Source organism: Delphinus delphis, chromosome 6 (genome assembly GCF_949987515.2).
Source record: "Delphinus delphis chromosome 6, mDelDel1.2, whole genome shotgun sequence".
NCBI classification, from domain to species: Eukaryota; Metazoa; Chordata; class Mammalia; order Artiodactyla; family Delphinidae; genus Delphinus; species Delphinus delphis.
In genome coordinates, this window is record NC_082688.1 from 3,313,198 (window position 1) to 3,382,807 (window position 69,610).

At 57.1% G+C, this 69,610-nt stretch overlaps 1 protein-coding gene across 2 annotated transcripts; it reads left to right on the plus strand.

The window, feature by feature from the left end:
- The first annotated feature begins 17,968 nt into the window (after positions 1-17,968).
- On the plus strand, positions 17,969-53,629 carry OLFM1 (olfactomedin 1). 2 transcript variants are annotated; one of them, XM_060013866.1, is made up of 6 exons: positions 17,969-18,295; positions 30,191-30,340; positions 35,040-35,195; positions 37,738-37,957; positions 45,441-45,547; positions 51,933-53,629. In XM_060013866.1, exons 1-6 carry the CDS (start codon positions 18,230-18,232, stop codon positions 52,605-52,607), a joined length of 1,374 nt encoding a protein of 457 aa, XP_059869849.1. In that variant the 5' UTR covers positions 17,969-18,229; the 3' UTR covers positions 52,608-53,629. The 2 variants fall into 2 exon arrangements, with proteins under 2 accessions (XP_059869849.1, XP_059869848.1); XM_060013865.1 differs by lacking the exon at positions 17,969-18,295 and adding an exon at positions 28,024-28,303.
- The last annotated feature ends 15,981 nt before the right edge of the window (positions 53,630-69,610 follow it).

Here is a 69,610-nt window from a genome sequence, read left to right on the forward strand (position 1 = left end):
CAAGTGTTCCCAGGAGAGGAGCGGCACCCCAGAGGCTCAGAATGTCGGGGTGGCCTCTGCATGGACCAGAAGGAGAACTTCCCAGTCATGGGAGCAAAGGCAGGAAGCAGGAGGAAGCTGGAGAGTCTGCGATGCTCGCCCAGATTCCGTGGGAACTGGGGCTGCAGGACTGGAGGTGATGACAGGGCATCACTCCTGAGATCTCCGTCCCGACATCGCGCCTGTGCGCCGGGGCCTGGCCCGCGAGGCTCAGCAGAGACAAGCTGCCTCTGTTCAGTGCGGTCCTCAAACCTAGAAAGTATGTAAACTCATCTGGTGAGCGTTGGCCTCGAGATTCCCGGCCCAGAGCGTCTCGTTTGGAGGGGCCGGTGGGGCCTGGGAACCTGTAGTCAACAGGCACCCTGGAGATGCTGATGCTGGAGGCCCCTGGGTCACACGCTGAGAGGCACCACCTTGGGGGTCACGTCCCTGCTGGGTGTTTTGCCTGCTGTGAGCCAGGTGCCCGGTCTGTAGCCAACCGTGCGCTGGGAACTGCAGGAACACAGAGATCGCTGTCCGTGGGTGTTCTTTTCTGCAAAATTATTTGCATAATTAATGTGATGCAAAATTCTGCATAAGGCGAAATTCCAGGGATGAGAAGAGATGAGAGGTGGTCAGGGTCGACTGCAAAAAGGCAGCGTAAGAGAGTTTTCGAGGGGTGGGACGGTTCTTGATGGTTCTGTGTTGGGGGATGCAGAAATCTCTCAGTTACTTGCAGACTCATTTGCCTCCTGCCTTCTGCCGGTCACCCCAGGGATGTCCTGCTCACCTGGTATCTTGGACAAGAGTGAATCCAGCTGAACTCATCACCCAGCCCCGACACACACCCCTCAGCCTTCTGTCACCCTCAGCTCGGAGAGTTGTGCCAGCTCGCTCCAGGCCCCCAGATCTCTCCAGGATCATCCCGCCCAGCTCCACATCCCGTGCCTGCCCCACCACTCCCAGACCCTGTCCTCTCTGGTTCCCAGACACCCGTGAGCCCCACCCACTTCCTGTCTCCCCCACGGTAAATGCTAAGTTCAGGTCACCTCCTTTCTCCCCCAGGTGAAGGTCACAATCCTCTCACTGGTCTCCCTGGATCCAGCCCTACTCTCCATTCTCTACCCGGCCGCCAGGGTTCTCATTTTACTGTGTTCACTCCTCCCGCTCCCGAGTGCCTTCAGAGCACAGATGGCCATGTCTGAAAATGTTTACAGACATGAGAGTATACACAGGTGAGTGTGCACACACCCATCTCCTTGTCCTCACAGCTGAAAGGGCCTGGAAGCCACAACACCCCAAGGGCAACAAGCACACCCAGATCCCAGGTCTTGGTTTCTAACAGCATTCTCTTCTCTAACTAAAGGCTCTGGGGCTCCTTGAAGAAAGGGCTGATTCTAGACTGGGCAAGCCAAGACTGGAGCATCCTGTAGCGCCAGGGAGTAACGCAGCGTTCTCACACACACACACAGACACACACAAATGTACCGTGGTGGCCTGTCAAAGGGGCAAAGTCACCAACCTGAAAGACTTCCCAGTGGCCAAAGATGGAACTATTTGAACAACAAAATAAAGGAGCATCCAGTTATATCTCAAAGTTTAAAATACATGTGCGTGCGTTCATACTGATTTAGGAAATGATGGAGCCAGTCACTAAATGGGGTGGAAGAGGCACAGCTGTTCCGCAGAAGAGCCCCAGGTCACGTGTGCAGCGACCCCACCCTCAAGGAGGTGAAGGGTAACTCCCACTCCTGCAAGTGTGGACCTCACATCGTGACTTCCTTGCATGGAATACGGGGCCGGTCCCTGATCCACGGGGGCCACAAGGACAGCCCTGTGACCACAGATGCTGCAGCTACCCCGCGGCCCTTAAATCCCTACACGCGGGGCTGGGCGGAGCACGGGGCTCTGGGTCAGTGGTCAGCAAGTGTCACACTGTCGTGACGATGTGACCACCACAGCCCAGCTGTCCTGGTGTGTCCTTCACGCGCTTGCCAGATCCCCCTGCGGACTCAGAGGGAACCGGGGTGTATCCGCCAGCCACTCACCGGCCTTGGCAGGAGTTGAGCAAACAAGACACCGTTTGAACGTGACCTTCGGCTGGAGCCTCCATCCTCCGTCTTCTGGGTCGCAGCTCCTGGGGCAGCGGAAGGAGATGCTTCGCGCAGTGTTTCTCTGGGAGAAGGTCGCGGGGGCTGCTTGGCCCAAATGGGACACGAAAGTGGGACGGGCTGTGCTTGGAAAGGCGCGACAAGGTCTTTTCCAAGTACGACACGCTCTGCGCTCCACCCCCAGAGCAGTGCCATTAAATCACTTGGGCGCAGTGTCTCCAGAAGGTTCCCACAGGAAGTCCCACATGTCGGCCCAGGAGCCCAGGTTGCTCTGTAATTCCCCACCGTGGCCTTTACTGGTGGAACCTGACCTCTCTGTGGGGACTACCCCACACCCCACTTCTCAGTACCCACCTCCCCAAACCCTGGAGGTGGCCCTCCAGCCATGCTGTTCCTCTCTCTCCGACTTTCCCCTGCATGCCTGCACCCCTGCATGCCTGCACCCAGGGAATGTGACCCTTGTGCCACCCTGATGATCCCTCCGCCTGACCCCTGACCCACTCCCCCAGGCCACACAGAGAGATGCTCGAGCAGAGGACAGGATGGGGGAGAAAGAAAGAGAAGAGGTGGGGAGAACCCCGTCAGGAGCGTCCCGGGAGCCACGGAAGAGAGTGCTTCCGGAAGGTGCCGTCTGCGGTTCTAAATCCTGCCAAATGGAGTGAGATGCCAATGGGAACTGACCAAAGGGCCGGCCAGGGGTGGGGCCGCTGGACAGAGTGCTGGGGCAGTTTGGGCGCAGGGTGGGGGAAGCGGGGAGGGAGCTGGGTCAGGGAGTCGGATGCCCTTCGGAGTTGGTTTGGGGTAAAAGAAGGCAAAGAAATGGAGTGGGGTCTGCAGCACCCCGAGACTGGACAGTCTGGGTTTCTCATTGTTGAGGAACGTGCTGGTGGGAGAGATCCAGTCATCGTTTTGGGGTGGAGGGTGTCAAGCAGAAGCCAGCGGGCATGGAGGCCGCCCAGGGCCCAGGCTGTGGTGCGGGTGGGTGAGTGGGGAGGGGGAGGCTGGGGCTGTGTTTTGTTGGCTGCAGCCTGCCCTGCAGCACTGACCGCCAAGGATACAGGCGCCATTCAGCATCTGTCAGCTGCCATCCAGGACCATCACAACAAGCTGAACGTCCTGCGCTGTGTAAACACGGGGCCGCTTGTGGGATTCTGAATCCTCAGGCTTTCCCGTAGCTGCTGGGCTGGGATCTCACCACCAGCATCCTGGGGATAATGGTGGCCTGGACCCTGGGAGAAGGGGCGAGGGACCATCCCTGTTGTGTCTGAAGTGAGACCCACCCACTTGTGTGCTGGGCAGGCTGAAGGGACAAGCCGGAGCATGAGAAAGGGGTGCACCCCAGCCCACAGAGCTGCCTCCCCTCCTGCCCCGGGCCAGCAGAGGATGCTCTCAAGGGTCAGGGAAGAGAGAAGGGGGCTGAGCTTCTGCCACCGTGCCGTGAGGGCTGAGCAGCCCTGGCCTTGAAGGGGTCTTTGGGCTCCCTGGCCAGGTGGTTCCTGCTCTGGCTCAGAACGACCCTTGAAGCCAGCTCCCCTCAAAGCCTGTCCCACACTCCAGGCCCCCAAGTGACCTGAAAACACCATTAAAAGCACAGCGGTCACTGGGCTGGAGGACAGGAGCGCCTCTGGGCCCCATGGGAGGTCGCCCTGTCTTGCTCTCTGGATTCTCGGTCCCCAGATCCCAAACAGAGCCACCCTGAGAGATGCAAGTGGCCAATAAGCCAGCCTGAGCTGTGCTTTGCGTCCTTGCTTCTCCCCGCTTCTGAATAACGGCATTTCCACAGCTCTGGACCCCGTGCTGAGCTCTGAAAATCAGTTCCAACAGGAACTTGACTAGGTGTGGAATGTTTTTGTTTTCTCTCTCCTCACACTCCCAAATTTGCCTGGTTGGGTAATTAATGGGCCTATTTTCTTCTGCTCTTTGGAGAGCAGAAGGCTGCCTGAGGAGGAAGTACCACGGGAAATGATGGGGGAAAAGCCCGCTGACCTCAACATGCCCACGTCTCCCACAGAGCTCCCTGGCCGGTGGTGAGGGGCCCCATACAGATGCCCGTCTGTTTAACGAATAAATCCCTCATGTCGCAGCTAATGGGGGTGGATGGCCCTGCACCTGCTAAGAGAATTGAGTGGTTCAATCAATGCTTTTCGTCTGGGACAAAACAGTGTGTTACACAAACGCACCATCGCTCCCTGAACACGGCCTTGGAAACTGGATACTTGGGAGATGCTCATCTGAAAGCGAGTCTGGCAGCCCTGTTTGCAGAAGGGAGATTTGGCCACCCCTCCCCCACCTCCAACCCTCCCCCACCCACCCCTCCCCCACCCACCTCCCCCCACTTCCCTCACCTCCCCACCCCTCCCCCACCCCTCTCCCACCTCCCCACCTCCCCCCACCCCCTCCCCTTCCTTCACCCCACCCCACTCTCTCCCACACCCCTCCCCCACCCCACCTCCATCCCCTCCCCCACCCCCACCTCCATCTCCATCTCAACTCAGCTCAGCTCAGCTCACCTCAGACTTGGGAGGATTCCTGGGGGGTTTTGTGCAAACTCCGTTCCCATCTCCAGGAGTAATGTTAGCTCCTTCCAAAAGTGTCTCCTCCACATCTCGCCCATAACACACTAGCTGGAAAATAAGTCTTCAGCGGGCACCGTGGTCTGTGGCAGTCATCGCCAGGCCTGGAGTCACACCCGCATGCTGCCCCGCCATCCATAACCTCCTTTATTTCTGGTTCACGGGCAAGGGTGAGTGAAAACTGACTGTGACCAGGAAGCCGGAAGCCCTACCCCGGGCACAGGAGCCGCGGGCTGTGTGTGGCACAGGAGCGATCTCTCATGTGGGGGGCACCCAGACCCCAGTGGCCAACGCCTTGTACAGGAAGGGGTTGCCTTCCATTCATTCCAAGACAGGAGGGTCATGGGTCAGGCGCCGGACGTGGAGGTTGATCCTCCACAGCTGGTGGACGCCTCAACTCACAGTGGACATGCAAAGAGCCAGGCTCTCTCGTTCTGAATCACAGCAGCATTCCAGAGCTGGAAAGACTCATCAGATACGTTAGGCTAGGTGACTGCCTGACACCCTGGCTCTGCCTGCCCACTGACCCCTGCTCTGCCTGCTGTGTGCCCTCTGACCTTGTGTCACAAGCTTTAGACAGGCCTGGCCCCACAACACCTCTCCCCCACTCCTGCTATAACACTGGACCTGTTGCACTGAGTTCAGAATACTCAGGGTCTTCAGGCCACCCAGGGGACCAGAGGTAAGGACAGTGAGGAGGGAAGCAGCACTGCGGACCAGACAGAGTGGGGAAGAGACAAATCTCCAGGTCCGTGAGGCGAGCTGAAGGCTCTGGGGAGTGGGCGTAAGCAGGCAGATATAGGATGGGAATAAGAAAGGGGAGGCGGTGAGTGTGTGTGGAGAGTCTTAGGTTTCTGCAGCTATGTCCACAGGGTGGCCCTGGTCACAGGGTCAGTGCCGAGCAGCTAGCACTCCTATGGGAAAACCTGCTGTCCTTCTGGTGGGAACAAATCTCAGGAAGGAGCCCAGGCAAGAGTGAGGGGAACCCAGAAAAGGAGAGAGCTAGGAAGGGGAGCCCATATTCTATACAAAGGCTCAATCTGGGACTGTGGCTGGACCCTGAAGCACACACCCATGGAGCAGACGAAGAGCAGGTGAATTGGGATTTCGGCTCAGTCATCCACAGATGGGACAGAGTTCACAGTTTGGGTCTAACCAAGTAAACTGCCTTAAAAATACCAACCTTTTGGAACCATACAACAGAATCCAAAGTCTCAGAATAAAGCAATAATAGTTTCCAAGGGTATTCAACGATTGGAGAGTCAGGAAAATGTGGTATGTTTACAAGGAAAAGATCCAGAGATGGACCAAATGTGAAATCAGTGGACAAGGGCATCCATTTTTAACTATGTCAATGAGGGAAGGAAAATACCCTCACAATGAATGGAGAGATAGAAAATCAAGCAGAGAAATAGAAAATGTAAAAATATCCAAATGGAAATTTTAGAATGGAAAAATAAAACATCACAAATTTAAACATTTTCCAGATGGGCTTAATTAGCAGATTGGAGATGACGGATGAAAGAACCAGTGAACTTGAATATATTGATAGAAATCACCCAACATGAAGAAGAGAAAGAAAAACCACTAAGAAAATGAATGGCATCTTAGAGGGCATCCTTAAAGAAAACCTCTCAACCAAGACGTTTACATCCAATTACAGTAACTTCAACAATGAAGAATAAAGACATTTTTTGTTATAAGACAGCAAAGAGCACCCTTCTCCAGACGCTACACTACATGGAATGCTGGGGTGTTCCTCGGGCAGAATGTAACGATGCTAGGTGAAAATGTGGACCTTCAGGAATGAATGAAGGGTATCAGAAATGGCAAGTATCGAGGTCAATAGAAAGTGACCACTTTCCCCTTAATTTCTTTAAAATACATGTGACTGGTTAAAGGAAAATGTAGACACTGTCTTTGGGGTTCATAATGCATGTGAAGTAATACATTTGACAATGATAGCATGAAGGATGAAGGTGTGACTGGATCTATGGAGTTGTAAAGTGGCACAATATTAACCCACACAGACTGTGAAAAATTAGGGAGTGTATATTGTAATTGCTAAATAATCACTAACATAACAATGCAAAGATGTACAACTCAAAAGTCCAAAGGTAAATTATAATGGAATTATTTTTAAAACAGTCAAATAATCCAAAATAAGGTAGGAAAGGAACAACAATAACAAAAAACAGAGGAAAAACCAGAAAAGAAATATAAAATAATACACCTAAATATTAATAGAATAAGTACTCCTATTAGAAGTATCAGAATGGATTTTTTTGAAAAGCAAGACCCAACTCTATACCGTCTACAAGAGAAGCACTTTAGTAAGACAAAAACAGGTTGAAAGTAAATGGATGAAAATATATATACCATGCAAAGAATACAAGAAGTTGCAGTAGCTTTATTAATATCAGATAAAATAGACACCAAGACAAAGAACATTGTCAAAGGCAGAGATGGACATTTCATAAAGATAAAAGGGCCAATTCATCAGGAAGACAAAACAATCATGAAAGTGTGTGCACCTAATAACAGAGCCTCAAAGTACATGGAACAAACATCAACAGAGCTGAAGGAAGAGATACAAGATTGTAGTAAAATATTTTAATGCCCCTCTCCCGACAATGGACAGAACTGGAGACCAAGACTTGGAGGACCTGAACAACACTATCTATCACCATGACATAGTCGATATGTATCAAACACTACACCCAACAAAGGAAAAATGCATGTTTTTTCTAAGTGCATATGGTTTGCTCACCAAGACAGACCATATTCTGAGCCACACAGCAAATAAAATAAATTTAAAAGAACTGATGTCAGACAGAGTATGTTTCCTGACTACAGTGGAATTGACTTAGAAATCAAGGACAGTAAGATATGTAGGAAACTCTCAAACATATGGACATCAACAACATCCAAACAATCCACGCTCAGGGAAAAAATCACAATGAAAAGTAGAAAATACTTCAGACTGAATGGTAATGAAAGGACAACTTATGACAATTTATGGGATGCAGTTAAAGCAGTGCTTTGAGGAAAATGTATAGCTTTAAATGGCTTGTATCAGAGACGAATAAAGGTCTACAATCAATAACTTAAGGTTCTACCTCAAAACTAAAAGAAGAGCAAAATCAACCCAGAGTAAATAGAAGGGAGAAAAGGTAAAGATAAGGAAAGAAATCAAAGAAATAAGAAACCAACAAAAAAATAGAGACAATAAACAAAGCCAAAAGCTGATTTGTCAAAAAGCTCAAATGATTGGCAAAACCTTCATAAGACTAACCACCCCCCAAATGAGCAAAAACACAAATCATCAATGTCAGGAACAAAAGAATGGTTGCTATTTCAGATCTTAACAAGATAATAAGAAGATAGTATGAATAACTTAATGCTGATAAAATTAAAAATTTTAATTTTAAAAATTAAAACATTAACATTAAAAATTAATAAAAGAATATCATGAGTAACTTTACGCTAAAAAATCTGACAACTTTGGTTAAAAGGAAAACTTCCTCAAAAAATACCCAAATTTACACTAGATGAAGGAGAAAAGCTGAATATTTCTACAGCTATTCTTTAAAATGAGCTTTTTAAAAATAAAAACGAACAAACCTTCCCTCCAAGAAAATTCCAGGCCTAGATGGTTTCCCTGGTGAATTCTATCAAACATTCAAAAAGATATAACATCACATTTACACAAACCCTTGCAGATAACAGAAGAGCAGGGAAAACTTCTCCACTTGTTTCATGAGGCCAGCGTTAATTCTAATATAAAAACAGACAAAGGCATTGCAAGAAAAGAACAAAGAAAAGAACAACTATGAACCAATATTTCTTATGATTGTAGACAAGAAAGTCCTTAACAAAATACTAGCAACTCAGGAAATCTAGCAACGTTTAAAAAGGATAACGCATTACAATTAAGTAGGGTTTATCTCAGAACACAAGGATAGTTTAACATTCGAAAATCAATCAACATAATTTACCATATTAACAGAATAAAGAAGAAAACCCACATGATCATGGTAATAGGTATAGAAAAAAAGCATTTGACAAAATGTTTTTCTGTAATAGATACAGAAAAAAAGCATTTGACAAAATTTGACAAAATTAGATACAGAAAAAAGACATTTGACAAAATTTGATAAAACTCTCAGGGACCTCAGGATAGAGCTATTCAGGGTAGGTACGTGAAATCTAAGCTAACATCATACTTAATGGTGGCGAAGGTTTTCCCCCGTAAGATTGGGAACAGGCAGGGATTCCTGCTCTCACGGCTCCTGAAGAGTCTAGTCATCGCAGAAGGAAAACAAAGAAGGAAAAGCATACAGATCTGAAAAGAAGTAATCCAGTCTCTCTTTGGGGTTGAAATAATTGTACTGTCTCCATAGGAACAAGGACCAGAGACCTTCACCTCTGGGACCTAGCTTGTGCCAGCCCCTCCTGAACTTCTCCCAAATCTGTGCGCTCTGAGCAAACCCCAAAAGGAGGCATGATGCTGGTGCCGTGGATCCATTACTTAGGAGACAGAAGCTCTGTGGAAGCCTCTGATGAACCCTCTGCTGGGGCCATCGCCTCACAAGCCCCGAAAGTGCCCCCTGTTGGGTCTTAGTTCCCACCAGGACCTGCAGCAGCCCCGCGTTTCTTAACCAAAACAAAGACTTTCAGAGGTAACCCAGAAGTGGTTCCGCGCTTCATCTCCGTGCGTCGGGATGGCCCGGAATGCCCTCGGGGGGATCTTCCCTAAATAGCAGAGCGGCTACAGAATTTCAGACTGGCTCCAATCTTTTTGTCATTGCTGACAAAACGCTAGCGGGAGAGCCCCTGGAAGGTGATGTGCCTTATTTTATCTTTCCTTTTTTCTAAACCATGACCTTCCCTAGCGCATTTCACGGCCTTTGCTTTCCTTGTTGTCTTTGTTCTCAAATTGCACCCGGGGGAACCAGACAATCAGGTGAAGCTGCAGACTCCAGAGTGTGTCTCTGCAGATGTGGACGCGGGGCTGAGTGGGGCCTCGCGTGGAGGAGGGGCAGCCGGGCAGGGGAAAGCCTGGCTCTGGATCCTGAGGGGCCTGGGTTTGAGGCAGTGACTCCCCTGTCCCTGCCTCAGTCTCTCCACATGTAAAATGAGGCAAGAGCAGGAGACAGACAACGGCTTCTAGCCTGGGCCTGGCTGAGGCTCCTTGTTTAGCAAGCGGCAGATCTCTGGCCTGTTTGTGTCCCCTGATGGCTCTCGGCTGCAAGCGTGGAATTTGGAAGGAGGTCTCCAGCCCTGGGATGGGGTGCAGGGTGGCTCTGACCCTCATCCCAGCAGGGCAATGTGGTGGGGCGAGAAGATCACTGCTGGACGCCGCAGCCCTGCAGCTCTGCTACATATGGGGGGGGCTCCATTTCCTCACTCTGAAAAAGTGGAAGCAGTGAGGCTTAAATAGAGACGCAGTGAGAATAGACTTCACACGCGCGCAGCCCCCAGCGCCGTGAAGCACAGCGGGTTTAACAATTGCACCGTCCCTCCCTCTCCCCCCACCAGGAGGAAAGCCAGGGGCTGGGTGGGCTACCAGGATGGGAGCCCCTCCACGGGAACCATCCAGGCCCGGGCGGAGAAGCTGGGCTGGGCCCTCAGGTGAGAAGTAGGGGACACTGAGTGGACCCAACCCCACAGCAGCAAAGGTTGGCGAGCCCTGGCCTCAGGGTCAGGGGCCTCCCACCCAGGCTCATGCTGGGTTATTCCGCCTGCCCCTGCAGTCCTGTCTCCTCTGACAACCCAGCTCACAGAGCCCATCGGACCCCTGGGGGCTGCCCACTCCCAGTAGCCCATCTCCACCTGTGGTCACGCCCCGGACGGCAGACGGCCTCCCCCTCGGCCCCTGGACACGGCATCTCCTCCCAGGCTACTCACCCACGACCAGGCCCCACCCAGAGCTCCTGACTCCCCCCACCCCCTTCTCTCTGCATCTCCCCCTGCAGGGGCAGCCTGTTTCCCCACCCAGAGCCCCAAGCCAGCTTCTAGACCATCCTCGACTCCCAAGCCCCACACCCAGCCCTCAGCACGTCCCATCCCCAGTCTCAGGACAAAACACTGCATCAGTGCTCCTTAACGTCTCCACAGGCTCTCACTCCCCGCCAAGTCCAGTCATCCCTCTTGGGACCCTTTCAGCTGCCCCAGGGCAACAGCCTCCGGTGGTCCCACTCCGACCACCCCCAGCTCCCTTCTTCACAGAGAGGCAGAGTTCCCAAAGTGCAAGTCACACCCCGTCACCTCCCTTCTCTGAGCCCCACGGCTGCTTTGTCGTTAGAACAGAATCGGGTTTTTTTTTAATATTTATTTATTTGGCTGCACGGGTCTTAGCTGCCGCACGCGGGACCTTTAGCTGCGGCATACACACAGGATCTAGTTCCCCGACCGGGGATCGAACCCAGGCCCCCTGCACTGGGGGCACAGAGTCTTAGCCCCTGGACCACCAGGGAAGTTCCCGAGAACAGACTCTAAAAGCCTCTCTGTGGCTGCCGAGGTCCAGCTCCACCCTCCCATCTCCAGTCCCCGCCCCCTCTGCCCACGCCAGCCACGCTGGCTATCTCTGTCCCCCTCCCCAAAGTCACCAAGTCTCTGCCTTCTCCAGCCTCCAGAGGGATGCTGCCCACCCTCCACACGGACTCCTCAGACGGCTTGCCTGGCCACCTTCTCCCCAAAGCCGTCCCGGCCCAGTATCCTTACCCTCACACACCTACCACGCGCAGTGGTTCCCCAGCCTTTTTACGTGCTTGCTTGTTTGTTTTCTGTCCCTGATCTCGGTTGGAAAACGATTCTCCAGAAGATGTCCATATCCTGCTCCCTGGTGCCTGCGAACGTTACCTCTTACGGAAAAGGTGCCTCTGCAACTGGGATCAGGCTGAGGACCTCGACGTGGGGAGATCATTCTGGGTTATCCAGGCGGCCCTAAGGCAACCTCAAGCGTCCTTATGAGAGGGTGCCAGAGGAGACTGACAGCCACAGAGGAGAAGCGAGGGGAAGATGGAGCAGAGAGTTTGAAGATGCCGGCCTGGAAGGCTGGGGCGATGCAGCCGCCAGCCCAGGAGCACCGGCGGCCACCAGCAGTGGAAAGGCAGGAAACACCCTCCCTGGAGCCTCCAGAGAGACGCCGGCATGACTCCTGGGGAGTTAGTCTGAGCAATAGGAAGGGTGGGATCGCTGTGTACCAGAACGGGGAGCAATGTGGTGGGAGCTGGCCTGGCTTGGGTGGGGTGCACAGAGCTGTGTACCAGCCGCGCAGCGGTCGGGCGGGAACTCGGCTACCAGTGTGGGGTTCAGGGAAGAGTCGGCACCAGGTGCAAATGTGTGACAGCATAGAGATGTGGCTGGTGTCGGGGCCTGGAGGAAGCACCTGGCAGAGACCTTCAGGAGGCGGGAAGGTGGTGAGGACCACAGAGGGCCTTGTGGAGGCCATGGGGTGTGGCCTGCCGGGTCCAGAGGAAGGAAGGGCTCCAGGGAGGAGGGGACATTAACCCGCTGGGGTGCCGCTGATTTTTTCAAGTGAGATAAAGACTCATTTTTGATAGCTGGGTTTGGCAATTTGAGCTGGACCACAGCAGCTCTGAGCAGTGGGCTCAGGAGAGACCAGGCGGAGAGCCTGTGGCCACAGTGAGTGGAGACCTTGATTTCTGGAAAGGGGAGCAGAGCGGTGTGGCGATGGTGTAGGGAAGAAAGGGAAAGAGATGTCCTTAATAAGAGGGGAGAAAACGGCCACCTTTCGTGGGAATGGCCCCACGGGGAGGAGCAGACTCATGTCGGGGAAGGGCCATGCGAACGGGGCAGACGGTCCCCCGGGACAGAGCAGGCACAGCGCCGGGGACTGCGGATCTCCTGGTGGGAGCCCCGGTGTGCTCAGTGCCGTGTGTGTGGGGAGGGGACCACGTGTGTAAGAGCAGCTGGGGAGTCGGAGCTGGGGAGCGGACCGAGGCCGGACTCCTGGGAGCACAGGGCGCCCTTGGGGGGAAGTCACTATTTCACAGGGACTGATGGAGCCGGAGCCGTCACAGGAGTCATCTGGGGGCAGGGAGGCTGGGGAAGGCCAGGGGGCTGAGGCCCGAGAGCGGCTCCAAGGAGCCCAGCTGGACAGGTAGGAGGGGAGGCTGCAGGGGAGGCTTCCAGGGGCTGCAACCAAGGGAGGGGGTCTCAGTGCCACTGGCTCCTGGAGGAATACTTGCAAAGTGAACGTCACCTCCCACCAGGCCTGGGCGGGGGGGTCGTGAGAGAAGACCTGTAAGCCCTCAGCACAGGCCGGGCACACAACAGGGATGAGAAAGGTACCAGCACCGTGGTCTCTGCTGCCCTGCTCGCCACTTGCACCGTGACAGTGCATTGCACCCAGAACCGGCCGCCTTTCCTCCCCAGACGACTTCCCAAGGTTAGAAGTACCTCCGCCCGGCTGCACCAGCCCGCACGCTGATGAGGGGAGGCAGCTGGGGTCCTGGGTCTGAGCCCATGGCCGTCGCCAGGCCGGTGCCCGCAGCCCGGAGACGGCTTCTGTCTGGCCAGGCCTGTCACATAGTGGGTCTCAGTCAACCCCTGCCATTCAGTTCAACAAGGACAGTGGGCACCCAGGGAGGCTGAGAAGGGAGGGTGGAGGCCTGGGAGATGGGGGCTGGGCACAGCGCCTGGAGGAAGGCGCAGCGTGTAGCCCGCCGGCTCTGAGCACCAGAGGCCCGGACGACTCAACTCACGTGGGTTGGGGCCCACTTGCTAGGAAATTTGCAGGGAGGAGAGGGGAGAGTGAGTGCCGTTGCCTTGGCAACTTCTCTGTCACATTCTAATGAGGCTGACAGAGGAAGGAGGCCCGTCTTAAAGGAGAAGGAAGCACATAGATGTGGTGGCATCCTGAGGCGTCTCGGCAGGAGCTCAGCTCCTTCTGAGCTCTCGCCTGAGTTCCCGAGGACAGCAGTAGAGGGGCTGGGGTGACCGGGACCTGCTGTACCGGCTGAAGGGGCTCAGGGCTGGCATGAAAGGACAAGAGGTCACTGATGCTTAAACCAAGCCCCAAGCCCACTTCTACCTGGAGCCGTTGCTCTGGGGGCTTCATAGACTCCCAGGTGGGAGAACCGGAGGGTGAGAAGAAAGACAGGAGCCTCACCTGGTCAGCAGAGAGGTGTGACCGCATGGGGGGCCGCGGTCCCCCCTTGCACACCGACTTCAGCCACCCCCAAAGCAGTGAACGGGAGCAAAGGACTCAGGAAGGGCTGCTGGGGGCACGGGGGTGGGCACTGGACCCAGAACAAGGACCAAAACACGAGGGGACTTGGGTGGCAGGAGTGGATATGAATATGATAAACCCTGATCATGTGAAATAATACACGCCCTGAAAATGCAGAGAAGGGAGAGGGGAGGCCAGAGGAAGAGGAAAGGAACGTGGCCCTCTGTCAAAGCAGGTGTGGCCAACGTGGGCGGGATGGAAGCCCGGCGCAGAGGCGCGTCCACCACCAGGTGGGGAAGGGTCCATGCAGACTTTTCTTCCTCCGTATTACAGGGTTCTTCCAGGAGATTGTAGCTTGTGCCCTGAAGATAAACGAGCTTTCAGGTAGCACCATGTTCAGTTTGACTTCGTTTTCCCATCCTCTGTCAAGTTCAAGGGCAAGCTAGGGTTTCCTTGCGTGTGGGGGTGATAGGCCCTCCCATTAGCGCCTGCTCATCTGTCCTCTGCCTCCAGCCTGTGACCCTGGCACGTCCTGGGCATTTCCTGGGGCTGCAACCCCCCCCCCCCCACTGCTCACAGCTGGCAGGTAGGGGCTGCCTCGTCCCGCAGAAGGGGCGGGCATGGGAGGGTGACCCCCCCCCCCACAGCAGGGGTCAGGTTTGCTTTTAGGGGACATGATCTGACACTTCCTTCTGGTATTTCCTCTGCACCTACGCACGGAGAAAATGTCTTATCACGACTACCCAGCCACAGCACCGCTTATCCTGGGCAGTGGGCTTTTGCTGCTGCTGCTACATTCTTCTTTGTATGTTAATTTTTAAAGCAATAAAATAATGAGTCTGTGTAACTGTTTAAAACAACTTTCTTAAGATATAATTCACGGACCATACAATTCACCCACGTAAAGTATACAATTCAATGGTTTTGGTATATCACATTATTATTTTAATTGTGGTAAAAATTAAATATAGTAAAATATATAAATATACTTAGTAAGAGTTTAAGTATAATTCAGTGGCATTAATGACATTTCCCATCTTGTGCAAATGTCACTGCTATTTCCAAATTTTTCATCACCCCAGACAGAAATTCTGTACCATCAGGTAATTACTCCCTATCCATCCTCCCCTCCCTCGGTCCCTGGTAACTTCTAATTGACTTTCAGATCTGTCGAACTGAAATTTGCCTATTCTAGATAACCTCACGTACGTGGAACGATACAACACTTGTCCTTTCGGGACTGACTCATTTTACACAGTGTAATGTCCTCAAGGTTTATCCTTGAAGCCTGTGTCAGAATCCTCTTCCTTTTTAAGGCTGAATAATATTCCATTCTATAAATACTGCATTTTGTTTATTCATTCATCTATCAACAGACACGGGCTTCCATTTCTTTGCTGTTGTGGGTAACGCTGCTATGAGCATGGGTGTGCAAATATCTCTGTGAGAATCCACTGTCAACTCCTTTGGGTATCTGCCCAGACATGGAATTACTGGTTCCCATACAGTCAGTCCCCTACATACGAACCTTCAAGTTGCGAACTTTCAAAGACGCGAACGTGCCTTCCATCAACGTCAGGCATGAGTGAAACTGCAGCTCGCCCTCCATCTCCTATTGCTGACGATCCTTCAGCTCTACCATCTCCCACCTCCTCTCCCCCACTCTGGTCAGTAATTCTTCTTGCCTGCTCCCTCGATGCCAGCCCCTGGATGCCAGCTGTTGTACTGTAGTACTTCACTTTTCAAGGGACTGTACAGTAAGATTAAAAATGTTTTCTTTTTTCTTTGTGTTTGTTATGTATTGTTTGTGTGAAAAGTATTATAAACCTATTACCGTACAGTCCTATCTAGCGGACTGTGTTAGTTGGGGACCTAGGCTAACTTTGTTGGACTTATAAACAAATTAGACTGACAAACGCGCTCTGGGAACGGAACTCGTTCGTATGTAGGGGACTTGCTGTAGTTGTATGATTTTTAAAACAAAAAGCAATTCTTGCTACTCTTACATCTTAGCTCTCAGCCCACCTGAGGAAATCAACACAGCCTTCCTCCCCCGTCCATAAAACAAAATCCCAAGACTGGGTCACATCCCATCTCCGTGACCATGCCGCCCACGCTTCTGAGCCTCTGTCCCTTTCTGCGCCGCTGGCGGCTGCTGAGGGAGAGACTGGGTGGAGTCTGGGGCGCTGCAAGGCTCAGTCAGCTCCTTCCTCATCCTTCTCTCAGGCTTATAAAACACTTTTACCCATTCCTGCCCTTGATCTCGTCAACAGCCTGTGAGACAGGCAGCACCGCATCATTCAACCCCATTCTACAGGAGTGGAAATGAGGCTCAGAGAGCCACTCCCAGGAAGGGCCAGGACCAGGCAGCAGCCCCTCCAGCTCCAAATGCAGCATCTCTCATGGGTCACCAGAAGCCCAGAGGCCACGGGGCTGACAAACAGCTTTCTCTCACTGAGGAGAAGGAGAACACGCAGGTTAATCAGACAGAGGAAGGGCAGAGAGAAAAGAGCCCCCGCAGCTGTACCTCGCCTTTCCTCCCATCTCATCTCAGACCCACAGGGTCCACTCAGTCTGGGCGCATCCCACAGGAACTCTCTCTGCTTAAACACCTCCAGGGCTGGGAAGCTCACTCCTTACCAGAAAGGCCAGCCCTGGACCAGAAAGGCCAACCAGGCTTCCCTGGTTGTAACTCTGTCCCCTGGCTCAGAGGACAGAATTCCTTCAAGGCAGAGCCCCCTCAAGGCCAGGGTGGACGCTGACAGGGCAGGGGTTGGCATCCCATCCTTGCTCTGAGATCGCCTGTTCTGGTGACCCCATGTGAGTTACGCCCCCAGGCTCCCGCTTCCCCATCTGTGATAGAAGAGGGCTGGGCCTCATCACCCCCTGCTGCTCTGCATTCTGTAATTACCAGGTCTGGAGCTTCTTGTTGCTACATATTTCTTTTATAGAGTTTATTTTCCAAAGAGTAAACGCTAAACACTGGAAAAGAGATAAGAAACGTGCTTCTAAATACCTATTGCCGTCTTAGCTTCTCAGAAAACAGAGGTGCTTAGGGACTTCTCCCCCCAAATGGGGGATTTAAATGGAAAATGTGGCCCCCAGGATAAGCTCCCTGGGGTCTAAGACTTGGATCTGGGCTGGGAGTACATGTGAAAGGAGAGCCTGGGGGTGACGCAGAGAGGGGGGAAGGGCGAAGGCACATCTCACCAGCTGGAGGGTGATCTCCAGGCCTTGGGGGTACAACAACTGACGGGGCTCGGTGGTCTGGAAGCCCACCGCACTCTCCTAGGCACCTGGTCAGCGAAGGCATCTTGGGTATGCAGAGTTGCGTCTGGCTTCCATCTGAACACATGTGCACACACCCCAGGGCAGACCCACGGGCCTGTGCGTGCCCACCTCCGTGTATGCACGCGAACCGCGAAAACAAGGACAGACCTTCACGCACACGCCCCACCTGGGGACAGAACCCCCAGCACGCAATGTCTGTTCTCTCTTCGCCCTCTGCTAGCCACCGCAGAAGGAGAAGAAGGAGACCTGTCAGTGCCAGATGACCCACTTTCTAGCTCTGAACACCCCCCTTTAACCACCCCGCCCACCGCCAATCATCCTTCCTGGGTCTCAGCCTCAGTTTATCTCATTAAAGGGTGGCCTCTAAGGTCACCTCCCGCAGCTGCCATTCCCCATCCCCACTCCGCGTCCACTCGTTGAGTCCAGGGGGGCCCGGGTCTCCAGCGCCGTCCGCCTGCGTCCCCATCCCAGCTGCCAGGACCCTGGAGCGCCGCCGCCGCCGCCGCCGCCGCCGCGGCCAGCCAGGGTGGAGTTTTCTCTCCGATTAAATTTCCCCCGCCTTTTTGATGTCACATCCTGTCCCGGTCTGCTTCCCCGCCGCCGCCCTCCCCACTCCCGCGCGTGAGCGTGGCGCGCGGGGCCCTCTGCGCCCCCCCGCCCCTCCCCTTCCCCAGCAAACTTTTGGCAGCCGGGCCGCCCAGCTGCTCGCCCCAGCTTTGCGGGCACGGGGCCGCTAGGAGGAGGGGCCGAGGAGGGGCCGAGGAGGGGCCTAGGGGCGGCCCGCCCGCAGCCCGCCGCCCGCCGCAGCCGCCGCACGCCCAGCAGGGCGACCGCGGAGCCGCTCGACGCGCTCGAGATGCAGAGCAGAGGCTCCGCGCAGCAGACCCCGCGCGCCGCCTGCTCCGGGTGCTGAAGGCGCGGGGACACCGCCGGGCGCCGCCGCGGAGCCAGCAGAGCCGGGAGCGCGTCCGCGTCCACGCAGTCGCCGGCCGCCCAGGGCTCCCCGCACGCCAGGACGTGGGAGGTGTTCGCGAGACATGCGACCGGCCCGGAACCTCCTCAGCCTCCTCTTCCTCATCCTCATGGGCACGGAACTCACTCAAGTACGTGCATGCAACGCCATTTTCCTCCCTGCCTGCGAGGCGCCCGCCCGGCCCCGGGGAGCCCGGCAAAGTCGGGGAGCAGCTACCGCGCGGCCCGGCACCCCTGCCCGGGCGCCCAGCCAAGGGCTTGGGGAGAGGGCCAGAGTGCCAGCCGCGCCTGGGGTGGAGGAAGGGGTGAAGGCTGACCCGAGAGTGCTGCCGCGTCCCCCAGGACCCTCAGCCCTGAACCCTCCCTCCTGGACTCCCGGGCTGACCACTCCCTGCTGAGAAGTTCAAAGGGCAGCATTGGGGGTGGGGGTCGCCATTTGGCTGCTACTGTCACCTGGGAGGAAGACAGAGCAGGATGTCCGAGCCCCTGGCATTTGCAGAGGTGGATCTGACCTAACTCCCACCCCCTGCATCCCTCTTCTGGAGCCTCCTGCATTGGCTATAATGCTGCCCTTGGGGCTCCCTGGGCTGGCGGTGGGAATGGTGCCGCGGAGACCAGACCGGGGAGGGCGGGCGGCGTGTCTGGGGCTGGGGTGCATTGTGGGCTCCATGTGGAGGGCTGGGGGGCGGTTGTGGCCACATTCGCGGCATGAAGTGTGAGTGGCAAGCGTGTGTGGGGACCGCTGGGCATTTTAAGTGGGATCGCCATCCCTGAACAATGTACTGTTAGAGAGCCTGTCTCCGGCTGGTATTCTCCATTTTAAAAATGCATTCCGGAGCTGGCACGTCTGGGAGGAGAAGGGCTGTCTGGGAGCGCCGGACTGGAGGTGTTGCTTTGGCACCGGGGTGCTGGGAAGAACCTGCCAGCTTCGGGAGCCAGGCTGCTCAGAGTGACATTAAAATGCCCTTTGGATGGTGCCACTGTGCCACGGTCTGAGCTGGGAGAGGCTGCAAGTCCAGGAAGTGGATGGGCTGCCAGCAGCTTGGCCCCAAGAGCCAGCTGCCCCGACCCTCCTTCCCTCTCTCCCTCCGTGCCTCCCTCCCTCTCAGAATAAAAGAGGAAACAAAGGAGAGACGAGAGGGTGAGAGGTAGATCACAGGAGAGAAGGCTCTGGAATAAGCTTCCCGTTTTGCCTTGAAGCCCTTGCCGGCTCCCTAGCTCTCCCGGGAAGTGCAGCCTCGGCACCAGCGTCGGAAGGGTTTATTGTCCCACCTAACCTCGGAGACGCTGCTGGTGCCAGGCAGACAACCGGCCAGGCCCCTGGAGAGGTTCTACACGGTCTCTGGGAGTGAAGTCTTCTTGGCTGCAGGGAAAGCCTGGCCAAGGGGCACACTCGTGCCCTGTGAATGGACCCTGTATGTACGCATGTGCACACACACACTCACGCACACACTTCCACGAGCGCGCACCCCACAGACATGGAACCGGGCAGCGTGTGCCTTACTTAGACATCTCGGGAAAGAGATGGCCGGTCTGGGTGGCCCTGGAAGTGGCTGCCCTTGGGCCCTCCAAGCCCTACTGGCCTCCTCACCTGCAGGCTCCCTGAGCCCTCGTTCCCCGCCCTCCTCCAGAGGTTCACTTCTCAGCCTTTTTAAAGATCCCCCGGTCTTGGAAGAAACTTTTGGTTCAGCTTCAGTTGGAAGCTTTGTCTCGGTGGTGAGAGCTCCCGCCTGTCCACGCTGGCGGCGCCAGCCATCTGAACGTGGCCCGCCCCTGCCCACGCGGCTACAGCCGCACCATCCTGTTCAGGACCCTGGTCAGCTCCCCGAGCCCAGGCCCTCCAGGGGCCAGGAAGGCAAACGATGTGGTTTTTTTGGAAGGCTCCTCTTTCTGAAGCTGAGCTGTGGCATCTCTCAGGGAAATGCCTTCCTCAGCACAGCCGGGAGGCAGGCCCTGCCCTCCCCGCGCCTGCCTCTGAGGCTGTGCTTTCAGAATCTCCCATCGGGAGCCCAGTATCCCTAATTGTGGTGGCATTTTGGAGCAAAGGCTCACCTGGCGAAAATCTCTCCAGCCAGCTGGAATCTGTGAAGGGGTCAGAGAGTGGCTGGCTCAGCCACCGGCTCCAGGGATCCCGGCTACCCCGGTTCTGCCCAGGTGGGCTTCTGTGGGATCAGGCCAGGTGCCTCTCACCTTTACCAGTCACCTCTAAGGCAGGAGCTGGAATTGGGAGTGGGTGTGGGTCCAGGGCTGGGCTGCTCTGAATAGTCTGAGAGCTCCTTGGGGACACCCCTACCTAAGAACCTTGCTTTCTTGATCCCGAAGTAATTCGATCCTAGGAAGCCACATTGCACGGTGTCAGGAGAAATGCTGCCTACCTGGGTGATGAGTGAAATACCTCTGGGCTTCAGGAAAAGGAGAGCAGAGCAGCGGTCACTGAGCTGTGTCCGTCTCCCCTCCACCCTTTCCCTCTTCCACTTTAGGTAAATTGCTCCCACAGCGGCACCCTCAGTCTTAGGGCGCTTCCAAGGGACGTGGACACAAGGTTCCAGGGCCACCACGTTTATGGGTTAGGACCCGTCCAGATGGGAACAAGTCAGAAACGTATGGGTTTTACCTGCACTTCACAGGCGCTGCTTGAAGGATTCAGGCAGCCGGGCGGGGGGAGGGGGGGAGTGTAGCGCACATGGCCGAGCCATCTGTTCTCCCGACAGCGCGCTTATGAGCCACTCAGTCAAATGCCAATTAGTGATGGATGGCCTACTATGCGCCAGGTTTGTGGGCCCAGATGAACTCTGTCCTCAGGTGGAAAGATGCTTGACTGGGTCCTGTTCTGTGATTTTCAATAAAAGGCTGGTGTTTCAAACTCCTTGAGAAGTGTCCTCGGAGTTGATCTCTCATCTTGGGGGGGGGTGGGGCAGCGCTGGGGCTGCCTGAGCCCCGCCCACCCCAGCCCAGCTCGCCTTCCCTTGAGAGAAGCACGTCATCCCCATGTGTGATGGCATGAAAGGGGTGGGCAGCTCTGTGACAATGACCTTGGACCCGGCTGCCCTTCCCCTTCCCCGTCCCACCAGCCACTGTCTGGTTGCCTTGAGAAAGGCTCTGAGCCTCGGCCCGAACGTCTACCCTTTTAAAACAAGGAGGATGAAGCTAGCTGATGCTCGAAGATGGCTCCCCCCTACAAACCCGCACTCTGGTTCCGTCCTCCTCTCCTGCCACATGCAGCTCTCAGATGCCAGCTGGTCGGGCTTGACGCGGTCAAAGCCGGGCTGGCGATGCTGAGTACAGCTGTCTGTCATCCGGGCCACGGTGCTCAGTGGGGAGACCTGAGACTCTGCCATATCTATGGGGTCAGAGTGGAGGGAGCTGAGAACGCTTTGGAGAAGGGGTGCCGTGTGCGCGGGGTCCAAGGTTGCACCTGGGTGAGCCGGGGCAGGAAGACGGGAAGGAACAGGTGGGCAGCAGCGGGGCTGCACACAGATGCCGCGGCATGGAGAAGGGCCCAGAACCTTGGCTCTTGTATCTGGAGTTCGACAAAGGAGTGTTGAGGGATTTGCTTTATCTCAGGAGTGAAGTGGAGCTCTTCTCATTAGTCCCCAAGCCAGAAGTGGTCTTTCTTAACGACATGACGACCCCGACCCCTTGGGATAGGGCGGGGCTCCAGCTGTGAAGGAGCACAGGGCACCCTCGAGCGCCAGCTGTCACCGGGGCTGTCGAGTGCCCTCAGGCTTTACGGGCCGACTGCTGTGGGCTCTTCCGGAGCTTGGTTAGCTGTGTGCAGGTCTCAGCACCTGAGAAGAGATGGGAGTGGACTCGGCGGCGGGCAGGTGGGGATGGGTGATGGGTGCTGTGTCTGGACAGGCAGGTGTCACGGAGCGGCTGGCGTGGAGTTAGCCACTCAGAATCCCATCACTGCAAATCCGTTCGCTCCTCCTCAGATTCAGCCAGAGTGGAAGACCCCAACCCATCGCCCTGAACAAACTGAACAAGAATAAAACCGTCCATTCAGACGGAAGCATGAATTTTGTCACCTGCTTGAATCAAAACTTCGGCCCAATGATCCCACTGACGTCCTGTTCATGTGCCCCAGCCCCTCGTGTCCCCCAGATTTTAGGCCCACGTGTGCCCTGGATGCTGGGGTGTCAGTGGTCCAGGGAGTTGGGGGGTTCAGGACCATGGGGGCCTTTTCCTAAACCAGTTAGTTCAGCATGCATGGGATTGATCCCGTCTTTGCACTGAGGTTGGCCGCTGCCTCAGGGGCTGGCCAGAGACCATCTCCAGACACGCAAACAGCCCGCACGAGAGAGTTGCTCCTGTTTCCAGGGAGAAGGCTCTGTACCAGCGGGGGGGCGGGAGCTGTAACCCCTCAGCAGCAGGCGGCCGCTTCATCTCCGGAAGCAATTTGCCCCTTGTCCCACGCGCTTCAGCTCTCCGCACTAAAAAGGAAGGTCATTTTCTGACCTGGGTCGTATTTATTCCTAAAGTTATCGGGCCCTGTAATCACTAGTTAACATCCCATGTAAAGTAATCCAGAGCTAATTACTGGCTAAACTGAATTAGACACACGCCAGCTGTGACGGGTGCTGCGGGGGACAGGAGCTGCTTCCGGCGCTGAGAGGTGCCCTGTAGATGCTCCCCCCCGCCAGAAGCAGCAGCCGTGAGGTCATTCCCGTGGCTCAGGTAAGGGGGGAGAAAATGGAACAGGAAAATCCACATCTCTTCATGTTTTCAGATGATTACATATCAGAAACTGGCCAGGAGCTTAAAGCACTAGGGAGAAAACCAGTCACGAGGGTTCATATTTTTGGAGTGTCATCAAGTGTCACGCATCCCCTACACACACACCAGGAGTTTAATCTGGGTCGGGTAGAAGCCGCCCCGGTGACCCTGTGTTGTCATCCTTGGTCTCGAAATGAGGAAACCGAGGCTCAAGGGGCAAAGGGGGCGTGGGCGGTCAGTAACCTGCCCAGGGGCCCAGCAGGGAGGTGACAGACCCCAGGTGCAGCTCCACGGTCTGTCTGACACCCGAGTTCATGTTCTTGTTAAGATGGAGAGAGAAGAATAAAAAGTAGAGAAACGGCTCAACACCACTGAGAACCAGTAAGAAAGGGGGCGCCTGGTGCCGTCACGGCAGCTCATAGGGCCTTTGGAAGAGGGTTTGAGAGCCGTGTCTCTAACTGTGTGGCCCGTTGCTCGGCCTGCTCTGAACTTGGAGCTTGGCTTTTCGAAGGGGAAGAGCCTGCGGGGGGTGGGTGTGTCAGACCCCTTGGGGGTGGTCTGCTTCCTGCCACTGAGGCTGGGTGAACCGGACAAGCCCTTTCACCCCAGGAGGTGGAGGGCGCCTTCGAGGGTGCACTGGGTGCCCTGCCTCGGTTCTCTCCAGCCTAAAGGTTCATGCAGGGAGCCCCGCACCCCTCAAATCTCCCAGCATCTGCTTGACGACTGAGATCCAGGAATTAAGAAAAAAGACACAGACCCTCTTAGCTGATGTTAACATCTAAATCTCCAAATCGCCCCACACGCCTGCGGTCCTGGTTACGCTGTTTGTTACATTTGGCATAATTTATAATTATGGGGCAGCCGCGGCGAAGAAGGCTCCTCCTTGCTCAGAGGGTCTCCCCTTCTTCTGCACCCAGGTTAAGTCCCATGACAAACACGTAGGTGACAGTGGGCAACAGTGGCTCCCTCACTCTCGAGCGGTGTTTAGAAGACATGGGCTTCCCCGTCTCCTCGCTCTAGTCTGGGCAGTGGGGACCTGGCCTGGGTGTCTCTGATGTACGGTTCAATGGCATTTAAAATTGGATGGTCAGTAAGAGCGCGAGTGACTGGGAAGAGTGTGGATTGAAGAGTCCAGCGGAGAGAAGGGGTGGAAGGTGCCGAAGCCCCAGGCTTTGTCTCCTCGGAAGCCCTCACCTGGAGACGCTCATCTAGGGCAATTCGGTTCCTTGCAACAGTGTAGTGAGCTCACAGGACACGCTCCAGGAGCTTAAACCTCCCAGCACAGATGTCCCCGGGGTGCACATGGCTCTCACGGGTGGCTCTGGAAGGAAAGTCACTCCCACTTGCTTCAAGTGGTGCTTTGGAGGTGTGAGGGTCAAAGAAAGAACAGAGGTGTATTCATAAATATCATAAATAACTTTACTCATCACCCCAGGATGCCGCTTGTAAATCTGACAGCATAGCAGGACTCAGAGGAGAGCTCTCGGGGTTGTAAACACTTCTGCTCTCCGATGGGTGGGTGCCTGTGCCCCACCCGGGCAGTCCAGCCCCCAGATCTTGTCAAGGTGACTCTGCACAGGTGGAATCAGTGGTGCATGGCCTCTGGGGAGAGGGCATTGGCTGAGTCACCTCATAAGCAACTCGAGGGATTGCTCCAGAGTCGATACCAGCCGTTGGTAGAGGGGCTGAGGTTTCTGAGGCCACGTCTGGGGTCCACAGGCAGAGGGTCCTCGCTGGTCTGAGATGCTGGTGATGGGTTGAGGGCGGAGTGTGTGCTCCGGGGAGTGGCCACGTGTGGAAGCCTCTAAAATCCAGCAGCACCAAGTCCTCTGCTCTGAGCAAGTGTTACATTCTGGGGTGTTTCCTAACCCTAACCCCGCTGGACCCCAGAGCTGACTCTTAGATGTTTTCATAATGACACCACCTTCTAATTCATGTCAAGATCAATTACTTACTCAGTAGAAACCAGACCATCCTCCACTAGTTATGATGAGTCCCCTTACCCAGAAAATAGGAGATGGTAATGTTTGTGGGGCCCCAGGAGCCATGCGTTCAGCCTGGAGGGTTCAGGTGCCCGCTGAACTCTCCTGTCCCTGTCCTTCAAAGTGCCTCTCCCGAACTGGACCCCATTTCTGTTGGGGCAACTAAGACAAGGGGGGGCTGCGGCCTCCCTCCCATTGTCTGGGTGTGACAGTCTGAGGCAACGTTTATGAAAGGAGCATGGAACTTTCTAGAGCGGGAGCAGAGGGTGTGGGAGGAGGCCAGGGTGGGCCTCGGTCAGTCAGCTGGGGGGTGGGAGGGGCGAAAAGAGTGCATCTATTCAATTCTGACTAGGATTTAAAGGCGTGGGGGTGGGGGTGTGAGTCAGCTTTCTCTCCCATCCCTCCAATGCCTTGACCTCCTGGGGTCAGCTGAGTTCCCAGGAAGCTGCAGGAATTCCAGGGTGCAGCCCACGTTTGGCAGCCCAGTGTGAATAACCCAAATCTTTTCAAAAGACTGCTTCTCAGCCATGCCTCAGGGGATGCCGTAAACCCTTTCAGGCTCCCTATCAGGACTGCAGGCTCAGGAGAAATACGATGAGGGGGTTTCAGATCTCCAGGCTGGCCGTAATTGCCTGTCCCCTGGAGAGTCTGGGAGAGTCCCGGGCCAGGGGAGCTGAAGGCATTCCTCAACCCTTGGGTGGTCTAGACTCCAGCAGGTCTTTGGAGCAGGACTTGGCTTTGTGGGTGTGAATGACCTGGATTTCATTTCCTCCCCTGAACAGCCCAGCCAGGTTGGTGCTCTTCTAATTTAGAGCACCCACTGTAAATCCCACAGGACATCACTGCCGTGAAATCAGATCGGAAGTTCTTCAGATCAGGAGAGGTTTATTCGAATTCTCTGTATCGGCTGTGATTGGAGCTCCCCTTCCTAGAACGTAGCTCTGGGTGTTGGGAGCTGTTTTCCCGTCCAGGAATACCTCTTCTGCATCTGTACGTCTGTATCAACAGCATCTCTTGAGGGTGGTCGTTAGCCAAAAGCAGCTCTTTGGAGAGGGGGCGGAGGTGTCCAGGGGCATCTGTCACAGGCTCTCGCACCAGTCGCTCAGCTGAGCGTCCCCTCGGAGCACCTCTGGTCTTCTGCAAAGCGGGGATGGCGAGGATGGGCACCCCTACTGGCTGCCGTGTCTGCTCCTGCACTGACTCACTGGATCCTTACACATCCTGCTATTATTAAACCCGTTTTACAGATGGGGAAACCGAGGCACAGAAGGGCTAATTACCTCGGCCAGGGTCTCACAAGCAGTAAGGGGCAGAACCAGGGCTCAAGCCCAGGCTGTCTGGTCCCAGAGTCTGTACACGGAGTGTCCACTCCGAGATGCTTCTCTTGGCGATGCATGCGCTCGGTTTGTTGTACGGAAGTTTTCGTTCACGCACCATGCCCGGAGTCTGATCTGTCGCGTTGCTGTTGCTTCTGTCCTGGGGTTTACAGCGGGCTGTACCTCGTGTCGTGGTTTTGATCTGGGGTCTGCAGCACACTGCACCCCACATCTTGCACATAGTAGGTGATAAGTAAATACTTGCAGCTTCCGCAATGGACGGCGTGAGGTTTTGGAGATTGGATTGGATTGGATTGGAAGTTGTTCCGACAAAATAAGTGGTCCATGTCCTTCCGCAGTGGGAAGCGGCTGTGAGTGATTTGGTCGGCACAGCCTGCGGCCCTAAATCGGTGTTAAACGTTCATTGAAGGAGAAAGGCAGAGAGTGGGGGACTGCTGCCCACCCCCAGACCCAGCTGGCGGGACTCAGAGCACCGCGGTCGCGGAGCAGAGCCTGCAGTACCCGCTGGAGCTGGGAGATGGCGCCCTTCCCCAACTGGTGAAATTTGCTGCTTCCAACCCAGAGGCTGCCACAGATCCGTGCATTAACCAGGTTAACAAACCAAAGGAGCGTCTTCAGCTCATGGGTCTCACACCAGTGCTCAGGCGAGGACCATCCTGGCTGTAACAGTCCCTGCTACATAGGGGGACGCAGCAGAGGAAAGCTTCATGCGAGGCCTGGTGGAAGTGCCTTTCATCCCCCGTTAGAAGCCTTCTGCAAATTCTGAAGCACTATTAAGATGTTTGACCCAGTCAGGCCTGTGCTTCCAAGGAGACTTACGTGTGTCCTGACACCCATGCTGCCGAGGGCTGGGGACTTGTGCCAGCCTGCCCTGCCCCTCTCCCTGGGCATCAGGACCCCACACACACCTGGAGAACCAGTGAGGACACCCCCCCGCCCCCCAGCCACAGACCCCAGGCCCCTGACCAGGGCTCCACCTGCACCACACTCACCACGGGTAGGGCCGTTTTAGCAACTCTGCGCGGAGGCCTGAGCCCCAAACCCACACCCAGCTTCTGCACCCCTGCTGCATGCCCACCTGGACCCAGGAGCCCACACTGGGCGGTGCCACAGCTGCCAGCAAAGGCCTTAGGGCTCCTGGCTCTCCCGGGCTCCCAGAAGGGCCTTTCCCCTAGCGCCCTCCCCCAGAACTGGGGCTGGAGACCCCCCACCAGGGGCTGCTTTCGGAGCCCGCCAAGAGTTCGCCCTCCTGGCTGGGTTTCGGGGGGCTGCCGGGCTGGAGGAAGCCTGGGGCCACCGCCAAGCAAGTCCCCGGCAGCGGGGCGGAGGCCTTGGGCATGGATGGGGTGGGTCTCAGGGGGTTGCCTGGGGCTCGCTGGCCGGCGACCTTGAGGGTGGAAGGGCAGCGGCCAGCCCATGCGCTAGGGACGCCGCCGTCTGCGCGGGCGGATTTTGACAACTTGGGAGGGGGTGGTCTGTCTTTCCTCCCGGGCCACCCCCTCCCTACTCCTTGGTGACGGGGCTCTGCAGGCCTCGCTGCCAGCAGCCAGGGGGCGGCGGGGAGCCGGAGTGGAGAGGAAAAATCCACCCGTTTCCTGGGCAGATTGCGTCGGCCGCCGCCCGGACGTGTCCCCGCCTCCCGGCCGCGGCCCCCGCGCGCAAGCCGCGCGGCGCTCAGAGCCCGAGCCGGCGGCTCTTCCCGGCGGCGGGCGGGTGGCAGAGGACGGTGGGCAGCGGCGGGGCGGCCACTCTCCCGGGCGCCCGGGGCGGCGCGGCCATGGCCGGGGCTCGCGGGGCGGCGGCGGCGGCGGCGGCGGGCGGGCGGCGGCGGGCCGAGGGGGCGCGGGGACACGGCCGGGCGCCCCTGCCCGCCGCGGAGCCCGCCGCCTGAAGGCTGCCCGGGGCGCGGAGCCGGCGCCGGCGCGGCGCGGGCGCAGGAGGCATTCCAGGCGCGATGTCGGTGCCGCTGCTCAAGATCGGGGTTGTGCTCAGCACCATGGCCATGATCACCAACTGGATGTCCCAGACGCTGCCTTCGCTGGTGGGCCTCAACACCACCAAGCTCTCGGCGGCCAGCGGCGGGACGCTCGACCGCAGCACCGGCGTAAGTGCGCCCGCCGCCCGCCCTGGCGGGGCCTCCTCGCCCGCTCCCTCCCGGTCCCCAGCCCCGGGCGGGAGGGCGCCGCGCGGGGGAGCCGGGCGCAGGGGCAAGGGCACGCGCGGGGGCCACCCTGCTCCCCACACCCCAGCCTCGGCCACTCCTCCGCCCGCGGTCCCCTCTGTGTGGCACTTGCTGTCTCTGCCCGGTCCCCTCGCGGGGCCGGGGAGCCTGCCCAGGGACTCAGAGGCTTGGAGTCCTCGTTCAACTAATAAGTCCCTTGTTGATAAGGTTAGGGAACTGAAGCAGGGGTCCTGGGGACTTGTCCAAGGTCACTCAGCAAATAAGGGGTGGAGACGCGGTGGACCCCAGTCTGGCTGGGTCCAGCCGGGGCTGGGAACTGAGCCCGCCCCACTTTGCAAAAGCCGGACTGGACCGGCCGGAGTGGGGCCCGGGCGGGCGGGCTCCGGAGCTCTTGCCCTCAAAGTCCCAAGGCGTCTTTCTCTCCCATCCCCATGCGGAGATCCATAAGGTCCCCGCCGGCGGAGGGTGTAGAGGGGCCGGGCGGGGCCCGGGGAGCCACAGCTGCGGGGCTCGCCCCTTGCCTTCCGCGCGATGCCTTGGGGGAGGGGGTGAGCGGCCAGGGCCGCCTCTGGACTGGACTGACTTAGGTGGTGGCGGGAGCGGAGGCTGAGCCGGAACCACCGGGGAACGGCCGCTGGCGGGGCCGGCGGAGGAAGGGGCGCGCCTCAGGCTCGCTCCCTCTAAGCCGAAAGGAGAGGTGAAGGACACGCGGCTCCCTCTCGCGCTCCCTCTGGGCTGTCAAGGGCGCAGTGCTCGGGGAGGAGGTCTCCTGGTGACCCCTTCTGAGATGGTCATCCGTTCACCTCACCTGCTCTTTCGAGAACTGCAGGCAGCATTTTCTTCCTGATGACTTTGTTCCTACCTCTGGGTCCTGAGCTCCTGGGGTTGGAAATGAATCAAATGAAATGTATCTACTGTGGATTCCCTCCACCCAACTTCTCCCCATACCAACGCTAAAAATAGCAGGGAGGTGACTACCTGAGGCCACCGGGCAGGCTGCAGGGTCTGTACCCGGGGTGTTTTCGGACAGTGGTGTCTGTCTGCCCCGTGTACATGGGCGGGACCACCTGAGCTGGGTTGCAAGGTGACACCAGCCATGTCACCATGTCAGCAGCCATGTGCAGCTCTGGTTTCGTGACCGTCCTTGGGCACACCTCAGGTTTGAGGTTGGGTGTGACCCCTGCCCAACATGTCACCAGCAACTTGGTGACATCTGCCCAATGGCTAGTGGGTGGCAGCCTGTGCAGAGTTGAAGTCCAGCATCTCTGCGGGCAGCCTTGACCAGACCGCCAGCGGGAACACTGCTGGGGCTCGGGGTCATCGCAGCTCTGGGCTAAGAGGCTGCTGGATCCCGGCTAGTACCACTGGTTCTGCTTCTCCAGTACCAGGGAGCAGCAGAGAGAGGCTGCGCCAGCCTCCCGTGCTCACCTTACGGGAGGAGATCCTATTTCTCAGTTACGTGCCGTTGTGAGTCAACCAGCATGCAGTCTCCGGTCCCCCCTCCCTTCCACCTCGCCTATCAGTTGGGTCAGATGCCAAAACTCCAAGCATCCCCTAAATTTAAAAATCCCTTGAATTAAAAAAAATGTTTTAAAGAGTCATGCCTGTTTGACTCCCTTCCAGCCCTGGGGATCCTGATAGGAGACCGTCTGTGTTCCTCCCTGTTTGTACCTCCCCACGGTCGGCACATGTCTTTGGACCACTTCTTTCTGCCCTTTCCCAGGGGCTGGACGTGGACGGTCATGCCGGTGCGCCGCTTTCTGGTCTCACCTTTCTCCCTCCCTCTCCCTCGCCCCACGTGCTCTCCAGGTGCTGCCCACCAACCCTGAGGAGAGCTGGCAGGTGTACAGCTCTGCCCAGGACAGTGAGGGCAGGTGCATCTGCACGGTGGTCGCCCCCCAGCAGACCATGTGTTCACGGGATGCCCGCACGAAACAGCTGAGGCAGCTACTGGAGAAGGTGAGTCCGTGCAGGGTGTGTGCGTGTGTGTGTGCATTTGTGTGCCCACGCTAGCCGCAGCTTGGAGCCGTCCCAGCTCCAAGACCTCACTCTTCCCTGGCATGGCCCACTGGGAATACTGGTGAATGAATGAAACAGATGGATGGAGGGAGGGAGGGAGGGAGGGAGGGAGGGAGGGAGGAACGGAGACTCCCCCAGCGCTGCCCAGGAGGAGGCGAAAAGCTCCACTGGGAGTCACGTGGGCTTTAGCGAGGGAGCATTTGGGGCTCCTCTCCCACACCGCCGTCTCCGGGTCACGCCCACAGCCTGTGGTCCAGAGGGCTCAGAGCTGTTGCCCAGCAGCACCTGGGAGAGCTCCCTCGGAGCCCGGAAGCAGGGCCGCTGGGTGGCATCTTTGCCCCCTGCTGCTGAGTGGTTGGACCCGGCGACAGCCAGGCCAGGCGTTCACGCCCGTGGCTGCCTTCCCGGTGCAAAAGCAGATTAAATCGTCACCTTTGTGACCCACCTGGGCACAGCACTTGCGGTTTGAATCTGTTATTTCACTTGATCTTCACAAGAGCCAGGTGAAGGTGGCGAGGTTTTCACCCCGTTTTAAGAAGTGAAAATCTGGGTCCAGGCAGGTGGGCTGACTCTCCCAAGGCAAACAGCCAGTGAGCAGGGAGCCGGGTTGGCTATCAAACCGGGGCCGGCCTCCCACCTGGCCCGCGACCTCTGCCCCCCACGGAGGCTGGCACTCCCCATGGATCTTGGCAACCCGCTGCCTGGAACATTCCTCCTGGGAACCCTGGGGTCTCAGGTAACCTGAGCGCCGGTTGTCCTGGGAGCTACTGAGGGGAGAAGGAGAAACGGCGGCCCTAGTACTCCACTCACCGCCCTCCCCAGGGAGAGGGTGCATTTCACATCAGGCGCCTTCACGCCCTGCGGGAGAGGGGTCACACCTCCCACGCCACACACACGTGCTCACGTACGCACACGTGACACACACATCACACACAGCACATATAACAGAACACACAGATACACACAGGCCACACACACAAATACGTATGCACAGTCACCACACACACCTCACACGTACACACACACCTTACACACCACACATGTTACACGTAAACGCTCACTTACACAGACACACAGACACCACACACAAATTTGCATGTGCATACACACACTCACACACACACACACACACACACACACACACACCCTCAGTAAAGCCAAGACTTCTCCATCAGCTGGGGGGCCTGTGCTGGGAGGAGAGCCACCACCCCCGGGGGAGGCCCGGCAGCCGGCGGAGTCTGTCTAGTTCGGTTCAAGCCCGGCTCATGCACAGACCCTCACACGGGTTCTGGCAAAGCAGGTCCCTTTCTTGAAGTCAGTGGGGAGAGAGGGGCGTCCCTGGGGCTGTCGCGGCCCTGCTGTGTGGACGGGGCCCGGGCAGGAGGAGGGCTTGGGGCAGCTGCCGCCTGGCTCCCCTCTGAGGACCTGTGCGTTTTTGTGCTGCTGTCTTTGGTCACCCCAGTAAATCACTTTAAAAGAATGAAAGAAAAATGTGTGTAACAGGTTCCACAAACATTCATTGACACCAGACTAGACCGAAGCCTAATTGGGCCTTGAATTATTCATTATTGCAGAGGAGGGGGTGGAGCTCGGAGGGGCCTCGGGAGGCTGGGGGGGTGGCCCCTCAAGCCTGTGGTCAGTTCCAGAAAGCTCTGTGAGCCCCTGGGAACACAGGCCTCGGAGGCCTCCTTCCTGCCTGTGCACAGCACAGCGTTACTGCTTAGACATTTAAAGTCCGCTTCTACGCTCGTGGGCACTGTGGGCACTGTGGGCACTGTGTTGCCGCCACTTCTCGGGGCAGAAGCCGTTTGTTGTATAGAGGGCCTGGCTGCTGTGTGAGAAGGGCAGGGCTGTGCGTCCCTCACTCCTTCCCCAGCCTCCTTCTCCTCTTTCCTTCTCGGTGGGCACCATCTGAGCATCTGTTCTGTCCGTGGGCCTGTGGTCCCAGCTGGGCCTGTGTCTCCAGCCTGGCCTCCTGTTCCAACCCACCTGAGGAGCTCCCAAAGGTGGAGCCTTCGGTCCCAAGCCCAGAGGTGCTGCTTTGAACTGGCCTGCGGTCTTGAGAGGAGCCTAGCACCAGTGTCTCGTGAAAGCCAGGCCCTCACCCCGCGTGTGGGCTGAGGACCCATGGCAAAGGGCGGGCAGGGGCCTCAGGCTCTGTTCTCTTTGAAGAAGCTCATGGCCCAGAGCTTCAAAGTGTGGGCTCTGGAGTCAGTCCGGGCTTGGCATGGTGGCTGTCTGCTGTGTGACAGTAGCCAAGGCACTTAACTTCTCTGAGCCTTTGGTCTCCTTCTGTGTCAAATGAGACTTGAAATAGCGCCCACCTCCCAGAGTTTTGTAAGGGTCGGATGAGATCCATAACGCAGTGGGCTCAGCAGTGCCTGGAACGTAGAAAACGTCCCATAAGTATTAGCGATCAGTGGTCGCCTCCCGGCCAGCTGTGTCCGCTGCGTGGGCAGGTTGCTGCCGCCCCTCCCCCCTCGGCACCTGCAGCCACCTTGGGCGGGGTGGGGGATTGTGCCTTTGGTAGCTGTGTGACCTTGAACTCCTCAGTTGGCTCCTCGGGGACACAGCCTACAGGTGAGAGAATGGACGCGCCCAGAGGCGAGGCTCAGAGAAGATGCAGGAGTGTGATGGCCGCCGGGGGCTTGATTACCTGCCTTCTGGTCAGCCGGAGAGGGAGGTGCTCATCCCGCCGGGGAAGGCCTATAGGAGGGGCGTATTAAAGCGACTGAGTGACTTAGCATCTTGAAAATATGTTTTCTAAATTTCAAATTTCATTTAAAAACTTTTAAATGTGTTAGAAGCATCCTTCTCTGGCAGCTGAACAGCCCAGAGGGCTGTGTGTGGCCCCAGCAGAACCAGGCTGAAGCCCGCGAGGGTCCCGCAGCGTCTGCTCGGCAGGTTTTAGCGGCAGCCTTGTGGGTTTTGCTGTCCATCAAGAATCCCCCTAGGAGGAGGAGGAGGAGGAGGGGTCTTGACTGGAGCCGTCATTTTTGTTCCTTCCTCCCGCCCTACGGCTGTGCATTAGGTGCTGGGCCTTGCGCTTGCAATGAGGCCTGTCCACTTCCCCCCGTTGTCCAGCAAGGCAGTTGAGACAGGGGTGTGGGTCACTGCCATGCACGCATGGTGCCAACAAGGTGATGGTGTTTCCAAGGGGTGTGCGGCCACTTCTGGCTTGGCTCATCAGGGAAGCCTCCCTGGAGGAGGTGGCATGTGGGCTGGGCCCGGAGGGATAGAGGGAAATACAGCTTTTCTCAAAAGAAGTCCTCAGTTATTCAAAGTGACAGAACAAACTGTTGAGGGGGACAGGAAGACCTGAGGTAACAGAGCAAGTGTATTTCAGTTTCCCCTAAAACATCGAAACAGAAAGGATCAGAGCGAGTCAGAGTCACCCACATACTGTATTTTACAAACTTGAATTTTTAAACTGAATACGTGTGCATTACTTTCAAATAACAAGCCAGAGAATCCCAGGCATTTTTAAGCGCTGAGCTGAGTGGTATCAGTTTTTCCTCCTTTGGGTTTCTCTTTCTCATTTATTTTATTTGCGGGGGGTGAAGGACATACCTTAAGAAGTGCAAACCACACTATCATCTCTTCTTTTACTGACCAGGCAAAGCTAAGCCTCATACCCAAATGATTTAGTTCCAAAAAAGGGAGGGTGTTTGCAAATTCAGCAAAAAAGAAAACAGAAATGAAGATTTGCGGTTATGGAGTTATGGAATCCACTGGTAATTGGATTCGATTCTGAGAAAATGACCCAAACAGCACTTTGGCCACCCTGAGCCTTTTCCACCTCCCTGCTACCCCAAATGCATTGGCACAGAAGCGCAAGCCAGTTTCCTGAAAATAAAATGCACTGGCAGGTGGCTGCACTAAAACTGTTTTTCTTTGAAGCTCTCTGGAACCCTGTTGAATATTAAAGTTTCATCTTGAGGCTAGACTCAATTCAGATCTTCCTGTAAAGGTGCAGAACAGAGATTCTTCATTTGTTGGGTGATTGATTCCTGAATCTCCGTTCTGAATACACATGTTTTCAGAACAGTCATCTACCTATGATACTGTGGGATGTGATGGATGGCGTGCAAGATGCAGACTCAGGGAGCCCAGTCCCCTGCTTCCCGAGCGCTGCGCTTAGGCAATCAGCCCTCTCAGCGAGACACCCAGTGAGATTTAGGGGGAAAGAGGTCTGTGCCTGGAGGTGGGGGAAGCCCAGCTATGCTGTTCATCTTTGTTGGTGTTTATGCCTGCCTGACTGATTTCATCCTGCAGAATAAAGAGACTAGAAACAATCCCCTGCCCACGCACCCCAAAAAAAGAAGAAAAAAATCACCCAAAGCCATATGCCTGGAGCTATGACCAACAGGGAACCAGAGGTCCCTGCACCCCTGGTTGTAAGAACACGTCCTGGAAGATGGCAGAAGAAATGTTGACCGAACCAATTTGCTCTGTTTGGGGGGTTCTTGGTCATAACAATCCCTGCTGCTGGTGATTAACTAGTAAGTCACGCACGAGCCGCTTCTGGCTCCCAGTGGGCTGGCCATGTGGAAAAGGTCACTGTCGTTCGTTAGGAGGCAAATGAGGTCTGCAGGCACCTGCCGCAGCTCCGTCCTTGAATCTGTTGCCTTTTTGACAGGTGCAAAACATGTCTCAATCCATAGAGGTCCTGGACAGGCGGACTCAGAGGGACTTGCAGTACGTGGAGAAGATGGAGAGCCAAATGAAAGGACTGGAGTCCAAGTTCAAACAGGTGGAGGAGAGCCATAAGCAACACCTGGCCAGGCAGTTCAAGGTATGTGTGCTGCCTCCTCTCCTCCTCCCCCTCCCCCTCCCCCTCCCCCTCCTCCCTCCCTCCCCTCCCCTTCCCCCTCCCCTCCCCTTCCCCCTCCCCTTCCTTCCCCCTCCCCTCCCCCTCCCCTCCCCCTCCCCTCCCCTCTCCTCCCCCTCCCCTCCCCCTCCCCCTCCCCTCCCCCTCCTCCCTGCCCTCCTCCTCTCCCTCCCTCCCCTCCCCTTCCCCTCCTCTCCCCTCCTCCCTCCCTCCCGTCCCCTCCCCCTCCCCTCCCCCTCCCCCGCCCCTCCCCCGCCCCCGCCCCTCCCCCTCCCCTCCCCTCCCCCTCCCCCTCCCCTCTCCCTCCCCTCCCTCCCCTCCCCTCTCCCTCCCCCTCCCTCCCCTCCCCCTCTCCCTCCCCCTCCCTCCCCTCCCCCTCCTCCCTGCCCTCCTCCTCTCCCTCCCTCCCCTCCCCCTCCCCTCCTCTTCCCCTCCCCTCCTCCTCCCCTCCCCTCCTCTTCCCCTCTCCCTCCCCTCCTCCTCTCCCTCCCCTCCTCCTCTCCCTCCCCTCCCTCCCCTCCCTCCCCTCCCTCCCCTCCCCTCCTCCTCTCCCTCCCCTCCTCCCCTCCCCTCCCCTCCCCTCCCCTCCCCCTCTCCGTCCCCTCCCCTTCCCCTCCCCTCCCCTCCCCCTCCTCTGAGACTGCATATTCCCCTTCATGCTCCCACTCTCCCTCCAGAATAGCAATTTGAGGCCAGGAAGGAACCCAGCAAGGATGCTCTTTTCCTTGCAAAGGGCAGCACTCCTTGGAAACAGAGAGGCCACCTGCCCTCACCCTGGTTTGGCAAAACTCACCTTGAAAGGGGCAGAGTTGAGGTGCGGTTTTCACACCTATTAGCTTCTGAGGCCAGGGCCCCAGCTCCCAGCATCTCCAGCCAAGCTGCAGATTAGCCGGGAAGGCACGTGATTGGTCCTTCCCGACTCAACAGCTGCTGCAGGTGAATCACATTAGCCAAGGATTAGCTTAATTGATTACAGCCATTTCTGAGCAGGGATCACTCAAGGCAATTCTTCACATCTGACCTAATTTAGCTGTGACAAGTCTCACTGTAGATTTGCAGGGAAGGAAGAGAGATGGCAACATCTTTCTCACTTCCCAGTATGTGTTCCTTTTCTCCATGTAACTCTGGACATTAAAGCCGGAGTTGGTTTGACCTAAATTTATATATACAGATGTACAAATATGTATATATACACCTAGAGTTTACTCAGCTTCAGCATGGTTCAATTGACAAATTATATGCCCCTTAATTGAGGTATACATGCATGTTAATTAGAAACCTAGCTCAGATGTAAATGAATGGGTCAAATCACACAGCCCCGCTGGACTGGAAACTGCTGATGCTTCTAGGTCTTCCTGCCCTTTCTATGCTAATGTTTTCCTTTGATGTGTGCTCCCGGCACGCAGCAAGAACTAGTTCGCTTTTAAAAGCAATATGTTATATAGATGAGATGGCAAGCTAATGAAGTTATAAACCTATATTATAAATAAAATAATAGCAGGTTGAACCTGTTGAGGAGAAATGAGCCTATCGCAGATGGACATGTCCTCGCTTCAGACGTGTCATCAAGAATTATCTCGGCAAGAGATTTTGACCTGCCCGACCCCAGAGAGCTTGTGTCTCTCCTCGTGAGGCCCGCACTCCCCTCTCTGGGGTAGCCTCACATTCCTCTAAGGGTGTCCTCAGCATCTGTGGGCTACATCCTCTCTGCAAGCACTCTGTCCCACTTCCCAGATCTGGGGCACTATGGCTCTGAGGGAGGAAAAGCAGCCCCTGCCTTTGACCACACTTTAATTGCCTTAAACACTTTCGGCAGAAATTGCTGTGAGGGCATCTACGTGGCTGTTAAAGCAGTTTGTCTGGACTGACTCTAGCCTTGAAGTGTGATTTTTCTTTTTAAGTGACCGTGAAGATATTTGTCTGTTAATGGCTATCTGTTTAAGGCAGGCTAGTGAGCTAGTTCTTCAACAGTTTTCATTTTCTTGCTTGCAGGGCTAACTTAAAAGAGTTTTTTCAATGCTGCAGTGACTGAAGAAGCAGTCCACTCCCATGTAACCATGACAGAGGGCCAGAGAGCTTTTTTGCACCCTGCATTTTTACTATTATTTCCCGTTACTTAGCACCATACCCCTAAGGAACCTTGAATACAACCAGGATCTCTTTTGCATGCGACTGTAGATGCATTTCATGAACAGTTTGAACCCTTGTCAATGCATTTTTTGAAAAACAAAAAACAACAAAAAAAGAAACTTTGTGTATGTGACTTAAAGCATGTAACCTTCAGATGTTGCATTCTAAACTGACAATAAAGACCTTTCCCAAATATGTTGGTGTTCTGAAGACTGTTTAATATGCTCTTCTAACTCCTGTGGACCAGAATAAATCAATCTATAAATAAAGCGGGAGTGTGGACATTTTCCCTCACCTAGGGAGAAGCCAGGCCAAGGCAGGGTGTTACAAGTTTTTGCACGCATCGCACTGAACCCAGCTTATTTTAACCTTGCAGGCGATAAAAGCGAAAATGGATGAACTTAGGCCTTTGATACCTGTGTTGGAAGAGTACAAGGCCGATGCCAAATTGGTATTGCAGTTTAAAGAGGAGGTCCAGAATCTGACGTCAGTGCTTAACGAGCTGCAAGAAGAAATTGGCGCCTATGACTACGATGAACTTCAGAGCAGAGTGTCCAATCTTGAAGAAAGGCTCCGTGCATGCATGCAAAAACTAGGTAGGCCCAGAACCCTGCGGGGCGGGGCACTGCACCGCCCACCTCCCCACTCAGCTCGCTCAGGCTTAGGGAGTGGTGCTGAAGTGGACAGCGCCCGCCTGGCGTCAGGGAGCAATGGCTGGATTAGGGCTCCTGGGTAGGGCTGCCTTGACAGATAGCCGAGGGAAGTAGGCACCACCTGTCCTAGGGCCTTGTCCAATCCTGTGCAGAGGCCAGCTCACAGAGCCCATTGAGCTGCACATCTGGAAAAATGACGTTAGATGTTACCTACCATCTGAAGAACGCGCGTGTGTGTGTGTGTGTGTTGGGTGACTTTTTAAGACACAGGTTTTCATAGAGCGGGAAACGTACATCTTAAGATTCCCTCCAGCTTGCGGACGAGGGCTGATGGAGCTCCCTGAGATACTGAATCATGCAGAAAAATCCATCACATCACAGTGGAAGACTTGCCATTCGCAACAAGCCAGGGAGTCCCTCCCGGTGCCTGGAAGGGGTGGGACTGGAGCCAGCGGCCCCTGGGCTCCTTCGGAATCTTATTTGTGGTTGATACCCACTCGCCTTATCCACTTCCGTGTTAATTGCTTTAGCAAATCTTAACGTGTCAGCGTCGGAGTCCACTTTTAAGTAGCACATTTTAAATCCCAATTCCATTTTCGGGTTTTCTTAGGAAAGATTGGCTGGCCCTTGCACCCACTGTTCTCTAACACAGAGGTTGTTCCTTTTCATAGGGTTTACTTTTTAGAGTAACTTAGGGTAGCTTTTAGGGTAATTCTGCTTTATGAAAAAGTTTCCTTTAGGTTTTATCTGATGTTTTCACTTGATTCCCTTTTCATCCCCCGCCCCACACACGCTACAAATGCCTTATTTTAAACTTAAAACATCCCCAAAGAACAAATACTTTTAAAAAAAATCCCCATTGCTATTAAGTGGGAGAGAGAGAACGTTCAAAGGGCAAGAAGGTCGAGTCAGCCAGCCTTTTTGTTTGAACAGGTTCCCGCGTCTAGTTTATTTTTAATGCCGTTCTAGGTGCCCTAGTAACGCTCCCCAGTCCGGGAGAGGGCGGTGAGCGCTGTTCAGAGCATTAGGACGAATCCGTTGTGATCTGTACACTTGCATCACGTGAGGGATTATCTGCTGCGTTTCTTCAGATGTGCTTCACGGCACCCACGTCCTGGTGTGTCCGGGACTGGGTGACCTGGGACAGTCCCGGGGAGGGGGTCTGGGCTGGACGGTCTCTACCAGCTCTTCCCATTTCAGCATTCAGGAGTCAGCGGGAATGTTTGAAATGCTACTGGTTATCAGGCTTATCCGTGGTTATGGGACTGCGTGAATACTTCTGGTGGGCACTGTCTTTGGGTTTCTACCCATAAAGCTCGCTCTACCCTAAGCTCCCGTCACCTCTCTCCAGACCCTCCAACGCTCCCCCTGGGGGCTCTCGGCCCCTGGGGGTTTCTTTGTTACTTATTTCTCCACAGTAGCATTTTTATTCCCCGGTAGACAGACCGTGTAGAAACCAGTGGGAAACCAAGATTAAACCTTCACATTTTCCGATTAACGGATGAAGGAGCCAAGTGGAAATTCAGAGGGGGCAAAGTAACAACTGATGAGAAGCTAAGGGTCTTTCTGGGAGGATGCTGCCCTTCCCGGACGAGCAGCCTTCGTGCCCGAACTCGGCCTAGTTTTAGAAGCTGGGTGAATTCACTTTAGGGCTTGGGATCTTGGGGCTTTCACATGGGTCCCCTTGGGCCGCTGAAATAAGGAGAGAGGATGAAGAGGCCCCCGGAGCCCTGTTCTCCACCACTGAGTGCAGTCACTTCTGCACTCACAAAGACCTTGACCTGTAGATGGACCTGCTGAGTCTTCGGGCAGGTGGGTGGGGGTCCGTCTTTCACCAGCACTCGGGTGGGTGATGTGGGTGAACACCGAACTGAGAACCCCCATCTGGGGGAGGCAGTGTCCTAAAGTGGTAGGTGCCACTCAATGGCCCTGTGGTTCACCCAAGGCACTGACCACTTTGCATTTCAGCCGCCTCTTCGTCTGTAAGTTGAAGGCGTAGGAGTCCCTGCACCCTGGGGTCACTGTGTGAGTCCACAGACACCATTCACGTCACGGGCTGCGCACTGTGCCCAGCATAGAGTAGGTGGTGATAGGACACGTAGGCAGGTGGGTACGTAGTACCCGATAGCTAGACATGATTGCTAGGTAAAGAGACAGCTAGACCGATAGGTAGGTAGGTAGGTCCGTAGGTAGTTAGACAGTCAGATGATAGATAAGTAGGTTAGTAGGTAGGTAAACAGATAATACATAGGTAGGTAGGTAGATAGATAGACAACAGATAATAGGTAAATAGGTAGGTAAGTCAGTAGGTTGGTAGTTGGATAGACAACAGATAATAGGTAGATAGGTAAGTACGTAAGCCAGTAGGTAGGTAGGTAGACAACAGATAATAAGTAGGTAGGTAGATAGGTAGACAGACAACAGGTAATACGTAGATACAGCTGCTGTCGCTTCTCCCGCTTCCCAGGTTTTCATTCACGCTCGGTAACTTAGAGACCCAACCAATACCTGCGGCTGCTTATTTTAGTCTTTATTTTAGCCTTGCAAACAGGTACCATCTTAGCAGCCTGTTTCTTCGCTGGGAGGTTGCCGGTGAGCGTAGAACAGGGGAAGCCAGCACTGATGCTGTCCTGGGCGGTTAGGACTCCTGAAGATGCAGTGTCTCAGAGGCCGGCAGTTCCTTCCTCGGCCTCCCCCGCCTCCCCCCGGCCCCCCGCCACCTCCGCCTCTTGTCTCCTGGGTCTGACTGTAGGTTCCTTTTGCTCTGGTGAACAGCATCTCGGTTACCTTCCTGGTGTAATGATGGGGAAGAGGGTCTCCCTGCAGTTTCCCCACAGTGCTCTTAATTAGGTCTCTATTCTCTTCAAAGTGATGTTGCTGACAATTCCGTACACAGGGGAAAAAAAACCAAGGACTGCAGGTTCCATTGGTTTTCTGTTTCCATTTTAAATCCATTTAAATGGCATTGTGTGTTTTTCCTAATGTGTTCCTCACGTTCCCAGCCAGAACGTGAATCTGAAAGTCTGATTTCTGGAACTGGACATGGGGCTCAGCACCTCTTGGGCGTCATCCGGAAGGGAGGCGGGTGTCCACGGCTCCCCTGCAGTTCCTCTGGTTCCCGGGCGAGGCAAGGGAGAGGCAGAGCTGCCCGGCGACCCCGTCCCCCGAGCTTTTGCTGCCACTCCGTGGAGAGCCTGCAGAATCAGAGGCCCCAGCAGCTAGACCAGCCAAAAGCAGAGACTTAAGAGCCGATGCGGAACGTCGTTGGTACTCATGCACGTGTCCCGGGCATGGCACATGCCCGTTAGTGTCGGGCCTCAGTCCTGTCTGTAAAATGAGGGCAACTGGCTGACTTCAGGGCTTCCCCCAGCTGGACCGTCCTGGTTCTCCGGTGCTAAAGGCCTCTGTAGGGAAGGTCGAGGAGACAGAGAGAGGGGCCCTTACCTCCTCCCCAGAGGCCGGGTGGAGCCGGGTGAGTGAGCTGCTCCCAAGGACGGTGGGTACGTTAGCCCACGCGGATTTACACTCAGGATTGAGAGGGAAGTTTAGGGTGTCTCAGTCTGCAGGGGACCGACTAGGACAGCGAGGAGGGAGGGGACCCGAGTCCAGGTGCCGCCCACGGCAGTGACCTCAGTGGTCCCAGCAGGCAGGCAGGTGTCCCCCCAGGTTCCTTCCGGGAAGTGCTCGGGATCGCAAGAGTTCTCTCAACGTCCCCGTCCCTGCCCAGGTGCGGAGGGGAGATGGGCGTCCAGGGTGGCCCTCGGGGCTCTGGGCCTGGGCTTGCAGGGAGGCTGCTCCGTCCCCGGTTAGCTCTTCTGCAAGGACTTGTGTCTGTCTGAGCTCCCAGCTCTGCCAGCTCTTCCAGCCTAACTCTCCAGTCTTTAGGGATACAAGCTGGGACGGGCGGTCCCGGGACCCGTCTGCCTGCTGTGGAGCAGTCAGCCCCCTCAATCTGGTCTCTGGCCCGGTTCCTTGGCGGGCACGTCGCCCTGGGGCCCGCTTAGGCTCCTGTCAGAGGTCACTCGGGCTGTTGTTCAGAAGTGGCCTCCTTCTAGGAATAGCGGGAACCAGAGGATTTCACCTGCGGAGGCTGCTCTGTCCAGGCTCCCCGCTTTGCAAGGCGGCCCCCCTCCTGAGACCCGGCCTGGGCTCTCAGGGCCCTCCCAGCTGAGGGTGCTGTGCCTGGCGCCCAGCCTCCTCTGAGATGGACCTGCTCGGCTTCCCTTCCCTCCCCATCCACGAAGCCCAAGCGCTCGTGACAAGAGAGGGCCACTTTCGTGAACGGAACGTGCCAAGACTCTGCCTCGCGGCTCTGCCGTGGGGCTTTTTTAGATCCTGACAGTTCCCGAGGTCTTGGCACAGCCAGTCTGGATGGAGAACCAAAAATAACTCCGTGACTCAAGCAGGGCGGGCAGCCTCCATCCCCAGTGGAGAGCCGAGCCCACAGCCAGGAGTTGGCCGAGCAGGCCTCACGGGCCAGCTGGGCCCTTCTCTGCTGCCTCATCCGTGATTTTAAGGCTCCCTCCGAGAGGCTGGGGGAGGCTGGGCTCAGCCCCTCGGGCCAGGGTGCACTGGGGGAGACCTCAGCCCAGGGCAGGGCGGGGCTGGAGCTGGTGCAGACGCCCTCCTCCCGCCCCCCGGCCCCCCCGCAGACGGTCTCCCCTTCTCTGCAGCCACGTGTGGGCCGAACGCAGTGGGACCATCCGGGGCAGCCCCAAGCCTGGACTTGGCCACAGTCTCAGTGTGAATCCATGGCCGCTGGCCTCACTGGGCACTTATGCGTGACGGGCATCCTTCTAGAAGCTCCCCACTGGTTAACTGCTTTAATTCCCACCACCGCCTCTGGGGTGGGTATCCTTCTGGCAGATAAGGAAGCTGCCCTCAGAAGAGGCGACCCACCATCCCCCCCCCCCGCCCCCTCTGGCGGGTTACGTGGCAAAGCAGTGGGCTGACGAGGACTTTCTGGGAGATGGGTACTTATACCTCTCAGTTCCTGAGAGGTGAGTCATTTGTTCAGTCATTTGCTCGTTCATTCGTTCGTTTTGGACAGCTCCCCCAGGCTGAGCCTTGCGGGGGGGAGGGGCGTCCTGCCTGGGGTCGTGAGACCCGGACGCCCGGGGCCACTCCCAGGGGGTGTGCAGGCCCAGCCTGAGTCGGGGAGGCAGGGTGGGTGCCGTCCAGAAGGGAGCGGGCTCTGCAGAGGCGTCGGTGTGGGTCCAGCCACAGAAGACAGGAGGGCAGGAGCGGGGTGGGGGTCTGGCTGTCCCGATGAGGGTGGGCCTGAGCAAAGGAAGGGAGGCGAGTAGAGCTGGGCAGGCGGCCGAGCCGGGCCTCACCCGCCAGCGTCACCTTCTGAATGTGATGTAAAGGATGGATGTCTGTCTCCTTCGGGGGAGGTCGTCCCAGGCCGGGTGTGGCCGCTGAAGGCCGGGCAGGGCCTTGGCGTGAGCGGACGTCTCACTGGGAAGTGTGCCCGCGATGGAGCACCAGCAGGCATCCCACCCGGGGCCCCCGATCTGTGACACCCTTGGGGCCATGGTGCCTTGGGACTTCTCCTTCCGGGCGGCAGACAGGACCACTGTCCCTGACTCAGTGGTGGGGAGGCCCTGCACGGGACATTCACATGGGGCACTTTGCTGGCCTCTGGGCAGCAGGGAGATGGGCTGTCTCTGGTGTTCGATGGCCCCTGTTAGCATTTCCCACCCAGTTCGGAGGGTCTGCTGTCTCCCGGGGGCAGCCCAGAACCCCCCAGGGTCACAGAAACAAAGAGGGTGCTGGGGGGAGACCAGCCTAGTGTCCTGCTTCTCCCCTGCCCTCCCTCCTCCAGACGGAACCCTCAGGGAACCCCACCCCAAATTCTCAAAACCCTTGTGGGATGAGAACCTGGTCTGGGGCTCTCGTGGGCACGCACGCTCTCGTGAGCTTTCCAAGGACCCACTTTTTTCTTACTTCTGGTTGCTGTAGATGTTGGCTGACCTGCACGTAATGTCCAGTCCCTTTGTCCTCTGTCTGTCCTCCCTCAGATGGGGGGTGTGGACAGGGCCGGTCTTGAGGGGACAGTATTTCAGTGGGAAAAAGTGTGCAATTCCTCCTGAAAGGGGAACAGGCAAATATACACTGGGAAGGGATGGGCGAGTAAAAATAGTTGAGTTCCTTTTTCGAATCTGGGCCAGAGGCAGCAGCCTGGGGAGCGGCACCGCTGGGGCTTAGGAGCGGGGCAGCGTGACTTGATGGGAATTTGGCTGTAAAGCCGCCTTTCTTCTGCTTTGCAGTCAGCTCTTAATCCCGGTCCAAAGCCTCCGCGTTGCCCAGATACAAGGTCTCCTGACAACACAAAGAGACAGAGGCCCCAGGCACTGGGCTGGGGGTCCAGGGCGGCCACTTCTGCAGTCTTGTTCAATGATGCTGATGGATCTGCTTGCCCCACTTTAAGTTTGGGGAGAGAGTGGGAGGCACCCCAGACAGTGCAGAGGTGGCCATGGGCCCCTCCCCGAGGCCGGGCCACCTCACTTGGCGGGATGACCCCCGGCTAAACCACGGTCCCTGGGTTAAGTCACTGGCAATCTTCTGAAAACGCGCAGGTCTCCTTTAAACTTTGCAGACTGACCTCTACGTCTGCTAATACAGTGGCAGTTTAGCAGAGCAGGCAGAGCTGGGGAGTTGCACGCAGGCCTGGCCTGGAAGAAAGGCAGGGCGTCCCAGCCGGCACATGTCCCCGCAGGGCAGGGCCCACTGCCTACGTCGAGGGGCCAGTCGGCTTCTGAGGGTCAGGAACCTTTTGCCCGTCTGAGGCTGGCTGAGTTGACTTATTCCGGAAGGCTTCAGGGCTATGCACACAGGGTGGCATCCAGGTGGCAGGAGGGGGATTTCTGCTGGGCATGGTGGCTGCCCGGGGCTATCAGGGGCAGTGGGAAGGGCGCTGGGCTGTCGGGAATGCCCGAGTGTCGGTGTGGCCCCGAGTGCATCCCAGCCCGTCTCCCGCCTCCATCTGTGCGACGGGAGGGCTCCGTCACCCCCGTGCTCTCTGCTCCGTCAGTGACTTCAAATCCCAGCCCTCCGGCCCCTGGGTACCTCCTCCAGGCAGTAGGGAGCCTGCCGTCACCCTGCAGGGAAGCTCACAGGCCCTCCAGGGGGAAGGAGCGCCCTTCCTCCTGTGCTGGACCGCGGATGCACTTTCTCCTTAGGAGGTCCAGCGGCTGCCGCCCCTGCTTCCCAGAGGAGAAAACTGCGTCTGGGCGAGGCTGGCCGCCCCATCGGGAGGTGCGGCCCTGGCACCCCTGGCCCGAGGCCCAGGGGACTGCACCTCCCTCTCCCCACCCGCCCTGGCCTCCGTTGCTCTCTGCTTGGGGGAGGGGGGTGGTGGCCTCTCTCGCCTTTGGGGCTGGGCCCAGGCACTCACTCCCCTGCGCCGTGTCCTCTCTTACAGCGTGCGGCAAGCTGACGGGCATAAGTGACCCCGTGACCATCAAGACCTCCGGCTCGAGGTTTGGGTCCTGGATGACGGACCCTCTGGCCCCAGAAGGTGATAACAGGGTAAGTGCTTCCTTCATTGGATCTGGGTCTGGGGCGGGGGGGGGGGGGTGTGGACGAGCGAAACTTGGTGCCCCCGGGGTGGGGTTCCAGGGACTTAGGGGAGAGGTCCAGGTCCCTTGCCGAGGTCCCTGTACTAAGGCAGAGTCACAGGCCGCGAGGGAGGCGGGTCCGAGGACGCCTGCGACCCCCTCCCCGCGTGGCTCGGCCCCTGGGAGCGGAGGGGCTGCCTCCGGGCTGAAACCTTCCCGTGCTCACAGCACTGCCCCCGCTCCGCTGGGGAACAGCACGGTCAGGCCTTCTTGTTTTAATGACTTCTCATTTGCGTTTCATTTGCCATTCCTTTCATGGCTGATGGAAACTCATGTTCTTTTTTGATTTAGGAGAAAAGCCATGTTCTTTCTTTTCTAGACTCTCCCTCCCTGGGTAAAGACCTCATAAAAGGAGAGAGAGACGACCGAGCGGCGCGTCTGTCTTGATCGGGATGGGGTGGGGGCTGCGTTGCGTTGTCGTTGGAGTCCCTTCGGGGCGTGGGGAGCAGAGGGCTGGCTGGCTGGGAGGGTGGCACCTGGCCCACTGGGCCCGGGTAACATCCGTCCATCACCACAGCGTCCTTGGGGAGCGTTTCAGCGAAGGGAGGTTCCGAACGCCCAGGGTTCTGGCTCTCGGTTGGAGGAAAGGAGCTGTGGGCATCCCTGTCCCTTGGTGGTCCACCAGCCTGACCGCTGGCACCCGGAGAGAACCGTCACAACAGTCCAGGGCCTCTCTTACCCAGCCCCTTGCCTGCAGGACGTTTAGAAAATAAACACTTAAAAAAAAACTTCAACTCTTCCTCTGGGCGGATTGAGAAAGGAGCTTAGGAATTGGAGAACCTCTGAGCCTTGTCTGGAGGATTTTCAGTGGGGAGGGAGCTTGAGGCTTCTGATGTCTGCTCCTCCCCCAGCCCCATTCCCACCCTTTGGACAGTGTGATCGCTTCTGTTTAGATCAGGGAGCAGCACATTCTCCTTCTGGGGAAAACGCCTGGGGGACCACGATGGGCTTTCCAGCGATCCGGGCGTCTGTCTTTTTATCCCACAACCTCCAGTGGGAGGAACCCCCGTCTCTCCCCTTCCTTACCCACCCCCCGGCAGGCCAGCAGCCTCTTCCCAGACCTCATCCCCGGGTCTGCAGGCAGAGAGTTCTGGAAGGAGGGGGCCGGCTACAGGCTGCCAACCCGGGAAATGACCGGGTCCGGTATTTTGGGGGTGACGTTTCTTTGTGTTTTATTTTCTGAATGGTGACGGCTAGCTGGTCCTTGGAAGTTTTCTAAGAATTTAGTTGGCCAGTTAATTACCAGTTAATTACCAATGAACCATTTGATTGGCCAGTTGTTACCCTGACTACTCTTCAGTTTCATCTGCATCCCCCTGGAAAACACCACTTTGGTTCTGAGTTTGGTTAGGAGTGTGCTCTTGCTGCAGATGTCAGTGATGATAACAGTAACGCAGACGTGAAAACAAGAGGGTGACGCAGACCCTGAGCGCATGACGTTTATATTGAAATACAAGAGGAAGTATTGGTTTCTAGGACGCAGCGACACGTGTGCCCAGCCCTCAGCTGAGCGCACCTGTGCCTGTCCTGGTTTGGTCCCACGGCTGCCCTCCAGCCGGAGATCATAGTTGTCTCTGCTGTGTTGATGAGAAAACGCAGGGCCAGGAGGGTCACGTGACTTGCCCAAGGTCTCAGGAAAGGCTGGCCGGTGGGTTTATTAACCATTTATTTACCGCGATGTTCCAGGTTGAGTCTCCCGAGTCACCCTCCTCTCCGTTGCCTTCTCCCCACCTCCTGCCTGCCCCCTGCCCGCCCCACCACACCCACCCCACTGACCCAGCAGGCCTCTTGGGATCCGTCAGCTGGAACCAATGACCTTGGTGCTGCAGAGGACGAACCCCGGTCTAGAGGATTTCGCCCCACCTGACACCGCAGATGTGCCTCTGGGTCCCCACATTGGTGTCAGTTTCCTTTGTTGTAGTGAGCGCTCGTCAGATTTTCTTCTCTCAGAGATCACGTATGAGGGCTCCTGGAACCCCCCGTACCGTGAGGATGTAGGTTCATCTGCAAAGCCGTCGAGGCGGTGATGAATGCTTTGGGGAATTAGACATCTCTTTTCTGCTTGATGAGTTGATCACCGTCCAGGAAAGGGGGCCTTGGTGATGGACAGAGCGCAAGCAGGAAGGCGGAAGGGGGGCCTTTGTGGGAGCTGACCGCGTGGGGAGGGAGGGAGGGGACCAGCTCGCTGGCAGGGGACCCTGGGGGCCTGCTCCAAAGCTGTGGGCAGTCGGCAGTCCTGCCCCATGCCGTGAGATCAGCACAGCCACCAGCTCACAGCCTGCTAAGTGACACGTCCCCAGGTCCTGCCATTGATCTAGAAGGGAGCTGGTTTCTTTTGTTTTGATCTTTTCCATTCTCCGTCCAGTTTTGATCACACACAGGAGACCAATAACTCGCTCTCCCCCCAAAAAAAAATCAGTGTCAGCTTCAGTGCAGGAGGCCACAGAGGGCGAGGAAAGAGGGGTGTGGCCAACAGCCAGGGTGGGGAATTGCCTTGGAACCCCTGTCCGGGAGCCCTCCAAGGGGCTTTCGGGTCCCCCTGCCTTTGTGCTGAGCTGTTAGAACCAGGTTAGCTCGTTCGTTAAGCACCACCTGTGTGTAGGCACTGGCTGGGCTCCGGTGGTCCTCCACCCTGTCCAGAAGCTTCTGATGGTACCAGAGTTCCAGAAGCCATGCTCTCGTCACCCCAGGCTGTGTCCCTCCCCGGGAGACCAAGACGCTGAGGCGCGTACCTCTGACTGTGGACCGTCTAAGGTCCGGCATCCACCATCCCTCTTAACAGCCGTGCTTCCACCGTAGAAGTCCCAGGCCCGCTCACATCAGACAGTGGTAAGGGGACCAGCCAGCCTCTGGCCCCCAGGAAGTTCACGTTCAGAGGGGTGGTCTCATCACTGGAACACCTGTCATTTCCCAACCAGCAGTGAGCTCAGTTTAGTGTTTAAAAGTCCTTCCCTGTCATCTAAACAGTGTCACAGCCATCCAGGTATTTTATTCCTACAGAATCCGTCTTCCTGAAGGTCGTATTATCCGAACTGCACGGTCACACTGTTTCGTGTGGTCGGGGACGGTCTTGGGGCTGCTGACCTCGCCCCCCTTTCAAGCCTCACTCCCCAGTGAAGCCTCCCACCTCCCTACTCACCTGTCCAGCTCAGGGCTCCCTTTAGAGCATCTTTCCCACCGGAGCCGGCTCCTTGAGGTCAGGTCCTGCCAGGAGGACACGTGACAGATGCCTGCCCCGCCAAAGGGAGGAGAGGACATGGTCACGTTACTAAGCGAGGCCCTTTGGGCGGCTTCCCTCCCCCGCTCCGCCCCTCCCGGGTACATCCCTGCATCACGTAAGATGGGGCCAGACTCGACAGCATCGCCCTGCCCTGCCCTGCCCCGAGATGGCCTTCTTCTCTACAAAGCACATGAAAATAATAGGGACAATTAGGAAAACCCCACGTTCTCCGTAAACTCCACTGTGTGGAACCGAAATGCAGTCAGGATGTGGGAATACCCAGGTTTTCTTACAGGGGAGGCGTTTTGATTCCAGTGAGCTGGCAGGCCACATCCACTCAAGGCGTGGCATTTACGAAGAAAGAGTCTGAAGGTGGCTTTGTTTTATCTCTTCTGGCAAAGGGACCCTCGTGGGTGGGGGAGCTTGCGCACTGGCCTCAGACCTGCCGCGGGGACTCTTCTCGCCACTCGCCCCGGGGGGCCTTCCTTCTGCTGACAGAAGCACCCGCAGCGGGGGCTCTGAGCCCTGATGCCCCAAGGGCCCCTTTCTCCCTTGGGCTTCCCTGGCTTCTGTTCCCCGGTGTGTTCTCAGCTCTCCCCCCTCCTCAGCCTGGGGCCCCACGGTCCTTCCCGCAGGACAACGGCCACAGGGAGCTGCAGCCCGCATGGAGCGTGGCCCTGAGGTCACCAGCGCCCGGAGGGCAGGGAACAAGTTCCCATCACTTGGAGAACAGGAGGCGCATGGCCACCTGGGCCACCCGAGGCATCCTGCCGGGCGGTGGTGGGTGAAGCGGGCATTGTGGTCGAGCCCAGGAGCGAGCGAGTGGCAGGTCGCCGTCCCCTTCTGTCTGTGCCCGTGAACAGAACCTGCTTTATGGGGTCGGTTGGGCATTTCAGAGGACAGCCTCGGGAGTCTGGGAGGAAGTGGCCCAGCGAAGACAGGCAGTGGGTGTGTCCTGTGCGAGATGCAGTCTGCTTTCTGGTGAACAGACCATGTGGCCCTGGGCGAGACCCTCACCCCTGGGCCTCTCTGAATTGAGGACTTGGAGCAGGTGGTCTCAGGGACCCTGCCGAACGTTAGAATCCCCTGGAAGCTTTAACCAGCTGATGCCCGGCTCTACCCCCAAGGTCTGTGCCATTGTTCTGGGGTGTGAAAGCTCCCAGGAGACCCAGCCAGGTTGAGGACCCTGGTCCCAGGCCCCCGCGGTTCAGATGCAGCGGTTCTGGGCGGCATCCTGGAGGGGACGGGATTCCATCTGAGCCTTGGAACGTGGAGCAGGCAGGGCAGGACAAGGCATTTGAGGTGAGATCAGAGTGAACTCGTAGGGGTGGGAGGCACTGCCAGAGGTGGGCCCTCATCGCGGGCCCTGGGGGTCCCATGATGCACTCCTCTTCTGCACAGAGGGGCTCCCTGGTGGCCTAGACCCTCCAGGCCGAGAGCTGGTTGTTACACATTTAGCACCTGTGCTGATTTTCTCTCCCACCCTAAATTGCCTTTTCCGAGTGTTGCCCACTGTGACCGATTTGCCAGTTTATCGGAGGAAAAGGCAGTTTAAAAATCCTTAGAAATTGGATGCTGCCTTCACGCAGCTCTGCCCACAGGAAGGAGGTGTTGATCCCTGGGGGTCCAGGGATGCGTCAACCCAACCGGGTTCCCACCATCAAAGACCCACTCGTGGCGGAGGCAGGGCGAGCTGAGATGGGGGCGGTCAGGAGAGGGTGCAGAGGGGGGCTGTCACTTGAGCTAAGTCTTGAGAGAAGCAGTGAGCTCCCTGTCTGGGAGGTAACCAAGAGGAGGCGAGATGTCAGGGCGTCCGCACGTCACCCTGCGGACCTCTGACACCTTCCGCCCAGCCCTGCACTTGCCCCGTTCTAATACGTGGCCCGCATCGCCGAGGGCTGCTCTGACGGAGGCTAAGGATAATGGAAAGCCTCAGATGAGACCCAGCCTTTAAAAAAATGTTGTTGAAAACAAAAAGCACATCTGCCTCTAAGCATCTGAATGGATGTCTCAGGAACAAGGTTACAGGTTTGGGTTTTTTTTTTTTTTTTTAATTTTTAACGCATGCGCAATACCGTGTCTGAAAACTCCCACATCCTTAATCCCTCCTGCAGCCGGCAGAGCCCTCGACGGATAAAGCAGCTGCCTTCTTGCCAGACAGATGCACTGGGAACGGCATTAGCCCGGCAGATTTTCCTCTGACTAACTGCATTGCTTTCTAATTTGCTCCCATGTTGGTTGAAAATGACTTAAAGCGTTTTGTGCAAAGTCTAGACAGCTTTCGAGTCAACTGGCATTTAAGCAGTCATTGGAAAGCTCTTCTTCTTGTGACCCCAAACTTGGGCCTCTACTGGGTTTGTTATCTTGGTTGATTTGAGCAGTCAGAGCCTTCTGGAAGCCCGGATTCCTCAGGGAGAGGCGCTTTCCCAGGACCGGGCGTGATAGAGTGATTACGCTCGGAGCTTCCCAAGTGCCAAATTAGTGACGTCCCCCCGCCGGACTGGTGGTTCAGTCCGGCCTGCTGTGAGGGCCTGGACGAAAGGAGAGGCCTGACGCACGCGCCCCCTGGGATATCGGGCATTGCCCTTCCTGGCGACCTTAATAACGGCCATCCCTGCAGACTGCCCGGTGTTGTGGGCACTTGTCCTCCTGCGGGCCCCGGCGGCTGTGCCCTCTGCCACAGCGTCCTGCTGGAGGGCGGTGCCCCATGCTGCTGGAGGGCCAGCCTTCCCAGATGACCCACACCCGCTTGGCGGGAACAGCAGAGGGTGGCGGCCAGCCACGCCCACGGCGCGGCTGCGGGGTCCCAGGCTGTCGGTCCCCACACCCCTGTGCGTGGTGTCCTTTCTCCAGGCTGGACGCTTCCTCCCCTGGTGGGGAGACAGCCCTGGCCCCTCGTGAAGGGCACCCCGTGGGTTTGGAGGAAGGACGTGACCCTATTTAGTCTGTTCTCTCCCAGTCCTTCCGGCTCCTTCTCTGGGTGCTGAATCACTAAACGCCAAGTCCAGGAGGGGATGCCTACCCGGGAGGGGTCCCCCCCGCTTCAGCACCACTGACAGGTCGGCTGTGTCCGCAGGTCTGGTACATGGACGGCTACCACAACAACCGCTTTGTCCGCGAGTACAGATCGATGCTGGCCTTCATGACCACGGACAATTTCACGTCCCACCGCCTCCCGCACCCCTGGTCCGGCACGGGGCAGGTGGTCTACAACGGCTCCATCTACTTCAACAAGTTCCAGAGTCACATCGTCATCAGGTTCGACCTAAAGACAGAGACGATCCTCAAGACGCGCAGCCTGGACTATGCCGGCTATAACAACATGTACCACTACGCGTGGGGCGGCCACTCGGACATCGACCTCATGGTGGACGAGAACGGGCTGTGGGCTGTCTACGCCACCAACCAGAACGCCGGCAACATCGTCGTCAGCAAGCTGGACCCCGTGTCCCTGCAGGTGCTGCAGACCTGGAACACCAGCTACCCCAAGCGCAGCGCCGGCGAGGCCTTCATCATCTGCGGGACCCTCTACGTCACCAACGGCTACTCGGGGGGCACCAAGGTCCACTACGCCTACCAAACCAACGCCTCTACCTACGAGTACATCGACATCCCCTTCCAGAACAAGTACTCGCACATCTCCATGCTGGATTACAACCCCAAGGACCGCGCCCTGTACGCCTGGAACAACGGCCACCAGATCCTCTACAACGTCACCCTCTTCCACGTCATCCGGTCTGATGAGCTGTAGGTCCCCTCGGCCTGGAAGCCGAGGGTCCGCGTCCTCCACCCACCTGGAAATTCCTGTGGGACGGCTGCCAAGTGAATATCGGTGAGACGAACAAGGCTGATTTGGAAAAAGCAGCAGCAGCGTGGACTCCGGCATCACGGGGTGGCGTTGCCCCCCGCGTTTCTCCAGCTCCAGCCGGAGGGCGGCCAGTGTGGGAAGAAGCCCCCGTATACACGGCTGGAACTGCAGCCCAGGGCTCCCTGGTTCCCCCGCCCTGGTCCCCTTTCTGGTCAATATACTCAAGAAGTAAGGCACTGACTGTTGGCCAGTTCTTACTGAGAACAACCCACTGTTAGGATCGCATGGACTCGTCCGTAGATCATGGTCAGCTCGATGGACCTGAGTGTCGTGTCTCATTGAAGCCCCCCTCCCCCGGGCCTGGCTCGGCGGCCGAGGGGGCCACGTAGGCTAGTGTAACTCGCATCTCATCGCCGCTGCCGTCCTTGACCACGTGTTGTGTCTTAGATGCTCTATGCTGAGACCCCAAGTAGCCCGTGGACCCGAGTTAGTCCCCAAGAGCGGCGGCCGGCGTGTGTGGCGTGGACAGGCGCAGTGCCGCACCGTTTCAATCCGCGTACCCCGTAGATACCTCGTGCAATGTTCGTCTGTTGTTTCCTCGAGGTGGTGACTTGTCTGTTTAGTTGATGCCATGAATGTCGTATATGCAATGCCATAGTTTGGATTAGTAAGTGGATGGTTTTTGTTTCTGAAGAGAAATAAAAAAAAAAACACATCAGTGTTCGCCCTTATAGAGAGATGACCAAGTTCACGTTGCTAATCATGAAAGGAAATAGCCTCTTCTTGTTAAATTATCTAAATAGTGTAACCACAGATGAGAAGGGCTCATCTAGGGAAACTTCGGTTTCCAACGGGAAAGAAATGCTCTTGAGGGCAACAGTGTGCGGAAAGTACATTTTTTAAGTAAAAAAGAGGGAAACTTTGTACTATCCGGTTATCTAAGGAACAATAAAAATATTAGGAGATGTTTTTGCTTCGTTTGTCATTTCAGAAGGTTTTAAAAATGACCGAGACTTCCAGAGCCTTGCAGACGTATTCCAGAGCGAGTGCCCCTCTCAGAAGAGGACAGGGCACGGGCTGGACACAAGCCCCATTGGGTCCCTAGGCACTCATCCCCCGCAAGGGTCGGAGCCCGAGAATCAGCTTGGAGGTCCCTACTCCTTGGGTGAATCTGAATCCGAGGGCTACACCACTGGGAGTCCCACCCTACCCCACCCCGCCAGGCTCCTCCAAGATACAGCTGGAAGGAGCCTGGGACAAGCACCCGGTTCCGACGTGGCAGGGGGCATCCGCAGAGACCCTGCCGAAAAGTGGGCAAAGGTAAACCCCGGCCCTCTCTGGCCAGTCCGCTCACTGGGAGCACTGGGGATCCAGGGGGTGAGTGGCCAGCCCTGTCTGGGGTCTGGGTCCCTGAGCCTTGGAGACAGAGAACCTCATGCATCGGGGGAGCCCAGGCCACCACGGCCAGACCCGCAGATACCAAGCCAGGCTCCGTCTCTAAGTGGGCCCTGAGTCTCTGCAGGACAGAGCCGTTCTGGAGCGCCCTGCGGGTTCACATGGCCAGAGAAGGCACAGGTCAAAGTAACTCTCCTTTCACAGGACAGTTCAGGACCGGCCCTGGCGCTAGATGCCAAGGCAGGGTGTGGCATGTGGTGACCGTCCACTCCCTCCCCTGCCCTTCCCCCTGCTCCGGGGCGGCTGGCCTCCTTGGCAGGGTGGACAGCAGGGCTGTGATGTGGGCCTGGGGAGAAGCCAGCAGCCCCCGTGAGCTCAGCCCAGCTGGCACCGCACCCAAACCAGAGAGCAGAGGGGCTGATGTGTTTCCAAAACAGCCTTCTTCAGTTGCCATCACTTGTCCTGGAAAGAACCTGGCGGGTCCCCAGGCAGGGGTGTAGGTGGCACTTAGAGGGGGTGTAGCTGGCGTTCATGGCGCTGGTACTCTCGGAGTCAGTCTGAGAACATCTAAGAACATCTGACTCTGTCCCCGGGGCCCCTCGGAGGCTGGAGCCACTGAGACAGCAAGCTGGTCCGGCAAGGAGGCAGCGGGGGCATGGGGACCGTGTCTGCTAGTCACAGTGGGTGCCCTTGGGGTCCGGCCAACTGCTGGGAAGATATGGGATGAGAAGTAGGGTGGAGGCCCCGCTTGTCCTCTCCAACCCCTCCGGTGGAGTAACACACGGAAGCAGAAAAGAATGACCACTGGCCAGGGCTTGCCCACTGTTGGGAGCCCTGGATCGCAGTCAGCTCGCCCATGAGAAATTGGGTGGGCCCTGGACCACTGGGTGGGGAGGGAGGGAGATGCCAGAGGACCCTGGAAAAATGCTGGGGGTGTGGGCCAGCAGGGCAGCCTGGGGGGAGGGGCGGTGGCCTTGCATAGTCAAGGGCCACTCCTGGGACCCTTCCCCACCCCCCTCCCCCGCACCGGGGGCCACGTCTCTACTGCACGCTGGGGGCCACCTAGACACTGCACTGCGAGGGGACAGTGCCGCCTCGGGCCTGGCCCAGGCCACCTCTGACCCCAGCTCCCCTCTGCCCACACGCTGCAGTGGGGCTCACCGAGCAGGTCTCCACCTCCGGGCACAAGGCGCTCCAGAGCCCCTTGGCCCCTTCACCTGTGCTCTCCCCACGTCCTTCCTCCCCTCCCAGCTCAGAGCTCCCGCCTTCTGTAAGCTCCCCGTTCCCCATCTCCAAGGAGGAATCACTGCTTCTTTCCTGTTCCTTTAAATCCTTCCTCCATCACCCATGCTCTGGACTGCCCCATCTTCCCAGCATCCGTGATTCTCTTAGACCCAACACATTCTTTAAGATTTGGGGTTTTTTTTTTAATTCACCAAGCCCAAGACAAAAATAATCCAAAAAAATCATTTCTTGCTTTCTTGTTGCTGCTGGGTTTCCTTCGCCAGATACCCTGAACTGTGACGAGGAAGCGGGGTGGGAGATGGTAGGAAATGCCTGACCCCCAATTAGAGCCTCATTAGCTGCAAGTCCTCCCCGAACGAGAGGACTCGCACAGGCCGGTGACACAGCCACGGCAGGACAAGCTGCAATTAAAACTTTTAGAAGTGGGAGGCATTTTCCTACTTTCATGTTTGCAGATTACCTTGGAGGGAGCCGGCACACGCAAAATCGTCCCCGGGAGAGACAGGAGCGGGTTCTTCGTAGAACAGCCCTAACTTCAATAAGACAGTCTAAGACGCCACCGACTTCATTCCCGGTGTGAAGCCATGATGGGAGTCTGTCCAGGCAGGATCAGGCAGGGATTGTTAAGTAATTACAGCTGCAATTATGGGCCGAACTCTTCATAATTTCCCCTTAACGGCATAGGAGACAGCAGATGTACAAATACCTGCTCTGAGTCACCAGAAGACAAAATAACGAACGACCTGATAGGTTCAGAATGGATTTGCTGTCTCCGACTGAGTATTTGCTGGGGAAAATAATCCTCCAGGATATTAAATACGCAAGAAAAATGGTTCCATCCAGCGAGCAAATAAAACAACTGGCTTGCCACTATATCTCCCAGATTCCAATAACTGAATATATTGGCTGATGGCAGAATATCTGTAGATGAATTTTCTTTATTAAAAGTTTGGCCTGGAATCAAAACCCAGCAGTTCTTTGGTGGGTACCGGAGGCCAGAGCACGAGATGCCCAGTCCTGGGTGCAGCTGGGTAGGCCTGGAACTTTTTCTAGTTTCCGCAGGTTTCTTCTTGAAGGAGGCCTGTGATGGGTGACCCCACACAGCTGCCCATGGAATTCACCTCTAGCTCCTGGAGTCGCGATGCCCTTGTCGTTTAGGGAAGGCGTGCAGTGAGGGTGGCCGAGCTCTCGCAAGTGACCGGGAAGGAGGCATCTCTTGGGTTCTTGGAAAGTGCAGGGTCTCCAGACAGGGGCCAGGCTCCACCCGTGAGAAGGGAAAGGAAGGCGATGGTGATTTCAGGTAGCTGAATGGGCCAGGGTAGGGGGTAGAACATTGTCTTTAATCGGAACACTTAACGTAATCCCACTGGCAGATTATAAGTGGTAATGGTCGGGCACCGTCACCGCTTAGAAGCCGATGTTGACACCTGCTTCCCCCGCATCCCTTTGACCTCACGCCACCTGTAGAAGAGGCACCAGGCTCCCCGTCCTCAGATGGAAACTGTCTCAGGACATCTGAGCTTCCAACCCACGAAAGAGCGTCCACGTCCACAGGACAGCCCAGGCCAACACGGGGACACGTCGGAAACCTTCAGGCCGTTGAGGGTCCCTGGGGAAGGAAGCAGCTGGGCCGGGACTGTGGGTGGCAGGTACTTCCTCAGGGCACACAGGGAAATGAACCCCCAGAGGCAGCTCCTAGAAGCTGGAGCGGGCATTTGGGAGGGAGGGGGACTTGGGTCCAATCATTGTCCAGACACCTATGTAGGCGTGGCCCAGGAAGACGGGACACATTTCACTGAAAGGAGCATGATCCGGGGACTGTTGATCCGTGAAGAGTGAGGCTGAGTCCCCAAGGCTCAGGAGCTCGAAGCCGGATCAACCGTCTGATGCCCTGCGTCATCAGGCCCAGGCAGAGCAGAGCCTTCTAGGTGTGAAGGGGCTGGTCTGCTCACCATCAGGTAAGACATCCCTTTCTTGGTGGCCCATATCTTCGGTATTGAGAGGCAGCTCTCATGAGAACCGTCTGCATTTGATTTCCTTTGGGTGAATGGTTTCTGAAAAGGTTTCCTGGAGCAGGATTTTGCCTTAATAAATCTATTGTTAGAGATTATTTTCACAGGCTATAAGAATGAGATATAGAGTCCTTTGAACCCAATAGCAAAGAGAGGCATCAATTTGTACCTAAACCCTGCTTGTAAATTATGCTGCATCTTGCTGTTGTCACATAATTTTCCCTGAAGGTGACATTAGGGACGTGGAACTCATCCTTTTCATTGATGTGTGTATCCCATTGTGTAGATGCGGCATGGTGTGTGTCACCAGCACCCCCACGGTGGGTATTTGGGTTGTTTCTAATAGTCTGCTCTTAAAAACCATTCCGCGGTGAATAACCTCGTGTGGAATCACATCACGTATTGCACACGGCGTGTGTCTTCGGAATAAACGGCCTGAGGGTAAACGCTTCTGTTCTTCTGCCCAGTATTGTTGAATTCCCTTCCACAGGGGTTGCACCACTTTACCTTCCTTCTAGCGGTGTACGAGAGATTTCCCCATGGAGTGCTTGGAAAATCTTCGGGAGTTTTGCAGTCTGGGAGGTAAGACGTGGTACCTCCCAGCACTTTGAATTTTCACTTCTCTTATGAAGAGTTAGGGGAGCATCTCTTGTATGTTGCAAAGCCACTGACAAGATTTATCTGGGAACTCTCAGTTCCTACCTTTTGCCCGTTTTTCCCTACTCAGCTGCCGAGAATTTTCTCCCATATAAATGTTAGGCGTTCCTTGTATAGGCGGGAAGTCAGCTTTTGTGTTTCTGGGAGTTGCAAATATCCTGTGGTTTGTCAATCTTGATTCTGGTTATGGTGGGTTTTTTAAAACGTAGTCAGGATTATCAATCACCCTTCTAATGCTTTTGGCTCTCGAGACCCAGTAAGGGCCGTCATGATGAACGGACTCATTTTTCTCTGGTGCTGACGTGGGCTTGCTTCTTCCGTTAAGACTGGCAGTGCCTTTGGGGTTTATGGAAAGTGACATGTGGGTCCACTTTGACCTTTTTCCAAAAGGCTGCCCAGCTGTCCCAACATGAGTGATTACGTGGCCCAGCCCCCCACCCCGAATCCTAGGCTGAGGGTCCCACGTACTTAGGCTCCACTTCCGGGCTCTTCTCTTTCTGAGTCTGTGTTCCATGCTGTCACTGGAAATTCTACCATTTCCATAAATTTCCATAAATTTGCCTAGAGGTGAATATTCATGGCCTCCATGACAGGCACTTACTCCACTGTTTTTTTTTAAGATTTATTTTTATTATTTATTTATTTTTGGCTGTGTCGGGCTCTTTGTTGCGGTGTGCAGGTTTCTCTCTAATTGTGGCGTGCGGGTTCTTCTCTTCTCTAGTTGTGGCGTGCAGGCTCCAGGGCACGCGGGTTCAGTAGTGGTGGCGTGCGGGTTCCAGAGCACGTGGGCTGTGTAGTTTGCGGCCCTCAGGCTCTAGTTGAGGCGCGAGGACTCAGTAGTTGTGGTGCTCGGGCCTAGCTTCCCCGCGGTATGTGGGATCTTAGTTCCCTGACCAGGGGTGGAACCTGCGTCCCCTGCATTGTAAGGCAGATTCTTTACCACTGGACCACAGGGGACGTCCCCATTCCATTCCTTTTTTTTTTTTTTTTTTTTTTTTTTTTTTGCGGTACGCGGGCCTCTCACCGTTGTGGCCTCTCCCGTTGCGGAGCACAGGCTCCGGACACGCAGGCTCAGCGGCCATGGCTCACGGGCCCAGCCGCTCCGCGGCATGTGGGATCTTCCCGGACCGGGGCACAAACCCGTGTCCCCTGCATTGGCAGGCGGACTCTCAACCGCTGCGCCACCAGGGAAGCCCTCCGTTGCTTTTTAAAGTTCTCTTTCAAAGGTTTGTGTACAAGGATGCCTAATCCCTGTGACTGTGGAGTCTCACCCCAGGGGTAATTATTCAATCTGAGTGGGATTTTTTTTGCCTTCACCAATTTCGTCAGATCAGCAAAGATTAAAGTAGTTTTGGGATGCTGTGTCTCTGTGAGGCCGTTCTTTGTTGTTCTAAACAGCATGTCTAAATCCAGAGACTTGGCCAGGACTCTGACGCGAGCTGAGGTCCCGTCCTCTGGAGGATCTCTGGGGAAATCCCCTGCCCCGTGGGGCGCCTTAGCTCGGCTGTCAGCCTGGGGCTGCACTGGGCCCTGCGCTCCGCTCACCCTGCCCTCAGCTGGCCGTTGACACACACGGCCTGTCCTCCAGCTGGTGAGTCACGAGATGCTTACTCATCACACAGCAGGCAGCAGAAGGTGCCAGAAAGGTGTGCCCGTAAGGATCCGGGCTCACCCCGCAGTCCAGCCCCAGGTGCTGGTGAGTCAGTGCTGTGGGCGCTGAGCAGGGCAGCAGAGGGAGGCGGAGGGCTGGCATCCATCTCTGCTTCTCCCTCGCTGGGGGAGGCCGGCAGGTGGGGGCGGGGCCTCTCCTCTCTGTGCCCTCGATCCCGCTGCATCCCATGTGCTCACACCGGCACACACGTGTGCACACACCTGCACACACCTGCACCCACGTGCCCACACCTGCACACACGTGCACATACCGGCACACGTGTGCACACACTGGCTAATTCCAAGCACCTGATCAACCTCGGAGCAGCTGCAGGTCAGCAAACAGGCCTAGGAAGCCTCCTTGGCCCCTTTAAGGTTTAATTTCTACTTTGGCAAAGGGGCGGGGCTACTGCCTGCTTCCACGGGAGACAGCATCCTGCCTGCTCTGGTCCAGGCCTCCGAACCTGGTCCGAGCCCTGTGCCGTCGATGGAGGGAGGGCACAGCTGAAGAGTGACATCACAGGGCATGGGCTGCAGTCAGGGGCCTTGGAGGAGGGGTGTGGACGGAGCATCACTTGACTCCCGGGCCGGCGACTGCTTTTCTGTGACCCTCCGCCTGGGCTGGTGGGAGGACTGGGCATCACACCGGAAGACTTCAGGGCTTCCAGCCTCGAGGCAAGGAGCCCTTTGGCCTCTCAAACCTCCTGCTCCTGCCTGGGGAAACCTGTGTCTTCCATCAGATGATCCCTCAGCCATTTGCTCCCCTTCAAAGGCACCTAGCCCACAGAGACTAGTTAACACCTTAACGAGTTAGCATGGCTAGTGAGTGGCAGACCTGGGACGGGCATCCCGGACACCCAGCCTTTGGCTCGTGCCAAATGAAGAGCCGTGTTTGGAGAAATCGGTGGGACGTCATACACTGTCTGCTAATTGGCCCGAGTCCCCACAATTGCGGGGAGGGACACGGGCTGCCCCCCACCCCAGGCCATTTCTTGTTTCCCCTGTCGGGCCCTGGAGAGAGGGCTGTGACAACCCAGGTGGCTCCAGCAGCTGCCTCTGAAAAGAAACAGCAATTTCCTTATTGATCTTTTCCTTCCCACCATGAGATTGAAAATAAGGTCGCCGAGAATGATGTTGCTGGGCGCGTTCTTCATTGTTTCATTTCTGCTTATTGAATCTCGGGTTATTCCTGGAGGCCCTCCCCCTGCCTGCCCACCCCTCTGCCCCGCCCCCAGAGCTTCTCCCATCAGTGGTGCCCACGGATCTCCTGAACAGCATGGTCTTTGCCAGCACCACGAGCACAGACCCCCGGGCTGTCCACGGGGCCAGGGACCGCGTGGGTGCCCACCTTCCCACGACATCGCCCACCCCGTGCCTCCACCCAGCTCCTGGCTCCCGCCGTCATCTCCTTCAATGAGCGGGACAGGCTCTCCTAGCAGCTGCTCATCTCACTTACGCGGGCGCCGGCATCCCGGTTATATTGGCGGTGGCAGGCCGTAATAAAGACGACAAAACAGCGACTGCAACGGGTCATTCAGAGGAGCTGATGTTCACGCAGGAAGGGCCGGGAAAGGAGACATTCCGTTAGAGCTTTCCTGCAGCTCAGCGGCTCCAGGCCTGGCCTGTGCATCCTGGAGCTTCAGACATGATGTGTCCAGAAGGAGGATTTTCTCAGGTCCTTCCTCCCAGGAGGCTGTCCGTCTGCACCAGTTCTGGGAAGGCTGGTGTGAAGGCCGCCCTGGGCGGTGAGCCCTGCAGTTCAGTTACTGCACCGAGCTCCATGCTGACACCCAGCCCTCAAGGCATTCTCGGTCCAGCAGAGGAGACAAAGACGGTTCCAGAGGTGTCACGAGGCCCCAATTCTCGGATACAAAACCAGCAGCTGGTTTCACCCATGGCAGCGCAATAAAATAACAGAAAAATTCAGGTAGACTCTTCCAGCCCTCCGTGGTCCTATAAATACAGGCTTAAAGTTACCCGAAAGGTGATCTTCTGGGTAAGAACCATCCTGTTCTTAGGCGCCCACCTTCTCCCGCTCGCCTCCCCAGCGCGGGCTTTCGGGGGAGCCATCTTTACAAAGGAATCCAAAGGGGACGTGGAAACTTAACACCAAGGGAGATTCTATGGACAGTGAAAAAGGTAGTAGGTGCTGGAGGCCAGCGTGACCTGGTCAAATCCCTGCTCCACTGCTGGCAGCGGTGTGACGGTGGCCACACCACTGACCCCGGAGGGGCGGGATCCCCATAGGACCCACCCTCAGGTCACCACAAGGGACATCTGAGCTGCCAGCCCTCAGGTAGCACCTAGGCAGGGCCCTGGACGTGGGCGCTGGGGCTGGCTGGCCTGGCTGCCTGTTCCTTGGAGCCCAGGGTGCTGGGCTCCAGGCTGGGCCCTTGAGGTCACGACTTCATCTGAGCATCACGGCGGTCCTTGTGACCCAGGTTGGGAGGCTCAGGTGGGAACAGTCAGGGCACCTCTTGCAGGCAGGTTGGCGTGCTGACCACCTCGTGCTCACAGACCAGCCTCCCGGACCACAGAGCGATGGTCAGAGCCACAGCCCGTCTCAGAGCCACGAGGCCACGTGTTCAAGGGGACCCTGCCTATGTCGGCCTGCAGGTGACCACCTCCAGGGCACGCAGCTGAAGTTTCACGCCCTCTCGTTGGCTGTCGCCTCCACCTGGCACGTTGGCCCCGATGCTCACACAGCCAAGTGCTTCTCCGCCTGCAGGTCACTTTGCCTACAGGAGTGCGTCCCCCATAGATGACAGCGTGGGAGAGGTCCACCTGCGTGCATCCCCCCGGGTCCAGCCCTGGGCCCGCACATAGTAAGTGTGCAGTGAACGCTTGCTGATGCATGAATGACAGGTGTGCTCCTAGGACACACCAACATTGAGGAGGGGACAACGGCGGTCCAGTCGGGAACGGGCTTTCCAAAGGCAGATCAGAATCTGGCCGGAGTCAGTTCCCCATTCCAATGGAACAGACCTCCAGAGAGATGCACATTGGGTACTGAGTCCCTGGGAATGAGCAGTTTTCCCCCGCCTCGGGCGCGCCCGTCCTGCTGAGCGGGGGGCCTCAGGGACCTGGGGGCGTCCGTCCGGTGATGATTCTTCGTGACCCTCAGAGTGGGGTCTGTGCACAGCTTCCTGCTTCTCAAATCTCCAAGTTGGGCCACGACACAAAAAGGAAGAGAAGGACCCAGAAAGCCCCGAGTTCCTCCAGGGGAAGCGGAGGCCAGTCACGTCCCTTCCAGTCCTGCTTAGTTGGAAATCGCCCAGAACCCCAGGGGCCGCTAGAGGAGGGTGGGTGGGACTCCATCCTGCTCTCCACCCTGCCCCGCCTCCCCATGCAGCCTCTCCCTTGGCGCCCGGCAGTAGGAGCCAGAGCAACTTGGAGGGTGTGAATTATTCAGAACAGCCAAGTGAAACGACGAACCTGGGCTGTGCACAGAATCAGAGAACAGATCCCGAGTCGGAAGGATCCCTCAGGTTGATCTGAACAAATTAGCGGCGAGTTAGGGAAATGTTATTCGCTTAGATGCCGCCGGCTGTCTCGAGAACAATATTTGTCAATTGTTTTCCTCTAACCAGGTTCAGCCAGCTCCGCTCTGCAGGCTGACGCCCACCTCCCAGGTCCCCATTTTTATCACACGCGCTCCTGGAGGACAGAGGCCCTTCCGACGCACTCACCGCCCGGTCCCCAGGCCTCACACCGAGGCCGGCACGTGACAGGTGCCCCGCAGATCTCCTTGGAATGGATTAAGTCAGATTTCCATTCCGTTCTTGTGAGCCCCTCACATACGTCCCCACTCTGACCCCAGACTATGTCCCTGACCCCAGAAAAGCCCACGCCGTGACCCCCACCAGCCTGATGGGGCCTAGCCAGGGATCTCACCAACGTGCCTTGAGGCGAATCGCTCAAGCAGGGGGACAGAGGCCTCGCTGGAATGCAAGTCCCCTATTATTACACAGCCACCCCAACCTGGGTGCTGCCGGCTCGGGGTCTGCCGCGTGCTTGGGGCCAGCCCCCCCCCCCAGGTCATTTTAGCTCAGCTGCAAACCTCTCATTTGCCCCAAGACGGGGGCATCCCCTGTGGGAAAGCGGGAGCAGAGCGAGGGTGCAGGTGTTAAGACCGTCGGTTAACAAATATGCCAGGCGAAGCCCTCAGGGGCCCAGAACTGGGGACGCTGGGTCTGGCCGCCCTGGGGAAGGAGACAGGGACACAGTTGGCAAGGTGGCACATGCCCTCGAACCTGGGACAATCTCTCCACGACTCCTGGTCGACACACAAGCGTGAGAGGGGAGAGACGGACGTGCCCAGGACCTGGAGGGGTGGGTCAGTGTCTCCCCAGTCCAGGCAGGCTTGCTGGGCCCAGGCAAGGCCGTGGCTCTCTCAACCTCACTCCCTTTCTAAGCTCCAAGATCGAAGGCCCTTCTGTTCTGACGTCCAGGGGCTCCATCCACGGGCACCTGCTGCGTGGAAGCCCCGCCCAGAGCCATGGAGAACACGAAGAACCACCAGCCCAGGTGTCCGAGCAGAGACACTTGAGCTCGGGGCCTGGGCGACGGCTGTTCTGTGGCTGCTCTGATGTGTCGGTTGATCAGGGCCGTGAGTATCTGCTTCTGAGCCCAGTCATCCAAACACCGTCCACCCTCCACCCTCCACCGTTTCCTGAGCGCCGGCTATGGGCCTGATGCCGCGTCAGGCACCGGGCACACCGTGGTGAAGGCAACTGCAAGGACCCCCCTCCGTGGGCCTACCGCAGGGTGGGGGGGATAGACTCAGCAACAAACACCAGGCATGGTGGTGGGGGCGGAAGGAGCAACAGGGAGATGCCGTCGAGGGGCCCGGACGAATCGGGATGGGCGATAAGGAGGCTGCAACGGCCCCGCTGGATCCAAGTCCCCAAGGTGGACACAGACCTGGAGAGTGTAAAGCCAAAGGAAGCCAGCAGGTGGCTGGAGCCCGGAGGGAGGGTGAGAAGATGCAGGTGAAGAAGCAGAGGCAGAGACCCACGTGGGTCACCCCTCCAAGGGGCTTTGCTGAGAAGGGGTGGGCCCAGCGCAGATCTGTTGAAGTGGGGCATGTTCACGGCACCATCAGGGAGCAGGAGAAGCCGGTGGTGCAGGAAGTTGGGGGGGGCAGGGCAGTCAGGAGAAGGACACTTAGGATGTCGAGAGGGGAGGACACAGGAAAACCGGCCCGAGATGGGGGCCGGGAACAGCAGGGGCTATAGGCAGATAGGGGCTTCTGGGGGGATAACAGGAGTTCCTTCCTGTCTGTTCCTGTTCCTCAATGAACTGAGTCAAGGTCAATGTCAGTGGAAGGAGACGGACGAGGATGGGGTCCGACTCCAGGGAGAGGAGGCAGAAGTACATTGGTTTGAAAGGCAGGGCGACACCTGGTGCACTGGCCGTGCTGGGTGCCCGTTTGGAATCTGCGGTCAGAATTCAAAGGAGAGCCACAGCACCGTGCCCCATGGTACCATTCCTCCAGGTACTCCCAGCTGGTCCACGAAGACACGGCTTGCTGGGGGGCAGGGCCAGGGGCGGGAGAGTGAGGAGAGCAGCCCGACGGCACTGGCCATGACAGAGTCCGGAAAACTCAGCGGGCTGAGCAGGGGAGTGGCCGTGTTTCAGAGTGAGAACGAGGCCACGTCCGAGGACCTGAGGCCTGAGATGGAGGCTTGGAACCAGGATTCAGGAGGAGGGGCTGCCCCGGGCTGTCAAGGGCGTGACCCAGCACCAGGGCGGCCAGGCTGGGGGATGAGCACGCCCACGGAGTCAGGAGCCGAGGGGCCACTGGGATGGGACCATGCTTGGAGCCCAAACGGGGCCACGAGGGAGGGCGCGGCCCAGCATGGTCCATGCAGGAAGAGGCAGGGTCTTTGCAGAGAGGAGGAGAGAGGGTTTGACAATGTGGAGACAGGAGGGCCCACCCATGGCGGAGTGTGGGGCAGGGCGGGAAACACAGCCTCCCCTCAGCAGGCTGCAGGGAGCAAGGCCCCAGCCCCGGGGACGGGCAGGTGTCCAAGCAGGAGGGTGGAGTGAGGCGTCTTCGGATGGCAGGCCCTAGTTCAAGGCTTCACCGCGGGATCAGGGAGGCCGGGGTGAGTTCAGATGGGGGGAAAGTGTCCACGTCAGGTGTGGCGAAGGGAACCAAGGCCCAGAGCTAGGACAGGGAGAGGTGGGGGGAGGAGGGGGCGTGGAATCAAAGGGAGCAGCAGAGAGCCATGGCCTGACAAGCCCCGTGACTTGGGCAGGAGCTGGGCTGGCCACCTCCAGTCTCGGGAGCCTCCCCACTGCTGGATGAGGAAGGATTGGACCGCTTCAGCCTTAAGAGATGGAGCCAGCAAGGGGCCTGGCAGGTTCAGGGAGCGGGTTCAGGAAGCCCAGTGGTGAGCTTCCCGGCACTGGGGGTATGCAAGCAGAGGTGGGGTGTCAGGGAGACGTGCCCTCTGTGCGAAGGGAGGTGACCTCCATTTCCTTCCCAGCCCCCATGGTGTGTAAATCTGGGTCTCCAGCAGCCTCGCCCACCGAGTTGATTAAGGGGGAACCTGCAGGCTGCAGGGCCTGGCTGGGTGGGGGTAACCTCCCCGGCACTGCTCCTCCAAGAGGCATGGCCCTACGCTGGGACCATCTGTTTGCGTACAGCGCCAGATCATTTTTCGATAACATCAGCATCACGGCTGAGAAATCTCTCTGGCTCCAGACAAGCCCACCAGGCTCCCCGCAGCCAGAGCCCCCCCCTGCCCCTCCCCCACCCCAAGATGACATTTCAGCCTGGTCTCAAAGTCAGCAGAATATGATTGTATTGATTGAGATGCTGGGCTTGTCGATTTCCAACGTGGGGAGAAGTTCACACTTTCCTGTCTCTTCCTGAAGTCGTAAAATGGACAGCGCATATGAAAGGGCGACATAAAACACTGGCCGGCCTAGCTTCGCGGAATCGCTGACTTTATAAATCAGGGAAGTGAGCTGCACTGCAGCCTTGGTCTCCCTTTCTGGATGTGAAATGGTTGAGTTCCAGATTGGGAGGGAGGTCGGCCCAGATGTCCCCGAGGTTGCCAGAGGGCACAGGACGGAGCTCGGGAGGGGAGACGGGGTTTTCCAAAAGGCACCTGTCAACACGGGGGTCTTTTAAAGGCAGAAGATGACAGCCCCATGCCAGCCGAGCCTCGGGGATCGGGAAGCATTCTTGCTTGGCTTGGGGAATCAGCGGGGCCTGGCACTGACCTTCCAAGCTCGGTCAAAGCCACCCACCCTCTGGACACTTCTCACTTCCAAGGAAGAGACCCCTCTCGTGTGAAGCAACCGTTGTCTCCGACCCACAGACCTATGGGCTGTATTAATCTTTCTGATACTTTACGAGGAAGGGCAGTGGACTAAGGGCCGGGGTTTCCTCCCCGCCTCTCCCTTCCATGCAGGGCCACAGGGATCCAGGATCTCCCTCCCTCCATCCCTGAGCCTCCAGGGTCTTCTCATCCCTGAGCCTCCAGAGCACATGCCATGTGGCTGTCACCGGCCAGAGTCAGTCCGTGGCCCCAGCTCGAGTGCAAGGGAGGCTGGGAGTTGTAGTTTCCCGGATTCTGGGGAAGCAGGACACCAGGGCTGCTGACGGGCACCAGTCCTTGCACGGTTATCGAAATCAAACTGTATCTGGGGCCACGCTCGGAAAAGACTGTGCTGGCTTCAGAGAGGTCAGGGTGCAGTGCCGGGTGATCTCTGGAGGTCACTCAGCCTCTCTGAGCTCGTGTCTGCATTACCCCAGTGGAGAGGCTCACGCGGGCTGGCAGGGCTGTGAGGACCAGACACCAAGCTTGGCCACCGTGTGCACGTGTGTGCGTGTGTCGCTGCTGCATTTCATCTTCACGTGCGGCACAAGCCCCCACGAGTGGCCTTAGCAGACCACCTTCCCTTTACCCTTCATCCCTAAAGGAGGGGCCAGGGTGACCGGCTCCAACCCAGCACCCACACGGTGGATGAATGGCCAAAGGTGGCCCCCTCCAGAGAGGAAGAGGGCCTTCCTAAGGACACACGCCAGCTTGCTGGGGCCAGGCCCGCGGTGGGCACTGTCGGCAGGCAGAGCGTGACGTCCCCGGACCCTGGCTACGTGCCTCCTGCAGTCAGTCCTCGCCCCCGTGAGCTGGGTGCTTCCACTTCCCCACAGGCGCAGGCAAGCACGCTGACAAGCTCCCGGCCCGCCTCCGAGGGTGCTCCCTGCAAAGGGGCTGGACCTCCATGGGCAGCGGGCAGCCCCGGGGCGCCGAGCAGGGAACAGGCCACACCCGGGTTCTTAAGGAGATGGGTCCAGGGGGCGTGGGGCGAGGCTGTGAAGCAGGCAGCCTGAGATCACCACTCCGATTTCCACCACAGAAAATGGAAATTCAGTGGCTCCTGAAATTCCGACAAGAGGAAGTCAAACCAGAGCCAGGGCTAGGGGCTCCCCTCCGGGCCTGGAGGGGCCATGCTGAGGCAGAAGCCCACCCTGGGACCTCTGTAGCAGCAGCACAAGTGAGCAGACTTCCACTCCGCTTCTCCAGGAAACCAACCCGGGGCAAAGGAGGAACCAGGTGGGGAGGGGCCAGAGCCCAGGCCTGGATGGCGACAAGTCGGGGCCCCGGCAGAAGGCCCTGGTGGGAGGCGGTCGCTCCTGCTGGCATCCCTGGGAAGACCCGGAGAGTCGAACAGGAGAGGCCTGATGGGGCGAGGGGGCCCAGGGACCCCGGCCAAGGGCAGTAAAGAGCCCTCTGCATCCCTCACTGTCCGCCGGGCCCTCCAGCTCGGCTTTGGCGGTGCCGACACCGCCGTCGGCAGCCTGTTTCCGAGCATCTGGCCATATCGTCCAGTTGCTTAACTGGCGGGAGAAACAGGGACTCATCACGCATGTTAACATGTAATTGATTCCACCTCTGTGATTACGTTTTGCAGCCAGTGATGACAGAGCACTGTGCCCCCAGCTCAGCGGACGGCGGTGGCTGGCCTTGGGCCTTAACGAGGATCGGAGCCTCAGCCCGTTGGGTTATTCAAGGCCCACGGGGGCTATTCTCAGGCTGAGCAGAACTGGGGTGACAGGGGTCAGGCTGTGACTCGACAGTAGACAGAATAACAGCCTTCCAAAGAGGCCCACATCCTGATGCCCAGAACCTGTGAACAGGTGTCTGTCACGTCAAAAGGAACTCTGCAGACGCGGCCAAGTTAAGGGTTTGGAGATGGGAGGTTACCTGGGAAGAAGTGGGTGGGCCCAGTGCCATCACGAGGGTCCCTACTGGAGCGGGGGGGAGGTCAGAGCGGAGAGAAGGCGTGAGGACGGAGGCCGAGGTCGAGGAGGGAAGACGCTGCCGGCCCCGAAGCCGGAGGAAGGGCCGGGAGCTGAGGAACGCGGGCAGCTCCAGAGCGGGGACAGGCCGGGCAGTGGACTTTCCCCTGGAGCCTCCACAGGAAACCGTGACACCTTGATTTTAGGGCTTATATACCTTTGTGTTACTTAAGGCACTGAGTTGGTGAGATCTGTTACAGCAGCCCCAGGAAGCTTATACAGGTCCCCTCAGTGTACCCAGCGCCTCTCTGCTGCCCACTCAGGTCCGGGGGACACTGCAGAGAGAGATGGACTACAGGGGTGGTGGAGGGAAGGGGGTCTCTGTCCAGAGACACAAAAACGCCGCCGGCTCAGACACCTGCCTCTGGCTGCTCCCTGAGAAAGGAAGCCTGGGCTTCCCCTGTTAGAGCCACACCTGCTCCCACACCTGGGAGGGGGAGCGGGTGCTTTTAGGTAGAGAGAAAGGGGGTGTGCATTGGGGAGGGGAAGAGAGGTGGGCAAGGAGGGGCCCCGGCGGGTTGGGGACGCCCATGATCCCAACAGACCCTGGGCTACATCACCCTTGACAGCCAACGTGAGGGCCCCTGGTGCAGGGTGTTCACGTCTCTGGCCAGCGGTCAGCGCTGGGGGTGGTGGACCCAGCTCCTCCCCTCGGGCCCCAGAGCCCC

Coding starts and splice junctions, on each gene's coding strand:
- OLFM1 (XM_060013865.1), top strand. CDS start 28,154: ATGTCGGTGCCGCTGCTCAAGATCGGGGTTGTGCTCAGCACCATGGCC. Junction 30,341..35,039: donor TGAGGCAGCTACTGGAGAAG/GTGAGTCCGTGC, acceptor CCTTTTTGACAG/GTGCAAAACATGTCTCAATC. Junction 35,196..37,737: donor ACCTGGCCAGGCAGTTCAAG/GTATGTGTGCTG, acceptor TTAACCTTGCAG/GCGATAAAAGCGAAAATGGA.